Source organism: Patiria miniata, unplaced genomic scaffold (assembly GCF_015706575.1).
Source record: "Patiria miniata isolate m_02_andy unplaced genomic scaffold, ASM1570657v1 HiC_scaffold_3, whole genome shotgun sequence".
Taxonomy (NCBI): Eukaryota; Metazoa; Echinodermata; class Asteroidea; order Valvatida; family Asterinidae; genus Patiria; species Patiria miniata.
The window spans coordinates 8,952,365-9,009,503 of NW_024037069.1; the positions used below are offsets into that span (position 1 = coordinate 8,952,365).

At 40.9% G+C, this 57,139-nt stretch overlaps 2 protein-coding genes across 3 annotated transcripts; one reads left to right on the plus strand and one right to left on the minus strand.

Moving 5' to 3' along the window:
- The first annotated feature begins 16,577 nt into the window (after window positions 1-16,577).
- On the plus strand, window positions 16,578-34,722 carry LOC119738474 (GLIPR1-like protein 1). Its single transcript, XM_038213379.1, has 5 exons — window positions 16,578-16,878; window positions 26,489-26,746; window positions 27,197-27,294; window positions 33,197-33,285; window positions 33,872-34,722. Exons 1-5 carry the CDS (start codon window positions 16,726-16,728, stop codon window positions 33,934-33,936), a joined length of 663 nt encoding a protein of 220 aa, XP_038069307.1. The 5' UTR covers window positions 16,578-16,725; the 3' UTR covers window positions 33,937-34,722.
- A 2,679-nt stretch (window positions 34,723-37,401) lies between these two features.
- LOC119736946 (serine protease inhibitor dipetalogastin-like) lies at window positions 37,402-49,264 on the minus strand. 2 transcript variants are annotated; one of them, XM_038210987.1, is made up of 9 exons: window positions 49,150-49,264; window positions 43,693-43,823; window positions 43,282-43,488; window positions 42,241-42,552; window positions 41,110-41,634; window positions 40,587-40,739; window positions 39,724-39,891; window positions 38,260-38,421; window positions 37,402-37,846 (listed from the first exon to the last, which is right to left on the minus strand). In XM_038210987.1, exons 1-9 carry the CDS (start codon window positions 49,152-49,154, stop codon window positions 37,824-37,826), a joined length of 1,686 nt encoding a protein of 561 aa, XP_038066915.1. In that variant the 5' UTR covers window positions 49,155-49,264; the 3' UTR covers window positions 37,402-37,823. The 2 variants fall into 2 exon arrangements, with proteins under 2 accessions (XP_038066915.1, XP_038066914.1); XM_038210986.1 differs by lacking the exon at window positions 49,150-49,264 and having other exon boundaries at window positions 43,693-43,937.
- Window positions 49,265-57,139: the final 7,875 nt, after the last annotated feature.

A 57,139-nucleotide genomic window follows, 5' to 3' on the forward strand; every position in this document is an offset into this window, starting at 1 on the left:
TAATGAAGGTAATATAGTACAGTCTCCCACATTGATACCAGATATAGTCAGTTTAGATAATTGCTGTTGACTACCAATAATGATAAATTCAGTTTTGGCATCGTTTATCATAAGTTTATCTTGTTGCATCCATATTCGTTTTTCCTTACACAGTTTTCCATGGCAGTCGCCGCTTGCTCTTGGTTGTCTGAACTACAAGGTTTAAATGACAAGTGTAATTGGGTGTCGTCGGCATAGCAGTGAGTGTTAGAAAGATGTCGTTCTACTATGTCGAATAGTTTAGATGAATAAATACTAAAAAGAACAACGATTAGACTGGCCTGCCTATCCCCGCTGTTCGAGGGTTTGTTTCAAGTTTATTGAAGCTCGTTTAAAACAAGTCTGCTATATTTTTCTGCTAAGATCACCGATTTTACAGAATTCTGCTAGAAATCTGCTTAAATTTGGATTCTGCTAAATTTTCTGCTAGATTCGGTTTTTTTCCCCCCAAAAAAATCTGTCAGATCTAGCCGAAAATCGGCTAAAACGGTCACCCTGAACGTAAGATACGCCATTGGATACGCCACTGCCGGGTCAGCCCTCATTGTATGGCAATGCCCTCTGCATTGCGAAGGAGCTTAACAATTTAAAGCCCTTGTTCTATTTTTGACGTCTGACCAATATGCCCTATAACTGTGCTGCTCAAAAGTCAAGTGATGCCTAGAATTAGGCATTTTAAAATTACGATTACAAAAAAATCCAAAGAGAAGCACACCAACATGAATTACGAATTAGTAAAAGGCACTTTTGAGTGAATGAGGATGAATTCATGTGTGTGTGTGTGGGGGGGGGGGGGGGGGGGGGGCGTCAGAATGCGGAGGGAATAACGCCCATGATGCTATGTCTAATGTTTCCCGGGTATCGCAGTACTTGAGGATGCACAGATGAACGGACACACGGCCGGTTTAGCCAGGTGTAAGAATAATCCCATTGATGGTGCTGAGGGTTACTTTACGATTGTGAAGAAATATTACAGGAATAATTACCAGTTTTATTTCCCTCGTAATTTCAAATCTTGACATAATGTTCTCGTTGAACACAAAGAAGCCTTACCTGCGTCAGGACGTCCAGGACCTGTCATCATTTCTGTCGATCCGTTCTCTGGTGATTGGTCTGGATGCAAGTGTAAGATAGAGAATAGATTGTATTTAATAACCGTATACCGATGTATGAATCATCGTCCCAAAATAAGCCAGGTCAATTTGAGATTTGATAACAAACATTTATTCCGATATCAATTATCTGAATTGATTCAGTGAAGAATAGTTAGGCATTAGGTGAATATATTCTTGTGGTTATGATTGTTATCGCTACCGAATACGATTTAGGTCTTGTTATATATTATTATTAAGCTCTATTGCTTTATCATATCTGTCCAGTCATTCGCTAGAGCCATGTCTTTGCAAAATAGATTTTGTTTTGGCCAAAATGCAATTTTTGTTCGGCTAATACAAGCTAATAAAATGTGGCGGAGATCCGAAATCGTTTTATTCTTAATATCAAACGCATTTTTTATATATATATAAGAAAATCCCAAACAAGCAAGAATCGAGCTTCATAAATTTCGACATTGTGGAGTTCTACCCCTCGATAACGGAAAAGCTTCTCCTGAAGGCCCTAGGGTTCGCGGAAAACTACGAGAACATTAGCAGCAAGGAGAAAGATATCATCATCCACGCAAAACAGACAGTGGTATTCAACGACCAGGTACCGTGGAAAAAGCGTAATGCAGACAGCAAATTCGATGTCACGATGGGCAGTTTCGACGGCGCGGAGTCATGCGAGCTGGTCGTAGCATATCTGCTGTCGATCTTGAAACCAAAGTACGGAAATAGAGTGGGACTATACAGGGACGACGGCCTGGCAGTATTCAAGGAGACCCCCAAGAAAATAGAAAACATCAAGAAGGAAATATGCCAAGTATTCCGGGAAAATGACTTAAAGGTAACGATCGAAGCCAACAGGGCAACAGTAAACTTCCTTGACATCACATTAGACCTGCGAACGGGAGGGTACAAGCCATACATGAAACCAGGTAATGTACCTCTCTATGTACATGTCCAGTCAAACCATCCACCCGCCGTCATCAAACAGATACCAGAGGGAATCAACAAGCGACTCTCCAACATCTCGTCGAGCAAGGAGGCATTCGAGAAAGCTGCCCCGGCCTACCAGGAGGCTCTGCAAAAAAGCGGGCACAAGTATCGACTGACGTACACACCGGGCAATAACACCAGGAAAAGGACTAGAAAAAGGGAGGTGACATGGTACAACCCGCCATACAACAAGAACGTACGTACCAACATTGGAAAGAAATTCCTTCAGATAATAGACAAATGCTTCCCCAAGGAACATAAGCTTCACAAAGTGCTCAACCGGAACACAGTAAAGTTATCGTACAGCTGCATGCCGAACATGAAGGCAACGATCCAGTCAATCAACAAACGGAAGGTAAAACAGGAGGACGACGTCGGTGGTAGAACATGCAGTTGTCCCCGCAATGCCGAATGCCCGCTGAACGGGGAGTGCCTCAGCAAGAACATAGTGTACCAGGCCACCGTCACGAGCGAAGGCAGGAAGGAGGCATACGTCGGGCTGACGTCCACAACCTTCAAGGCGAGACTGGCGAACCACAAGCAGTCATTCAGATCCGAGAGCAAGAGGGCGCAAACAGAGCTAAGTAAACATATATGGGACTTAAAGGACGAAGGGAAAGACTATGAAATCAAATGGGACATAGTTCTGAAAGCACTGCCATACTCTAACGTAAACAAGAGATGCAATTTGTGTATAGCAGAGAAGTACATAATCATATGTAGGCCAGATCTAGGTACACTGAATAAGAGAAGCGAAATCGTCTCCAAGTGCAGGCATCGAGACAGATGTGTTCTTACTTCAGTGACGTAAACGCGTACTAACTTCAATGACGTAACGCGCGTAACGCGTGCGCGCGCTTGATTCGAAATAAGGTAAGATGCTACTTGTATTCTATTTTTCGTCATTCTGCTGATGAGTGCCTTATGGTACGAAACAGTCTGTTCAGAAAGAGAATATTCTGAATTTATTGCATGTTTATAGCTCTACAGAGATGTATCGAGCACTGTGAATTGTGATAGAAGACGATTTCATTGGATATATATATATATATATATATATATATATATATATATATATATATATATATATATATATATATATATATATATATATATATATATATATATATATATATATATATATATATATATATATATATATATATATGAAGGATTTCATATTTCATGAAAACAATTTCGTTAAGGGCACAATTTTCGTCGGTGAATTTCTACACTCTCTGTAATAGTCAAAGTGACATTGTGCCCGGTGTAAATGTTTAAAATGTCATAAATATTAATAAGGAAAATAAAATGTTCCATATTGTTGTATGGCTGTATAGCACAAAGCCCCGGTTTGTACTGCGTGCGTGTAAAAAGCAACATTTGTGTATTGGTGCTCTGTGCATTATGGGACAAACACAACGTGTAAAGTTAATTACGGCCTGAAAATACGTATGCTCATGCCACAAAATTTTTTTCCGCCGCGTCTGATGTAAACAACCGGGGTTTCTCGTCTTTTCTCGGGAAACGGTAAGACATTACTATTTAGTTTCCTTTCAACCAGACCTTTGAAATGGGATAAGTAAACAATCCAAACATGACATTTTCCGGGATTTCAGATCGTAATGTCTCTTTAACCGTATAAAAGAATACCCACTTACATATTGCAAAAGCTAATGACAACAGAGCCAGCACGAAGCCGCCCAATCCTGCAACTATTCCAGAGATAGTTTGAACATCATCCAAGTCATATCCACCACTTCCAGTTGTAGACGGTGTACCTGTAGTCGTGTTCATGCTGCCAAACTCTGTCATTTCTGTTCTCACCTACTTCCTTTAAAAACAAAATTACATGGAGCGAATTATAAACTAGCTACTTGGGGGAATGTGGGGCTACTGGGCCACTTAAGCACATTTTCAATTCTAACACTATAAAAATGATGTAGGAAAGGGATAGTACGATGTTTATTAGAAGACCAAAACACTTGCTTCTTCATTGCAAACAATAATATTGAAGTCAATCACATTCATTAAACATTAATATTAATTAATTAAAAATTCAGCCAAAAGTGGGCCACTTGCCCAACTCCTGGGGAAAGTGGTCCGCATCATAAAAATCTATATTAAGGTTTTAATATAGGTTTTCCCGGCCAATTTCGCAAAAATAGCATTCGAATTCATCTTGATAGTGGCAAATTTGTAGACAGTAGATAGGTTTATGGCAAGCTTGTCTGAAAGTTCAAGAAAGTATTGGGCATTGCCATCGAAAGTTTTGATCAAACGACCAGGGTCTACATTTGAATTCTCATGTAACGCCCATTAGCCGGCATGTTGATAGGTTTTCCTATCCAATTTCGCAAAAAATAGCATTCGAATTCATCTTCATAGTGGCCAATTTGAAGCTGAGTAGCGCCCTGCTGGCATTCCCGTGGTTCCTATTAGAATTCAGGCGTTCAAATGCGTTTAAAGACCTGACATTTTCATGTTTAACTCATCCTAAATTGAAGTTATGTCATTCGGTTTAAGTGATCATTCAATTTAGCAGTCAGTTTGGTCAGTGGCGTATCCAGTGGGGGGCACTTTGCCCCCCCCCCCCCCCTGGCGAATTTGTTTCACTTTTTTTTTTGCAGCAATGATCGAAAGTGTTTATAGAATTCTTCTGACATCAATCCCACCAAAGAAATCCCGCTCAACAACCATTACAATGCGCCGTGAAAATGTCCATATAATAATATAGCATACATAGTAATGGTCAGTTTTGAAGAGCGCCCCCACTTGAAAGATGGCTACAACCCCCCCCCCCCCCCCCCCCCCCCCCCCCCCCCCCCCCCCCCCCCCCGCTATTTGATTTTACGGAGGGCAAGTGTCCGGAGAAAAAACATGTCTACATTTCGGCGCGGATGTCCAGTTGCCTCCCCCCCCCCCCCCCCCCGGACATCAAAAGCTGGATACGCTGCTGAGTTTGGTCAAGGGTTATTTGCATGAGATTCTTGATTTCTTTTTCATTATATTTCTGTGCATTCTGTTTTCCACCTTTTTATCATTTCTGCTTTTCCGTTTCATTTTTTTCAAAGTGTCTACTATCTGTCTCCTTATTCTAAAGAAGTAAAAATGTAAACAAATTAAACAAAAAGGGGGCATAACTAAACATGTATTAATATATGAAACAACAAACCTATAGGCAACAGTAAACTTAGGTGATGTTTACCCTTCTTTTTATCGTGTTCACATAAATGTTACTTCTTTATCTTTGGGTTTTTGGTCTTCTGTTTTCAATTGTGATCTTGGTTATATATATTTGTTTATATCTTTTTAACTGTTTAGATGTTTAATTATCTTAGAGTCCCTTTTTGTCTCTCTTTATTTTGGAATGATGAGGATACTGTCTCCTGCAGGCAAGGGCGGATCCAGAACACAATTTTTTTGGGGGGCCACAAAAAAATTGGCCCCCCCAAAAAAAAAAAAAAAATGGGTCCAAACAATTACGGCGTGGGAATTTTTTTTTGATTCTAGATGCTCTGTGGTGCGATCTGAGGCAATTTCTGACCACTTTAACCAATGTTTTTTTGGAGGAAAAGATGGTGGTGTACTCATTGCCTGCCTTTATTGCGATGTCACATAAAAAAAAATTGGTTTCGTTTGGGGGGGGGGCCATGCCTGGATCCGCCCTTGCCTGCATGTCTGTTAGCCATCGATCTCTTGCTGCGCCAAGCATCTACATTTGAAATTCTCATGTAACGCCCATGAGCTGCCATGTTGATATTTCTAGTGCTTCAAGCTAACAGTGTGCATGGTGATCAGAATATTGGCAGAATCTTTTTGGAGTCAGGTTTTTATAGCCATACTTGGAACAAAGGCATTCCATCTAATTCTAACAAACAACGGAATGACATAAACCCATTCCGAATTCATTTGCTTACTTTTCACAAATGCCTGCTTAATGTTGAATTTGAAATTGAATGCCAAGTTGTTAAAACTTGCATGATTAAAATGTGAAATCGCATGCTTCAAATGTTAAATTGATTGGTGTTTTTTTGCTAATTGAATGTTGATCTCCACGTGCATTCAAATTCGTGCGAAAATGAGTGATTGGTCACCAATTTGGCCGCCAAATCTGCTAACTTGACCGGGAAAACCTATATTTCTAGTGCTTCAATCTAACAGTTTGCATGGTGATCGGAGTAGTCGCAGAGTCTTGTTGGAGGTTTTTATATTTTCCAAACATGGGCGTCCCAAGGATTTTTTTCTAGAGGGGGCAAACATATTTCCCCCAAAAATGCCTGTATTAATTCCCAGCACATTCTCGATTTATTAGTTTCAGAGGGGGCATGGACATTTCCCCAACCCATTAAAATTACAGCAATATGACATCGCGCCTCTTTTTCTTGTCCTTTATTTTCTTTTCCCCCCCCCTTTTTTTGGGGGGGGGGTGGGGGGGGGGGAGAAAGCACCCCTGCCCCCCCCCCCCCCCTCGCGACGCCCATCTTATTCTAACAAACAACGGAACGACATGAACCTATTTCTAATTACTTCGCTTACTTTACACATAATGCTTGCTTAATGGCGAATTCGAATGAACAAACTTACACAGCTGGAAGCTCCGGCGAATTTGGATGCTCGTTTGTGCAACTTTAATTTGAATGCCCTATTGTTGAAATTGCATGATTTAAATGTGAAATCACATGCTTTTAATATGAAATTGATTGGTGTTTTAAGGTAATTGAATGTTGATCTCAACGTGCATTCAGATTCGTGCAAAAATGGGTGCTTGGTCACCAATTTAGCCGCCAAATCTGCAAACTTGGCCGGGAAAACCTGTAGTTGTCATCAAAAGTGTAAAAAATGAATACAGTAAACAGTATGGATGATTAAACACTCAAATAGGTAACTGTGAATATCTTAGAAACACCAAAGTGTTCACTAAGTTGTTTAAATACTTTTTAAAGAGTTTCTACTTTTTTTCTCTGAATGTCAGTGAGTTAAAATATGCCCCTATGGAGTTGTTTGTCATACGCATTCTGTATTCCCTAAACCATGATTTGAAATATTTTTCAAGAGTATCTATCTCACATGGGTCACACTTTATGCATGGCTTTGCTTTTGAGAAAATTCTTAAGCAGCTTGAGTAACCGCAAATATGTTTTCTGCTTAGGCCTATAAACGCTAACAATAATTTTCGAAACTTTTTGGACCTTAAATCTGAACTGACCTGCCACTCGGAAATACACCCCTAAAATCACTGGCTACGCGGTTGCATGGGATTGCTGAAGTTTTTTTGTACCCTGTTGCCAGATACACGATTACGAATTGGAAGTCCCCTGCCATGCAAAATGAATGGGGATTGCTAAATAAATTCCAAGTCCGTACTAACTACCCTGTTGCCGGCTACGCGGATACGGAGATGGAGTCCTCCTGAGAACGAGTTAGGAAACCATACGCTGTGAAATTGTGGTGAAGTTGTTTCACAGTGAAATTCTTTTCACGGCGATTCCACACCACGAAGTAACCCTCCGACGCAGAAACTTGCCATTTTGGGGACCCAATTTTGTTAATTACCTTAATAAAAAAAAAATTCAAACCAATTCTGGTGATCTTCCATCTAATCCTAGCCAGAGACACACACTACGGATATATGCAGTCACCTTTAGTGTGTGACCCCGGGTCAGGCATATCTGAGCCTGACAACCTGGGCTGCCCATATACACGTGCACAAAACAAGATCACTTGCAGGTAGCCAGTGCACGACTTGACCACAGACTATGTATTGTGTATACAACATCTGTTTCCTGTGAATGACCTCCTTATTTATAGTCTACAGACATGTCGAGATTGTGTACATATAGATACAGCGTTGTGTAGCCTCAAACCAAGGCGCTAAATATCTGGGTTCCCTGATGGACCCGTTACTGTAAGCGTGTTAGTAAATGGGCTTTCTGCGTCGGAGGGCCCTAAAGGGGCCGGGGGGGGGCGGAATCCGCCCCCCCCCCCCCTCGACTTTTTCCGCGATAGCCTTTAAAAAAAATTTCGCGACCCAAGCTGTTATGACTTTTTAGCCTCAAGCCTTGCGCATCTTTTGACACCAAAAACATAAAAATAGGAAGAAAAAAAATTTCCGGCGCTACGCGCCTTAAAAACTGAATTGTCCCATAAAAAAAATTATACGTCGTCTACACAGACCAAAATTACCATGCATACATATGAATGATTAATTAGCCATAATTCCAAAACCCTTTGACCTATAGTCATGAAATTTCTTGGGCATCTTCATGAAGAGTTGCTCTATGCATGTACCGAGTTTCAAAATTTTGCGTCACTCGATGGACGAGATCTTACAGGGGGCGGAATCCGCCCCCCCCCCCGGCTGAGAGATGGTCAAAATAACCCGGCCCCTTTAGGGTTAAAGGTCAAATCACCGTGAAAACAATCCCCGGTGTGACCCAATGAGGACACCTTTTCGGGCCTTTGCAAGAGGATCGAAGGAGCGGCTAAATTTGCATGCTTAAATAACACTACTATTTTCACTACACAAAAAAAATAGTTTATGAACAATCATCAAAACGGATGATTCTTGCTTGGCATGTTGAGGGCATTTCGCAAAACTTCCCAAAGCCTGGGTATCAATGACGGTACGATACAATTTGAGGAAGATACGAGAGGAAAATTCCATGCAGAACGAGGAGAGGGTTGACCCGGGAAGACTAGTGCCAGGACAGATATACATCAAAAACATGTAAGGAATTTGTCACGCGAATTTGTCACGCGACAAAGGTCGGTGACAGATGAAATGTCCCATTCCACTCGGCTTTGCCTCGTGAAATGGAACATTTCATCTGTCACCTCATGAAATTATTCTTTCCATTGCACTCACAAACATTCATTATTTGTATAATATTGAATTGTTGCTTTTGTCAAATTTCACGAAACCTGACGCTAGATTTCGCAACCACACCCCAAACCACATATGAGAATAAAAAGACAAAAATGACAGTTTGGGGCACTTTGCCCCATTCCAAAAGCATAATATTGAACTTTTGCTTTTTTGCCCTAATAAATAAGAACCGATGTGTCAAATTTTAACAAAACTTGACGCTAGATGTCGCAGCAACACCCCCAAAGACATAGAAGAAGAAAAAGGACCTTGAATGAAAAGGTCCAGTTTTATGGGCCAAAATGACAATTTAGGGCATCTTGATCTACTCCAAAGGCATACTTTTGGATTTCTGCTTTTTAGCCCTTAAATGAGCCTAGAACCGATGCGTCAAATTTTACGAAACTTGACGCTGGCACTTGGTCCCATAATATGAAATGAAATATTCATTTTTGCCCAATTAAATGAGAACCATTTAAATCAAAATGATTATCAGATCAAAGTGTGGATAAAACACTGGATGTCATATCACAATTAAGTTGCCAACAAATTTGACTGTAAAATGTTGGTACTTCAAAAAGAATTGCAGATTGGCCAACTAATTGATACCTGTTCCGTCACAAGCCTATTGTTCAGCAACTCCTGATCAGTTTTAGGAAACGTCTACATCACCCTCCGGTTCAGAAAGATCCGTTGTCCCTAGTTCAACTCAACCAAATTGTGGATAAATTTGCCGGAGATGATTGCTCACTCATGCAACTCAGAACAGCCTGCTATGTGTCATTGAAGTTTGCCCTTTTGTTTAGGCACAATGAGATTGCTGAAATCAAAGCCAATCACATTACTCCTCTACCGGACGCACAAGGTATTAAAATTTTTATTCCAAAGTCTAAAACCGACATTTTTAGAGAGGGCAATGTAGCATTTCTTCCCACCTCACAGAGTTTCTATTCCCCATATGTTATTCTGACAAGATTTATGAAACAACAAGGGATCAGTATAGGTGACGATCAGTTAATTTTTACTCCTCTTACATTCTGTTCTGCCTCCAATTCTTACAAGCGTACCCAGAACAAACCCCTTAGTTACACAAGATCAAGAGAGTTGTTTTTGATGCACTTAAAGCAATCGGAGTTGAAGATGTGAAACGTTTTGGCCTTCATAGTTTGCGGTCAGGAGGGGCCACTCACTTAGCTAACAACAAAATTCCAGAGGAGGTTATAATGCAACATGGCCGGTGGAAGACCACTACGGCAAAGAATCGATATATTAAGAGAGACTTAACTACACGTCTTCAAGTGTCAAAAGCTGTCTATAACTGAGTAAAAAAAAAAAAAAATGTTATGCCAAGTGGCACGTAGGAATGTATAAGAAGTCTTAATATGTATAATGGACTTGGGCAAGAGTGAGAATAATTATGGCAGTGGTCATGTAATATGTATGAAAAAAAAAAGTTGGTGTTTCCGTTTCTTTTAATATCAGTATGATGTTCCCAGGCAGAAAACCTGAAGGGCCGAGATGGCCAAGGTCGGGCAGTTGCCCCGTGCAGCCAATGTGGCTATGGATTGATATGTAAAAAGTGGTATGAAGCAACTTCTTGGTTACTGTTTTACTTAAATCTATTTTTGTTAACAAGTACTTGTTATGCATCATTGTGCATGTAAACCTGACATCCCATGCTGTCTGAATAAAATAGTATTATCAAGAATTATCAAACAATTTCGTACTTTGCCTTGAATTGCTGTGTTGGCGTATTAAACTAAACTGTTTTTCATGCGTATGAGCGTAGCGAAGTAGCATGAAAATGATATTTTGTACAGTACGCGCAGATTCTGCCCCACTGCGCGTGCGCCTTGAAATTCGCCCCTTCGTAAAAACGTTTTATTGCGCGCGCCTGAAATTCGCTCCTTCGATGATAACGCGTCATTGTATAGGCTTTCCCAGTTATTTTAACACTTGCATCACACGAATTCCCTATATCAATACTTTGATTCCGTCCTCGAATATCGCCAAGCTCAATTCTACGTGTAAATATGGTCAGATCGAGCACATATAAAGTCGAATATAGTACAGTTGTGGGTGCTGCTATACCCTCCAAAATCGTAATTTCGTAATCAGCATGACATTTTGAGTCTCTTTCAAACTGTCGTCAGTAGTTAACATGGCCACACTTCTGTGGTGCATCCATTGTTGCATGGCAAGCAATTTAAATGTATTGGTGCTTATAAATTACAGGGGGTTTTGTATACAAGCAGGGAATGTTTTGTTTTGTGTTAATTTTAAAAAATATCAACTTCCTCACCGAACCACAAGTGCTTACAGATTTTAACCCTTTCTGGCCTGTATTTCGGTTTTTTTCTGAAAGGGAGGGGTACAGCACACTGTGATCCCCATGTTGATTTGCATATACTTTGACCAATTTTCCTACAACTGATTTGGCAGGAAAATTGTGCTGACCATTACTCTATAATATGACATTCTTGGTTCTATTGCTGTTACCACTAGAGGTGTTTTTTATATATTTTTCCAACTTTAGTTTTCCAAACTAAAGTAAATATACACAATTGTGGTGATGTTATTTAATGCTCTGCAATTGATTCATGTAATAACTATCAGAAACGTACATCATAACAAAGAAAATGGTACAGATTGAAAGGTAAAAATTACATGCGCTTCTCGCACCAATGGCGGCCACGTTACATACTGAGCATGTATTGTTGTTAATAATATAGCCATGAATTTCAGTCTTAAGATAGTACTTTCGTGATAGGTTTTGAAAATGGAAGTATTTTTGACTTTAGTTTATGAGCACCGATGTTTTTACAACAGTTGCCATGGTGATAATGAACACACTACAGAAGTGAGTTTGGTGCCACGGTGACCACTGTTAAGTCACAAAATTTCATGTTGATCAGGCAACTACAAATTTGGAGGACACTTCCACTAAAAAAATACTTCAGACCCTAACTACATGTATATAGCCAAGTCAAGTCCAAAATTCATGCAGTCAAATTGATGCTGTGTTCTCTCGGAGCTGTCACTGGAGTGATCGTTGTTTTAAAGTTCATGTATTTCAATATAAACAAATAAGAGTTAGTTGCTCTCTAAATCGCCAGATCTTTTCCGTTTTGAAAATAATAAAATAAACGTCATTTTGTTTACATCTTTTACTGTAATTGCAAAGTAACTTGCAATATAAACAAATGTGTACAGCGTACATGCGTGTGTCCAGATCACCCTTCCCACCCCCCCCCCACCCACCCACCCCGCGACATGCACACCCCTTCTCCTCCTCGCTTTTCGGATATTCCAAGCTGCCCCGTGTTGTAAAAAAAAACACCTTACATATTCAGACTTTCCCCAAGGCCATACGCATGTATGTAATCTGAACAAAATTGTACTTGTTGACTTGTTGGGGGAGGGCGTGGTTCTCTTTTGAGCTTTGGGAGAGGGGGTAGCAGAGGAAGGGGCTAGCTGTGAGACGGCTGTTGGTGTAGATTGTAAAAGGTTCACTTGCAAATTAATATCTAGTATTTACAATTTAATTTAGGCAAATACATGCAGAAATCAAAATCTGAATTTGGTGGCAAGGGAAGGGGCGAGGCCTAGCTGGGAGGGGAGGACTGGACATCATTTGAATAATGGTGCACTTCAATCAGAGGACAATGGATACGATTATTATTCATTGCGGCTTGCAAACACATGAGATTTGCCCATGTGACAATGATTGTACCGACAATGCCAAGTTATCGATTTTTTGAGCGTGGACACTTAAATGAAGTATTTACACGAAATGCTCTTAAAATATGTTTGACAAAATGTGAAATATGTTTGCCCATTAATGAAAACGAATGCCCGATCAACCCTTTACTGCTGGGTTAGACGAAATTGAATGAACAACGCGGTACTTTTAATGTGAATACATCTTTGATAGGGACGAGTGAAGCTAAAAGGCGATAGAATGCTCGGATAGTGAAATTGAATGATTCTTTTTGATTGACGAATGCCGATATGCGTGATCGTTCAATTTCAATTTGAATCTAATGAGCCAGGCGTTAAATTGAATGAAAACTTGTTAAAAGTGGCCGTGAAAACCTATAATACCATAGAGTGCGGAAATTCGCCCCTTCGTGAAAACGCAAAACGGCACTTGTGACAAATTCGCCTATTCGTTGATTAGGTTAATTAAGGTTTTAATTAATAATTCGAAAGTATGGCCTCACCAGGTTGTAGATATTCATAGATTATTCATTTTCACCACAAAACAAAAAACAAATTCGAAAAACAAACGATTTTCATGAAATTCGCCCCTTCGTGAAAACGGTGACGATATGGGTATCGATACCGACCGAAGCCTCGCATTGTACTATGGACCGAAAGCACAATGGCCGTGAACATACGTGTTGGACACACACACACATCAAATTAAACCTAATGTCATCATATTTGATTTTCTGTTCGTTTTCGGGGGGTTAACCAATGAGTTTTGGGAGAAAAAAATTCCATCTAAAGAGAATAACCCCTATAAGTAGTCCTGAAGCCCATTGCCATTTTGAAGGAAGAAAACGGATACCTACGCTCCATTGCAAAATAAAAAAAATTGAGGTCCTAACTTTATTAGAGCTCGCAGTCCTCTTTACGGCTTCCACCCTTCGTTTGGTACATACCGTCAAATCCATGGCCAACAAAACAAAATGCTCTTATACCGGATAATTTGAGGGCATGGAAATCGTGATTTGGCCGGCGTATAGGCAATTTATAATTGAGAGCAATCACCCGCAACCCCGTAGTAGTCACGTACGAGGTGGATAGATCGAGGGGCGGGGTATTAATTAAGTTACCGTGTTGATGATGATGGGCATCTAACGATATCTTAAGTGCTGTCTGGTTAAAACCAAAATGGATTTGTAATTTTACGAAAATTCAACCAAATCTGATTTACGGCGCACTATGGACCAGGTGTGGTTATATATCAATTATGGGACACTGATGGAACTTCGAACCGAATGCCGAACTAAACTATAAAAGCATTCATCATCAGAGGCTTGAAAATTCATGAAACCGTCAAAGACAACTTCTACTTGAAAATGTGTCCTTACCTGGTATACTGCGGACCCACAGATATAGATTTAGAACCAGTGGTGTCAGGTTAATATGCTGCCAGTCTGCGATGGAAACTGATCAAGTCCTGATTTTCTGACCAAGGAGACTCTATATATATAGGCCTAGTACGTTCTGACATACAACTTGCGGTGAGAGAAAAACAATGCAATGTGTCCTAGCTCAGCAGGCCCGGCCTGACCGAGTATGGTGACCGCAGTCTCTCGTCTAGTAATGGGTGTCACATGCGTTGGGTTTAAATACACTACTAGCGGCGGATATATACACAGAAAATCCGTTTGGCGAGGCCATTAACCTGTACTGATAAGGGCGATAAACAAGTATATTTCATTACATTTGGAAGGAAATATGCGGGGGAAAACAAAGATTTTTAGACATGCAATCCTCATTTCCTTTGAATTGACACTGTGCTGGCCCGTATCAGGAAGTGTGGTAAACATAACACTTTTGTTTTCAACTGAAGCAGGATATACTGTTACAGGCTAAATAAATGGAAGCCAAACAGAGATCATTTTCTGACCCTTCACATGTAGAAAACGATGAGTCAGTCTTGAAGGGGCGTTTTCCCCGAATATTTAATTAATCTAAATGGAAAAATGTAAATGGACGCCTAAGAGAGATTATTTTCTGACTTTCAACCATTTTGAAAACGATGTATCGGCCTTGAAGGGACATGTTCAGGCTTTATGTACAGGGGTAATGACAACTAAAATACATATTACTCGAGAGTCGAGACGCCCAAAACGAGTCCATTCTCCAGGCCCTGCCATTAACCTATTTCAGATATGGCAGACTATTGTGTCCGCCATATTTAAAATAAGCTAATACATACATGTGTACAACACTGACTAGACTCAAATTATCAAACGGATTCAAATTCAAACAGTCGGTAAGACGCTTCTTCGTATGCAATCACATATGATTTAGCATCAAACTATATACTGGACTTGTGCATTTAATCGTCTAACTATTTGAAGAAAAAAAAAAGGTTTATTCGATCTAATTGGAAATGAAAGGATTGATCATTTTTGTCCTTTGGGGAGGGTGCAGAGCCAGAGAAGTTAAATCCCCAAATAAAGAAAGTATTCATCTGGAATAGGGTAATTGTCATTGTTGTGAAATGTGCACCAGCTTTTTTGTCTTCTTTAATTTCTGAGCGGTTATGGGCTCCGTGCGCCACCGAAAGAGGGCGCCCTGTTACCTAGCAACGACGTCCCATGGGCGGGACATTTCGCTGGTTGACGTGTACCGTTCCTTGTGTGAGACGCACGTGCACCAGGGGATTTGTACTATGTACACGCAAATGAAGGCTCAGTTTTGAAGAGCGCCCCCCCCCCCCCCCCCCCCCCCCCCATTTGGAAGATAAATACCAGCGCCCCCGCCCCCGCCACCCCCGGCTCCCACCTTTTTTGATTTTACGGAGTTCAAGTGTCCGGAGAAAAAAAAATGTCTACATTTCTGCGCGGATGTGCGGTTGCCCCCCCCCCCCCACATCAAATGCTGGATAAGCTGCTGGGTTATAGGGAGGACAAAAGGGGGTGACCCTAGTTCTCCTTCCCCGGAACACATCGTGAGAGGAGTTGGTCAAGCCCATCTATCGAGATATTTAAAGGCTGCATGAAATGAATTTTCTCTGAGGAACACATTTTATGCAACTTCCTACTCCTCTTATGTATGAAAACTAATCGACATCCTTTTTTGGTTAGATTTACTGAAAAGAGCACTTCATTCAATTATTAAGAAAATTCCCATGTTTTTCCGGACAACTGAGGGCGCTGTTGCTGTGATGTCATTTCAGGAAGACACTGTTCAATTTATGGATTTTCTGTTCAAATTGTGAACCCAAAAATTTGCTCATTGGAAACATTTGTCAGAAAAGTTTGCTCAATGGCTGACTGCCATGTCCTGACACAACAACGAATCACCAGAGAAAAAAAAATTCACGACAGCAAAATATCCAAAATGCTGGCAACTGAAATAGCTGAAATAGCTGTAACATTGAGGTTACTGCCTGACATGACAAACCAAAAAAGGCTCCAAAATACCATTGAAAATGGCAAAACGAAAATTGAAAAATCAGGTTATATGGAACACAAAGGTGCATTTTCCAATGATTACATTGAAAAATGCATTGGATGGCCCCTTTAAACCTACACCATTTTACTCATGAACACTCTATTTCCGAATACATCTTCGCATTATAAGCTACATTTGGCTTAGTATACAGTCCACAAAACCCTGTGGTCAAGTGAAGCTTACTGTAGTTTTGCATTTGAATAAGTCCAATTCAGTAGTACAAGGGAAAAAATCCATTAAAATGCAAGGAGAAACGGGATGACCGCGTTGAAAAGAACGGCAAATATCCAGTAACTTTTGGTATTCTCCAGAGTCAGTGAGCGTGTCGGGGTTTTATTCCAACACGGTTCATTGCGCTGCCAGTGGCCTCGATAACTGCCCTGTTATACAAGGGTCGTACTGCAGTTGGCTTTACGGGAGCCATGTCAGTCTGACCTCACGGAGGCGCCAGTGGTACATGTATTTATGCAGAACTAAAATTGTTTCTTTTTCCCCCATCAAGTTTAACCTCATCGCGCCTTCACAATGGCATGCTTGGGTTTAACCATCTTTTGTTTAGTCATCTCAGTTATTAACGCGGAACACTTTACCGAAGATGAGAAAAAAGTGATGGTTTCGACTCATAATTTGATACGATCCTTTGCAGAAAATCCCCCAGCTGCCAACATGTTGGAAGTGGTGAGTATATAGGTGTACCATCGCTCTAGCAGCCGTGTAGTTGCGAAGGGCGATTTCTAAAGGTTAAATAACACTTTATTTTGAATGAAACTACATGCACACATAGGCCTACATGGGCGAAATCTTTGAAAAGGAATTTCTCCTGTTTGGAAGACCGTATCTTCATGCAACTTTCAGGGTTTATTTCCCTCATAATGATCCAAGTATGTGCTGAAAATCGTTGTGATATGTTCATTACTTTTCGTTGAAACTGGGGAAAAAATAGGCCTGGCTACGTGCATTTTTGAAAGTTGTAACACTGGCGTTTGCAATATCTGTCAATCTTTTCAAGCCTCACAAATATTAAAAAGGTACCTATCCATTATGGTGTGCAGTACCAAGGGAGCTGGGGGGTTTTACCCCCACCCCCTGGATCCGTACCAGTACAAAGAAAGGCGGGACTTCTTTTCTATCGAGGGCTTCTTTGGACTTCTTTCCAAACCAATGCCACACTGCAGACTATACAGCCGCGCACGTCATACACGTGTGAACGCGACATTAATCACGGTTAATTCAACCTCGTCCCCAGTGCTTACTTTATTTCCAACCTCGTTTTGAATAGTAAGCCCTGGATAGGAAACTGTCTATCTGTATCCTGATTCGATACCGCAATTGGCTAGTAATGGATTCATATTGTGTACTTTGCGTTGTTATTTACAACGTGCAGTACGTGTTTTCACGATCATTGTATTTTATATATTACCGTTCCACGCCTTCTCAAAAATACTTGTTTCCTTTCCAATTTGCTCATATTAATATGAAATGTGATACTGCATATTGGCGGAATACGATTGTAACATTTCAACTTCGAAAACAATCGTGTTTTCGTAACTCACGGCGCGGGAATTGATTGTTTTTACCCCAGACACCGCATACAAAAACAAACGTTAATGAAACGCACAGGCAGGCACCAGACTATTCCTCATTTGCATACGTGTTCAAAAATCTTGCACCTTTTTTATATCAAATCCTTTGCGGTCAAAAGGACCCCATGTAAACCGGCCAAAGCGCACAGCCAGATGACCTTGGACACAGAGAGATAATTCGCTCGTACCCCCCGCCCTGCAAACAGGATGCTGGGATACTCTGATGAATTCACGCTCTGATTGGTTGGATTATGCGTGACCAGTGACCTGCGCGTCATCAAGGTCATGACTCTGCAAGGTTTGAAACGGCCGTTAAGACTGATTCATTACTCTTTTTCCAGTTTAGAGATGTTTTTCTCGTTGAAAAGCGTAATAATGTAAGAAATTCTGTAAAACGTATCTGTGTTGTAAATTTACAATTCCCGTCACTCGCTCAGGCTCCGTTTCGAATCACGAACGGTCGGATTGCATTATGCGACGCTCAAAATGTTGTCCACATGGTCCGCAATGAAACAGAATCACATCCGGTATGGAATGTGCGCAATTATATGGGAAGTTTTCGGATAGCATTTGCACACATTGTCTAACTGCGGTCTTGAACAGCTGCAGCCAGATGCTTTATACATAGGTCATAGGCCACTTCCTTCACAAGATTCTGTGAAGCTCATCAGAGTATCCCAGCGTCCTGTTTGCAGGGCGGGGGGTACGAGCGAAAGAGAGATCCCGGGCTGTGTGTGTGGTGTATATACACTAGCGCTGCCTAGCACGTGTACTATAAACTACGGTGGCCCTGGAACGACATTTTAATATTGACCTTTTTAATATGAACCTTGTAACTTCTTAATATTGACGTTGTAAGTTCGCAATATGCACGTTGCACGTAGCTTAATATCGCATTGTGGAAGTTGTTCCTTCTTAATGTGAATGTTCCAACTTGTTAATGATCACGTTCGATCTTGTCAATGTACACCATTGATCATGCTTGATGTCAACGTTGCACCTTGCTTCTTCGCAATATGAACCATGTACCTTCGCATTGTGAACGTTTGACCTTGCATCTTGTTAATATCATTGTTGAATCGTAGGGGCGCTGTAAGTTGCCGTGCATCTTGGAGTTGCAGCACTGCTGACTTGAACTGACACAATGGAAACCGCATGCAAGCGTGAAGTGTACACGCTTGCAGACATTCAGATGTCCACATGAGCCAAGTTATCGCAACTGTAAAGTTCGCTCAGAATCGTATACAAAATAGTGGTTAACTATATAATTATTTCAACCACACAGAGAAAAAAAACAGTGTTCATCAAGAACCATTGAGTTTTTAATTTTACATGTAAACTTAACTGATCGAGACCTATATCGTAGTCTTTGCCCGAGGCTGGATGCTGTATTTTATTCCCCAATACAAGGTAATGCATGCACGCGGAGTATATGCCTGAAATCTCCTGGGTAGCGCTGCCAAAGTTCTTAAGACAACACAACTGTTGACAGCGTCCTCTGCCGCACGCCATGGCAGCTTCACCGGGCTTGTCAGTGACTGGCTGGGTTCCGTAATAAACTCCAAATCTAGAGGCCAAGACTACACCTACCGAAGACTATCTCAACTGGAGCTGTCCGTTGCAGACTCGTCTTTGTCGTCAGTGCGTGATCAAGTGAATTATCACAGATATATATACTCGGCCAGCAACACTCGCTGGTAAATAAGCTAGACCAAACGACTTGTAACGTGACGACACTAAAGGGAATATATAGATGTATGCGAACGGTGTCAATTATAAGCCTGCATTGATCGTAGGTATTCACTCGGAAATATTCCCGGAAATGGTTTGTCGTTTCGCTTTCGATGTTTAGACGGGAGCCGGGGGGGGGGGGTCAGCCTAGCTGGAAAGTTAACCAATTTTCATGTATGCAGCAATGATCAATCCCGGGACATACCGTTATTTCGTTTTACCGTTTTGGAATTTCCTCAAAAACAAAAACAGTAAACGCACCGTTGACCCTTTTTTCGTTTTACAGTTTTGTAAAACGGTCAAACGGTATTAGGTCACAAAAACAATGACCTTTTTGTTGTTTTTCTTAATTGTTGAAAGCGATAAACGGTTAGTTGCTTCGTTTCAGAGTGTTGTTTTAAAAGAACATGACAGAGAAAAACGGTCAATAGTCCTGTCGACCATTTTTTGATTTAGGTTCGGCAATTAAGCAACGCACCTAGGAATGTTAATGCGTCCTCATGGGATCGAGTCATTGCCTGGGACCCAAATTACCCTCCTCACATTTCGTTCTCACGACATAGTTTTCGAACTGGCTATTGAAGAGCCGCGCCGAACTCCAATTTCCTTCAAATATCTGCAACTTCTTCAAACGTATTACCATCCTGTATCCATTGTAAAAAGTAATGTCCTCCCTTGAAGTTTTCCAGCGCCATTTTTGCTTGCAACTCTTAAGCCCCACCAACTGAATCGCGTGAGAAGGGGGTCAGGGTCACGCCAGGAATCATCACACCACGCATTATGCCGAGGTAACACTTTTTCATGTAAAGCATGGTCCCCCGCCATCCCCCTTGCCCAGCACCAAAAAATGCACCACGGACTGTTCACTATGACACTGAAATAAAAAAAACAGTCTGTATTCAATACTGACCGTTTTGCTGTTTTTCAAAAGTATTTGTGTAAAACTGTAAAACAAAAATCATTGATCGTTATGCTGTAATGAATTTTATTAAACTTATAAAACAGAGAAACTGTATTTATCTTGATACCGTTTGACCGTTTTACAAAACTGTACAACGACAAAACGGTCAATGGTTTGTTTACTGTTTTTGTTTTGAGGAAATGCAAAACGGTAAAACGAAATAACGGTATGTCCCGGGATTATGATCCACATGCATACCAATGTAAGGAAATGGACGTCTGCCGGGCACACTGTGGTGGGTATGGTCAGGAGGGCCATGAGAAAGGGGCCACAAAATTGAGCTAGATCAGCTGGTGAGTTAACCCTATGAAACCTACTGGAAAATGTTGGGCCTAGTCTCAGGTATCATGAATGGCCACTGCCAGACATTTTCAGTGGTGGAAGGTTCCCGCCAGACATGAAAAACCTGAATAGGAGGGGGCGTGGCCATAACCCCCTCCCATTCCTTTTCGCTGATACAGTTGCAACGCCACGATATGGAAAATTGTAAAACCCGTTTTTATAAGTGCTTTAATGCTTGAAGAAAATAAAAAGCTAACTTACGAGTAATTTAAGATCAGACTAATTAACTTAAGAGCGATGCCAATAGCATGGAGGGGCGGGGCCACCCCCCTTTCCAAGCATATTTTCGTTTATATCATCGCAACGCATTCTATTAATCCTGTCCAGTTTTCCTGGCATGTTTGCCGATGCATTTTGGCTATTTTGTACCCATTTCTAAAAAAAAAAAAACACAATGTTCTCATCAAATGTCTATTTCCCAAAACAAATAGGCTATTGACCAGGTTAGCAGTACATGTACATTAGATTACACGTGCTGGAGTCGGAGCTTATAGAAAAGGGTACGGATAGTAAACACTTTAAAACTTACAAGAACAGGTTTTTTTTGCACATTTTCCCCTGTTCAGTTATGCTTTAAAATACATTTGGGCACAAGGTAAAACATTCTTACGTTATAACACTTGTTATTTTACCCTTTTGTGGGCGTGGCCTAAATATGTAAATCAGGGTGTGATTAAGAGCACTCTGACTCAAACGAGGTCAATTTGTAATTTTGCTGACAAATGACAGTGGTACTTGTACCGGTATGTACATGTATATAAAGAAACACGTGCCATGGGGGACACACGGGCATGTAGGGATGGATGGAGAAACATATGAGAGAGATAAAGAGTAAGGAGGGGGAGATACATAGGGTATTATGCTTGGGTGAGAATGGAGGGGAGGGGGTTGGGAAGGAGGGGGCACAGGAGGAAAAAAATACCCAATTTTTAAGTCTCCTATGATCCCACTTCTTGCCACTCTCTTTGTCCCCCAGCCTGATATCTCTCTCAACCCCCACACCATTCCGTTTATCCTCGCCCAAACAAATCTCTTTTGTTCGTTGCCGGTCATTTCTTCTCCGTATTATGTTCACCTGTGGATCTCTCCTCAACTCCAATAATCCCTCTTTTGTGTGCTGTCCCCATACATTATTCTTGTAAATGCCATTTTGAGTTTTAATAATATTGTATTTTTAAACGCTGTGTACTCCACGAATGTAATACACCTGCCACTTTAATACGTCCCTTCTTCCTTTCTGTTCGCTTCGGTTCCGAAATATTTAACTAAATACATGTAGCGTTTTCCTCGTCAGGTCGAATTTCTACTGACTTGTTGGGTACTATTGCCCCTACTTTCTCCCTTTGCTCCCGGGTGCGTTCAAATGCACCTTTCTTGTTCTGTAGTGATGGGGACAAACACTTGTTGCTAGGATGTATTTGTAGGGACAGAAAACTGGAAGGACAGCAGGAAGTCGACATATCTCATTCCTAAAATGTGCATAAAAATTTTAAAAGAAACTTCCCCATAACGTGGTGACGTCCCGCCCAAAGTGTGTATTTACGTGCAATCGTCGAAATTGTCCCTCTTCTGTTATTACTTTTACTTTTAGGAAGACATCCCATTTGTTTTGTATTTGTTGAACCCAATAATGTTCAACGTTCCCTATTGAATGCAGAAACAAACAAGTTTGTCTAGTTGGAATCTGATGTACGGTACCAGCAGGCAGGGACGGCGGAATGCTTTTCAAAGGGGGGGGGGGGGCAACACCAAAAAGGGGCAACTGCTCAGAAAATGGGGCACCTTCAGTCGGTGTGAAAGTGAAAGCTCTTCGGCCTCCGCAATGGCCGATCTGAAACTCTTTTTTTTTTGCAGAAAAATGTGGTCCCCCAATAAGTGGGTCCACAAAATTTCGGCACGTTGGGTTCAGGGCCCGCTTAGGGCCCCGGAATAAAATGGATTCTAGATGCTCTGTGGTGAGATCTGAGGCAATTTCTGAACACTGTAACCAATTTGTTTTTAGGAAAAGATGGTGTACGTAGTGGCTGCCTTTTTGTGACATCACTAAAAATACAATTGGGTTCGTTACTGTATTCTATTATCACTTCAAATACAATTGGGTTCGTTATTGTGGGGGAGGCATGGGCCCATTGCCCCTCATCCTCTTGGATCCGCCCTTGGTCCTTCGGCACACGGCACATTATACGTCCTCCGCCCCTGCCAGTAACCTCTGTGGGTCCCCCCATGAATTTGACTAAAGGTATGTAGAGAGACCAATTTTTTTGTATCGTGAGATGGGCATTGTTGCTTTTGATGGCCAGCTCAGTGACTGCTTTATTTGCTACAGTGCGATTATGCTTATACGTGTGCGTTGGAGGGGCAGTTTTGTTGTTCATATCGATGGGGTACATTTATAACCACGAGAGGGGCACTTTTGATGACCTGGAAAAATCCGAGTGTCTCCCCCCCCCCCCCCCCCCCGGTTCCGTGGCCCCTACTGGCACTGCACCAAAACTATTGAAACGATGGAATTTGCATCGGAGTGATGTAAATCAAATTTGGGGTTTTGCCCTTCATCAACGTTTTCATATACATTATAAACGCTGTACATGTAGGCATACACAGGCCCCAGAGTATAGTATCACAGTTATTTACCACAGAAAATACGTGCCTATTTCAAAACATAAGACCAGTTTATTTTGTTGACTTATATAAAATGATTAAAAATGAAAGTAACAATGCACAATAATCATTATTTAACAATGCTGACTCTGTGTTTTGCCTGCAAAATCATACATTTTCCTCGTTTCATCCAGAATGCAATTATTCACACCCTGATTTAAATATTTAGGCCACGCCCACAGAAGAGTGACAATATCATGTACTTCCATGTATGAATATATTAACCAGTGTCAAAGTGTCTGTCAAAGCATACAAAAACAAGGGAAATGGACAGGGAAAAAACCCGTTTTGTAAGTTTTCATTATCTGTACCCTATGTACTGTACATATTGAACATAACCTACTTCATTTGGCAATGACATTTGATGGAACAGTGTGCTTTATTTTGTTAGAAATGGATACAAAATAGCCACAAGGCATCGGCAAACATGCCAGGAAAATTTGACAGAATTAACAGAATGCGTTGCGATGATATAAGCGAAAATATGCTTGGAGGGTTGGTAGCCCCGCCCCTCCAAGCTATTCGCACCGCTCTTAAGTTAATTAGTCAGATCTTAAATTACTCGTAAGTTACCTTTTTGTATTCTACAAGAGTCAGGGGACTTATAGAAACTGGTTTTACATTTTTCTATATCGATGCGTTGCTACTCTATCGGCGAAAAGGAATGGGAGGGGGTTATGGCCACGCCCCCTCCTATTCAGGTTTTTCATGTCTGGCGGGCACCTTTCACCAATGAAAATGTCTTGCAGTGGCCATTCATGATACCTGAGACTAGGCCCAACATTTTCCAGTAGGTTTCATAGGGTTAACTCACCAGCTGATCTAGCTCAATTTTGTGGCCCCTTTCTCATGGCCCTCCTGACCATACCCACCACAGTGTGCCCGGCAGACGTCCATTTCCTTACATTGGTATGCATGCGGAACATTGCTGCATACATGAAAATTGATCAACTTTCCAGCTAGGTTGACCCACCTGGCTCCCGCCCTCTTCCTCGAAACCTGACTAACTACAGATAAGGATGTGTAGCATAATATGATGTGGTTGAATAACAGGATGGGGTTAGACTAGAATTGGAACATTTTCTGGAAAGAAAGGTAATCTATACGGTGTAGATTACATTTCTTTCCAGAAAATGTTGCATGGATGGCTATACATAGAAAAAGAAAACCGGTCAAGATGTAAACCAAAACATACATTTTGAAATTAAAGATATATTCGTCTCCCCATGGCAAAATATCGGTGTCTATGATTGCTTACTATACACAGGTGACCCAAACAAATGCAACCCTGAAACATTTGTCCCTTTTTTTTTCTCGTGATCTATGAATTTTTAAGTTTTGGATATGAGATAAAAGCTGAGAGTTTTTTCTCTTGTATACTGAAAAAGTCATAAAAACAGTACATTGCGTGGCTGAGAAAATGCGAATTAACCGGGCTTCTTCACCGGGCTTGTCAGTGACTGGCTGGGTTCCGTAATAAACTCCAAATCTAGAGGCCAAGACTACACCTACCGAAGACTATCTCAACTGGAGCTGTCCGTTGCAGACTCGTCTTAGTCGTCAGTGCGTGATCAAGTGAATTATCACAGATATGTATACTCGGCCAGCAACACTCGCTGGTGAATAAGCTAGACCAAACGACTTGTAACGTGACGACACTAAAGGGAATATATAGATGTATGTGAACCGTGTCAATTATAAGCCTGCATTGATCCTAGGTATTCACTCGTAAATATTTTCGGAAATGGTTTGTCGTTTCGCTTTCGATGTTGGCCTCTTCCTCGAAACCTGACTAACTACAGATGAGGATGTGTAACCTAATATGATGTGGTTGAATAACAGGATGGGGTTAGACTAGAATTGGAACATTTTCTGGAAAAAAAGGTAATCTATACGGTGTAGATTACATTTCTTTCCAGAAAATGTTGCATGGATGGCTATACATAGAAAAAGAAAACTGGTCAAGATGTAAACCAAAACATACATTTTTGAAATTAAAGATATATTCGTCTCCCCATGGCAAAATATCGGTGTCTATGATTGCTTACTATATACAGGTGACCCAAACAAATGCAACCCTGAAACATTTGTCCTTTTTTTTTCAAAAACGTGATCTATGAATTTTTAAGTTTTGGATATGAGATAAAAGCTGAGAGTTTTTTCTCTTGTATACTGAAAAAGTCATAAAAACAGTACATTGCGTGGCTGAGAAAATGCAAATTATGTAGTGTGGTTCCCTGACTCCACTAAAGATAAAATGGATCAATTATAGCCATGAGCAACGGCAAATGTTATTGGAGTTTAGATGAACAATTCTTTTGTAAATGAACACACGCGAGCCTAAACCTCAACCAATCACAATGAGGGTTATACTGTTGGAAAGCTGACGAGACGAAGAAAAATTACTCAAGAGATCTAAGCTCCGAAGGTGGCGCTGTTTAACATTGTGATGATGTTAATGGACCAGTTCTTGGCTAAACGCGTGGTTTACACACAAAACAGGGAGATTTTGACTAAAAATGCAGTGTTTAACATCAATTCGCGAGGGAAACTCAGAGTTTTATCCAGTTTTTCTTTCATTTTCTGAAAGAGTAGCTTGTTAGGGTCATACTGTAGTAAGATGTAAGGTATACTCTGTCGAATAATGAAGTGGTGGCGACAGATGTGAGAAAAGGGTCCGTTTTTAATGATTTTTCGCCGTGTTTTCTCGTAGAGGTTGCACGTAAAAACCGGCCTGGTGGGTTAGTTCCCCAAAGGAATTCATATGACGTGAATGCAAATGATCCAATGCCAGGGTGAGAGAGCAGGTAGTGGTGGGCGTACTGCTCGACACCCTGGGGACGAGGTTGCGGTTAGTTGTTATTGGTCAAAATTTCTTGGGGTGGGGCCAAATTGATCGGTTGATTGATAACAGACTTGCATTTAATGCATCTGTCATGCGGCCAAAACAGTGAGAGGACAAACAATTGCAAGTAATAAGATTTACCTATCTTGAACTTTATCTTCACAGCGATGGGACGATGGTTTGGCAGAAAGAGCAAACGACTGGGTGGAAAAGTGCCAGATTAAGAACGACCGCTTCATCAACGACGACCCCGGCCGATGGGGACGGCTTGGCCAAAACAATTGGGCTGGTAGTATCGAACGATTCGAAGCATCCCACGGAGTCCCTGCTTGGGTCTGGGTTCAACATGGGCAAGAGTACTCCTTCAAAACTAAAACATGCAGCGACGGGGTATCCTTCAAAGAGTGTTCAGACTTTACCCAGGTGAGACATATCCATGCACTTTTTCCATTAGATTCGGCAGTCATAATTATCACAAACGCTCGATTTTCTATGTTTGCCTCGGCGTAATCCACGGGCAAGTTCGCCAAGAACTATTGTTGACCATTGGTTAACCATAGTTCGACTAAAGTTTGCCCGAACTCTGTCTAGTCGACGGTGGTTGACTACGCTAGTCGACTATTTGGAACCAACCTACTGGGGCTGGTTGCATCGCTGATAACCAATAGCCGCGCGGATTCATAACGCTAGCAGGGAGCCAGGATCCAGAAGTTTTGCGAGACATTTTGACCAGCGTTTGACTAGAGACGTTCGCACGTTGCTATTAGTGCGCAGGCGTAAGGCACGTCACAAATCAAACACTAGTCGACTAATGGTCCTTGCCCGAACTTGGCCCAAATGGTAAACCATGGAAACTGGTTTCATGTTCTACAGGTTATAATGGCAACTACTGAAGCAATTGGATGCGCTAAGAAGAAATGTTCAGACGATGAATCCAAGGAATTGTACGTGACATGCTTCTACGGGCCAGGGTGAGTACACTGGGTGGTCTTGAGGGTGTCAGTCAATTTAGTTAGGTATTCAAGATTCGATAATGTCTGCAATTAGATGCTTAAGAAAATACAAATTGGGGTTGCAATGGTACTTCCCGCGAATCGCACCCTACGGACATATATCAGCATTTGTTAGTCCCTGATTAGGTGGATTGTTTCCTGGATGTTTCGAGGATGTTAATGGGTGTATATTTCCTGTCAGTACACAGTGTGTATGGGGTCATTCCGTGTCAGTTCAACGGGCCATGGCACCATATGTCACAGATTTTGTTCAAACTTGGTGGAAAGGTTCTGTTAGTTGTTCTATAGATGATATCGAAAGCAAAAATTCATATTGCTTTCCATTGAGGTGTTACGGTAGCACAAAGTTCAATGAACTTTGCCAAAAAAGGGGAAACTGACTGACCCATAGAATAAATCGCTGACTTTAAGGACCGATATCTTGAGATTGAAATAGATTTGGAAGCTGAATTTGGATGCATGGGTACAACTACTGTAGTAGAGCAGGAATATAGGAAAATAATACCCATCATGCCTCACACCTTAATTTTACGGGGGTCAAAAATGATCCGTCATGATGCGTCACATGCATTTTTTTTCAAATTTTGAAGGCCCCTAATCTTGGAACTTTGCATTAACTTTTTTATTTCCATTTTAGTGTAATCTCTGACTACTAATATTGACATTTATGTGAAAGAAAGAGCAATTGTAGATGTCTTCCCTGATCTGGGTGACCCCCAATATGGCCCCAGCCAGAAATCCGCCTTAAAATGTGCCCAAAACAAGGGGAGAAATCACCATGTGGCTCAGGTGATATAATTTTCTAGGCTTTTTATTAAGAAAGAGTTTATCTTCAAGATGTATATTATCGAAAAAAATTCATGTGTATCTGACATTTTCATGAAAAATCAAAGCTGCAAAAACGCCCCCAAATTGGGCGACAATGTGTGTTAGACACACATTGTGCATGTGCAGACAATTTTGACTGACCCCAATTCATCTCAGAAGCATAAATGGAACTCTTTTTTGGGGGGCTTATGTGTATCTCAGTATGTCTCTCTACCTAATGTTGGTCCAAAAACTACATAAACATCCACACATTATGTGCAAATTGTAGTGGGAGGGAGGGAGCCTTTTTACACTCCCTTGTGTTACAAATACGTTATTTGTCAGCTGTTGAAGCCTTCAAGTTTTGCCCTTAAAATCCCAAGTATTTTAATTTGAAAAGTGGATCAATTAATCCCCAGACAGTACAACTACTGGTTTAAAAAAAATGCGGTTTGGCAATTATTCAGTTTAGACAACCTACGTGCTTGCGTTCTGTACAACCAGATTGTTACATTAAATTAAAAGATAACGCCACATACAAAATAGGTGTCAAAAAATCTTCCCTTGATGAATAAATGGCTCTTTGCTATAACAAACTCTGTAGAAAATACCTGAGACAGTTTACCCATTCCTATTGGTCAAGAGCCCGTCACGCGGCCGGTCTTAAACGGTTGATAAAGACCAGCTGGCTGGTCTTAAAAACTTTTGGAGTGTCACATGAATTTGGACTTCTGTGAAATCCGGTGCCTTTAACCGTTTTATTGGTTGAACGGTCACAATCCTCACATAGGAATATGCAATACTACCAGTGAGTCAGTATGTCATAGTCCGAAATTCACACTACATCGGCACACCTGCGCTCTGCACCACATCGTGCAGTGAGCAGCACGACGCGCATGTCAATCTTCGTAGATAGATAGATAGATAAACTTTATTAAAATCCAAAACAGGAAATTACATGTTGTCGTCTCTCATTAAAAATATAAAAAATTCAACATACGCTACAATATTCAGGAAATAAATACACAATCACATCAAAACATTACAATTGCACACAGTATAAAGCACTAAAAACTTTAGAGCGTAAAAAAGCACATGTGAAATTAATGCAAAACCCATTCCCAAAATAGAACCAGAATAAAGGACTAAGTATAAAAATTATGTCAAAAACTGTGAAAACCCGTTGCTTCTCAGATACCAGAATAAATTAATCCTTTGGATAAAAATCATCTTGTAAAATCATCATTATGACATTTAATGGCCCTGCCTGTGAAAAATGAAGAATATCGGTTTGTGTGTGCAACCACTGGTCTCAGTCTTCCGCTGCGTGGAATGATGTTATCCTTAAATCGGTTGTGGAGCGGATGACCAGCATCTCCCCACACCAGTTGTAGCTTGTCACGCAGCTGTTGGTCGTAGACCGTGTCCACTGATGGCAAACACTCACCGAGTATCCTACTAGCTCGTTTGATGGTATCGTCAATTAATTTGTTCACTTTCTTATCGGTATTTCCAGCCCAACATAACAAACAATAGGTCCATACACTACAAATAACCGAGTTATAGAATATTGTCTTGATTTCCTTCCTGACATCAAATGTGTTCAGTTTCCTCAAACAGTACATTCTTGAGTTCAATCTTTTACCTACATGACTCACATGGTTGCTCCAGTCTAACCTATCATCAAAAACAACTCCAAGATATTTATACTCGGCAACACGTTCTATTTCATGTCCATCAATTATAACTGGATCCGGCACCAGCTTATAAGCTTTGCGGAAGTCAACCAACATTTCTTTCGTCTTTATGAGATTCAGTGCGAGGAAGTTACGTTTACAGTATTCGACAAACCGACTAATTTGCTCCATGTAAATGGACTCTTTGTTCTTTTGAATCAGACCAATAAGGGCAGTGTCATCTGCATATTTTACCAGTGGACAACTCACATCAGTAGAGCGGATATCGGCTGTGTACACAGTAAACAGAAACGGTGCTAAAACAGTGCCTTGCGGAGCTCCAGTACTAGAAACTATAACATCAGAATGGGTGGAATTATTAAGACGCACAAATTGTGAACGGCAAGTCAGATAATTTAAAATGAATCTCACAGCAGTATGGGGCACAACTGACATGTCAAGTAGTTTCTGTGCAAGAATGTGGGGCTGCATGGTATTGAAAGCCGAAGAAAAATCGAAAAACATAATACGAGCAGAGTTTCCAAACCTAGTGCGTTCTAAATGAGAATAAAGTTTATCTAAACAAAACAAAATTGAATCCTCAGTACAACGCCCCTTGGTATAAGCAAATTGCAATGGATCGACAAAATCAGCAATCAATGGTTTCAAATAATTCAAAACAAAACGCTCACATATCTTCATTGCCACGGAGGTTAACGCAATTGGTCTAAGGTCATTATTGCACGTGACCACTGACTTTTTAGGAACTGGAATAATACATGACCGTTTCCAAATGTTCGGAATTGATTGGGTGGTGAAACAAAGATTTAAAATGTAAGTAAAAATGTATGACAATTGATCAGCACACTTTTTGAGGAGGCGAGGAGAAAGTCTGTCTGGACCAGCAGACTTAGACTGTTTCAGCCCTAGAAATTGCCGATTGCCGAAAAGGAGCTGTTTACGACTCATGAGAGGGACATACGATAACATAGCTAGAGGGGTGTTTTGAAAAACATGGAAGTAAAATTGTTGAACAAAATTGTTAAATATTAACAATTTGTTTGACTTTGGACTGAAAATTGTTTAATATTGTCATCACTGTTATGTTTATCACACAAAAGCGATGTCAAATCACAGTTTCAAACTTTGATGAAAAAAAGGGAAAATTGTAAGAGACACCATATGAGATATGAGTACACAACACAAGAGGTGTATTAAAGCCCCCCCCCCCATTACAATTTGAACATAATGTGTGGATGTTCATGTAGTTTTTGGACCAACATTAGGTAGAGAGGCATACTGGCCAAAAAAAGTTCTATTTATGCTTCTGAGATGAATTGGGGTCAGTCAAAATTGCCTGCACATGCACAATGTGCGTTTAATACACTTTTTGCAGCTTTGATTTTTCATGAAAATGTCAGATACACATGATTTTTTTTTTGATAATATTAATCTTGAAGATAAACTCTTTCTTAATAAAAAGTCTAGAAAACTATATCACCTGAGCCACATGGTGATTTCTCCCCTTGTTTTGGGCACATTTTAAGGCGGATTTCTGGCTGGGGCCACATTGGGGGTCACCCAGATCAATGAAGACGTCTACAATTGCTCTTTCTTTCACATAATTGTCAATATTAGTAGTCAGAGATTACATTAAAATTGAAATAAAAAAAGTTAATGCAATGTTTCAAGATTAGGGGCCTTCAAATTTGAAAAAATGCATGTGACGCATCATGACGGATCATTTTTGACCCCCCGTAAAATTAAGGTGTGATGCATGATGGGTATTATTTCCCTATATTCCTGCTCTACTACAGTAGTTGTACCCATGCATCCAAATTCAGCTTCCAAATCAATTTCAATCTCAAGATATCGGTCCTTAAAATCAGCGATTTATTCTGTGGGCAAGTCAGTTTCCCCTTTTTTGGCAAAGTTCATTGAACTTTGTGCTACCGTAACACCTCAACGGAAAGCAATATGAATTGTTGCTTTCGATATCATCTATAGAACAACTAACAGAACCTTTCCACCAAGTTTGAACAAAATCTGTGACAAATGGTGCCATGGCCCGTTAAATTGACACGGAATGATTTTTTTTTTAAAAAGATACATTTTAGAGAAAACAAATAAAAATACTGGCTCCTATTTGGTTCAATAATAACTTATACACGCTTAAAGAATTAATTGTTCTCAACACAATGCTGTTTCCCTATCTCGTTCGAAAGGAGATTAATTTTAACATGCCAGCAATTTCTCTGTTGGCCAACTTACCTTTTGTTCTTTGCTAATCAATATTGCTTGGAACAACCTAAACTTGCGCTCCAATGATTAATATTGATTAGCAAAGAACAATAAGTTAGTTGGCCAACGGAGACATTGCTGGCATGTTAATCTCCTTTTGGGCCCACATTGACATATCATCCCTTTTAATTCGCTCTTTGCATGCTCCGCCATAAGCATGCAGAGCCTCGATCTGGCAACTTTACAGAATAAAAATAGCCGGTTCAGTGATTCCCGTGTATACACGGGAATCAATGAACCCCCGACACGGGAATCACTAAACCGGCTATATTTATTGTGTAAAGTTACCAGATCCAGGCTCTGCATGCGAATTAAATGTCTATATCTCTGGATGTAGGCGTCCAAAGATGTAGAGAAATCAGCATTGTGTTGTGACATAATCATTTCTTAAGCGTATATAAGTAATTATTAAACAAAATAGGAGCTAGTATTTTAAATATTTTTTTCTCTAAATGTATCGTGTGTTTTTTATACACACTGTATATGTCCTTTCAAAATTCTATGCACGTGAGAATGTGTTTGATTTGTTACTAGAAAGATTGCATAAACAATGAAAACAGCTCGGTATTTCGTAGTGCAGACATTTTCATGTGAATAATTTCAAACGCGCAAAATCACTGTAAGAATAATGGGAGGAAGAATCTGACCATGTGTTACGATCAGTCTATTAGAATGCACCCAAATGGGCTACACAAAACAAGATTTAAACGAAATGATGTTAATTGCATTTAAGAGTATGATATAAACATTCACACAACCATCCTTTAAAAACTGGGCGTTTTTGTGTGTTATTCCTGTGAGAACCATGCGAGAACGAATTTCGGGGGTCAAAGTGTTGACTCTCGAAAATCGAGCTGTTGAGTTCTAGTTGTGAATCCTGTCGTACAGTACATCGTATTCTGCGGATGTGCGAGAAACTACATTTGTGTATTGGTGCTGTGTGTATTATGCGACAGACATACACACAACGAGTACCGTACATTGCAAGGACACGGCTGGAAATACGTTTGCGTATGCCAAAAAAATGTCCTTTTATTGACCATGGAATGGTGTTTTTTTTCGTTTTGTGTTTTCAGTGGAAGCTTGCTTTTCAAGAATCCGTATGTGGAAGGCGAGCCGTGTAGCAAATGCCCCAAGGAGTACACTTGTAATGCCAATCTGTGTGGTAAGTATATCGTGGAAGCAAACGTCTGTAGATCCCACACCGTATTCAACGATTAGGAATGTAACTGGAGCAAAAATATTTATTTAAAAAAATAAATAAATTTGGCTGCGTGAAACCAAACAATCTCTTCCAATTTGGAGTTGAAAATGCGATTGTTTCCAATATCTTTCGGGTTTTCGAAATAATGCGAAAGATATAATTGACTTATAAACAATTTGTATAAATTTGCTTTCCTGCCCAACGACTATCAAATAGACGCTTACACACAAGTGTCTATGATATGCGTGCATATTATGCAAAACAGCACCGCATCTTGACCTCCAGATTCTGACCATTCAGCGGGCACCTTCTATCGTGTTGACCAATCAATATCTTCGGCCGAGTTTCCGTCTTAAATGACGTAAGAACTTCTATAAAGGCGGCTCCGATTGGCTGGCGTGCGGGGTCGTTTTAAATTACATGCACGCATACTAGAGTGTAGCTCTGTACACGCGAACGCCTGATCCTCAAACTACAACATTAGTTGTATCTACGTCTGCTAAACAAACTAACTGATTCTATTTTCATTTTGGTTTCAATGAAATAGTAGCACCACCGGCTCCCTCTGAGCGAGAATTGCTGGAGGACCTCCTGGGTTATCTAAGAGGATAGATCAGACGCAGTTGTGCTGCTGTTAGACCAAAAGCAAGATGACTAGACACGAACTACACGCTACAAACATCACACCTAGAAATGATCAGGCTGGAGCCGGGGATCTGTAGATTTTGTTTGTTTTGAGTGAAACAATAAAAATGGTACCCTTAAACGCAACTTTCAAGTTATCAATTACATGTACAATGTTTTACCCTGTTGTAAATCACAATTTGTATTTGCATCAAACATATCTACCGCTTTTTGTAACTAATCACACACACTTATTTCTTAAAGCATAGATTCCCTATACGCTTTCAAAACAGGCATACAATATTGCACAGGACAAAAAAAGTTATATTGTTTTTTTTTTTTTTATATTTTCCGATATCTTTATGGAAAACAACCTTAACGTATTTTCATTTCCACGTTAGCATAATTATGTTACGTAAAATTATTACATACTTTGTTGAATAGAATAGATAATTTGAAAAGTTTGTAAGAATCTTTTAATTGTATTTTTTTTTTCATTTAGACTCATTTTGTACGAATCCAGCTTCTTTTGCTAGCAAAATTGATAAAAAAAACATGTACATGAATTTAGTATGGAGCTACGTTTTCCGTTTTTGTAGGGAAGATGGCATCTTGATCTCCATGTCAAAAAAAAAACATTCCCATTCCAACACGTACAAAAAAAGTGAAGCTTAGCCCTGGTTCCCGTCCCTCTATTGGAATAACGGTGGGAAGGGAACCAGTTTCAACCACTCCCATTGTTCGAATTAATTAAAATAAGGACTTCTAAAAGTGTGTATAACTTGTTTTGGAACTTGAGTGATTTCCCTGGAAGTCAGTTTTTGGCCATATTTTGTAATGAAAAGGTAACGCTAAACCTAATCCCTGAAATTTCAAAAACTTCAAACCAAGCAATCGCTCGTGTAGAAAACATTGATTGTTGTTTTTACCAGGGTTAGTTAAGACAGACTTGGAATGTAGGCCACTTCTGACCAACTGAGAGCGCTGCCAAGACGTAAGTAAAGAAAACCTGCCATCTCATGACTTTTGGGAGAAATTCCATCCGAAGATGATCACCCCTATTTTGAAAAAACAGTGCCTACACTCCATTGCAAAATAGACCGCTTTTAGGGCCCCAATTTCATCCAAATTTCACAGAAATACCTGCTCACATGTGCGCGGCTTCCACCCTGATTTTTTACAAACCCTCAAGATCATGGCCCACAATATAATATGCTCAACTCTGAAGAATTTGAGGGCATGCAAATCGTGATTTGGCCGGGACGGGAAATTTTGGACCGATTTACTGGCCTGCCTGCACCCAAGCCACCCCAGCTGACACGAAAAAGTATACAACGCCTGAATAAATCCCCGTCATCCGATTGGTGGGTCGTCGATCTCATGTCATTTAAACGACATAAGCATATGGGCTGTAGGCTATCAGGTTTTGGACTTTACTTCCCTAAAACATGAGGAAAAAATGATAAAAGAAAAAAAGACATGAATTTGAACCTAATGAAATTTGGACTTTAGTTCCCTTTAAAAAAAAATCCTCAAAAAGCTGCAAATTGTGAAAAAAAAAAATGATAAATACGGTTTCGAACGTATAAGAAAAGTATCGTAGAGGGCGCTCGTATAAGAAAAGTCTCGTAGAGGGCGCTCAACAACCATCCATGCAATGAAGTTTGGGGGGAAAATCATTCGCAGCTGGGCACCGCACCGGAAAACAAAAATGAGAAGTTGTGGCTCTGACCACTTAGATGACAAGGATTTATTCGGGTGTTGTACGAAACAAATGATGAATGTTTTACATTCGTGCAATGGAAAGAATAATTTCATTCGGTGACAGAAGGAATGTTCCATTCCACTCAGCTTCGCCTTGTGAAATGAGTTCCATTTGTCTCATAAAATGTTTCTTACCATTGCACTCATAAACATTCATTACCAAATTTCTCAAATTTGTATCCTCGTGGAGAGATTTCTTTGTTCTCGTGTAGTCAAGTTTTCGAGTTTGAAAGTGAAGTTTCAAAATGCTCTTATTTAACCAGATTTAACTTCCTTGGCTGAAATTCGGACTTAATATCCCTTTTCTAAAACTCTTCCATTTGCGACCCACCTTGGAAATTCCTAGTTTTTGAGTAAAACCCATATATCTATTTCGTGAAAACCTTGTGGAGACCTATTCATCGAAATTGCCCTGTGGAGACCTATTCATCTATAGAAATTGCCCTGTGGAGACCTATACAATCTTTTGTTCCCTATTGTGGAAATGTCTCCACAAGGATACAAATTTGAGCTCGGCATTTGTGTACTGCCTATCCATAGCTGTTTCTCACGTTATATGCAGTATATACAAGTTCTATAAAGGCAATATGACCTATACACAACATTAAATTTCAGTTAGACACACTACGTCTGACATGAGCAGGAAATAACTTCAGTGTTTATTGGTTTTTCTTTTTCCTGATGTGGAAAACCTGGACCACATGTGCATTGGGTTTTCAGCTCCTATACTTGATTCTATGGTGGCCCTGAAGGGACATCGCATATCGCAAACGTGTGCGCATACGTATGCGATGTCGCAAAATTTATCGCGAACGTGTGCGCATACGTATGCGATGTCGCGAAATTTATCGCGAACGTGTGCGCACACGTATGCAATGTCGTGAAACAATTCGCGAATATGTGCGCACACGTATGCGAATTTGTTTGCAATGTCGTGAATTTCATTGCATACCTTGTCGCATACCTTTCAGTAAAATTCCTAATGAACTGGGGAGTTGTAGCAGCTAGTCTGGAATTTAGACGTACTGTTAGATATAAATAGGGTCTGACTAATAAACCTTCGCACGCACGCTGTTCCTCGCGCAATCGTTACTACTAGTACTGTCGAGCGCAAACTTGGTACTTGCGCAAGTTTGAAACTTGCGCGCGCAAATTTGAAAGTTGCGTAAGTAGCAAGTTCGCGCTCGACAGTACTAGTAGTAACGATTGCACGAGGAACAGCGTGCGCGCGAAGGTTTATTAGTCAGACCCTATTTATATCTAACAGTACATCTAGATTCCAGACTAGCTGCTACAACTCCCCAGTTCATTAGGAATTTTACTGAAAGGTATGCGACAAGGTATGCAATAAAATTCACGACATTGCAAAACAAATTCGCATACGTGTGCGCACATATTCGCGAATTGTTTCACGACATTGCATACGTATGCGCAAACGTTCGCGATAAATTTCGCGACATCGCATACGTATGCGCACACATTTGCGATAAATTTCGCGACATTGCATACGTATACGCACACGTTCACGATAAATTTCGCGACATCGCATACGTATGCGCACACGTTCGCGATAAATTTCGCGACATCGCATACGTATGCGCACACGTTCGCGATAAATTTCGCGACATCGCATACGTATGCGCACACGTTTGCGATATGCGATGTCCCTTCAGGGCCACCATATGATTCCGTGGGTTTTCCCAAGAATATGCTTCTGGTCTTTAGCTCCCGCCTCTAAAACTTATCATTGTCTCCTCCCTACATGTTTCTCTAGGCTTGGGAGCTACAGTGCTTAGGGCACTTTTGAGGAACCCTTGGTTTGATTATCAGAAAGAAATAAAACAATTTTTTTTTTAAATCATAAAAAAGACTGTGATTTTGAAACTGTCTCATTATATAATTTTTAGTGAAAGTCTGCGTCCAGTATTTCATTTTCTGAATTACAAAAAATATATATAAAGTAGATGAGGCCTAGGTAATACCTCGATCTGGTATTCACATGCACGTGCGGAATACGGTAATATTAAAATAAATATGAATGTCCTGCTTGTGATGACTGGAGGTATGCCGTACGGTTTCCACAAACTGATGTGACTCTTGCAATGGACTCATCATGGTACCAAGGCCGAGATATCTGGGGAAGAGCCCAAAAAAATGTCAAAAAAGAGGAAAATCGGCACTGTGATCAGGTAGGATAAAATAGTCCTTTTGTTACCCCCAAAACAATTCTCCCAAGCATACAAAGTGCACTTGTTATTGAGTAAAGAAAACACGATGATTTGACTTTTATATTTTATATCATAAAATGATGTCACGAAAGCTCTTGATATAATTATTACAAGCCCAAATAAACTGAAAAAAATGTTACAAATCTCGTCACAGATGTGCCGAAAGTGTGTTGTGTGGGGCATCTTTCCGCTAGTTCATTTGTATTTCAATGAACGGGTCCTCCCCACCCCCTCCCCCCACCCCACCCTTTGCTCCAAAATCTTGAAACTAAGTTGAGGTTCCATGAATTTAGAACAAAATAGTGGCGGTCTACCGTACCTTGCGGCAGGTGATTCACCCGATTGCACCGTCCATCGTAAGCGTGGAACAGCCCCGGTTCCCTGCACACCGCCCGCTGCAGGAAGCAGTAGTTATGGTAGGTTAGCCCGTCCGTACCGCACACAGCTGACTCGATGTCCGGGCAACGCTCCTGACAAACATCTGAATAGATTGGGAAAATTAAATTGATGAGAGCAACAAGGAGGAGACGTGAACTGTTACTGGTTGGGAACTAAAATGTCCTGAACTCATGGCATTGAATTCGGAAGAACCATGTTTAACGCTATACAGAGTTAATAATCACAAAATGAAGGAAATTTAGTAGGCCTATTTCATTCTCAGTTATCACGCCTTACAAAAGTAGCCTTTTCCACTTTATTAATTTAAATAAAAGAACTAACAGAAATCCTCACCCAACCGGCAAATAAAACCTGCACCCTGTCGATAGTATTACTTTGTCGCCAACGCCATGGATAGTGTTAGGATATAGGGAAAGAGTTAGGGTTAGGGATAGGTTATAGGGCTATAGGATTAGGGTTAGGGTTAGGATTAGGCTTAGTGATGATGTTTGCGTCATTAAAGGGAAGATACAACATTTGCAAACATCACAAAACGAAATGATCAAATTATTGCGAAGTACCTTACTGGATTGTTAGGGAATGACTGTCTAAAGCATCCTGTAAAATCGTGGCTCCTGGTGTGCTGACATTTTCAAGAAAAATGGAATTTTTCCAATGCTGGTCGGCCGACCAGCGTTGGAGAAAACTGGATTATTTTCAAAAATTGCTCCGAATTTGTCATAATTAGTTATTCCGCATTTTCTTTGCGATTGATTACACACCTGTGAAGAGGTACAAGTCTGCTAGACTAATATTACCTGACCTTACAATTCCCCAAAGTCTATTAATTGCTCCGTTTCATCTTAAGTGGGGTTCAGGGAACCAGACTGCAAGAACATGATTGGTTTTCTTGGTTTTTCCAGCATTTACAAGCCCAAACGTGAAAAAAAGTCATTTTAACAATAGCTGCTATAACATACTAATCCTCCAAATCCATTTATTTCTGAAAATTCCAGCAAAAGCAAATGTTGTACATTCCCTTTAAATAACTATCCATCGTAATCGTGATACATAAGCAATGTATTTGTGGTGTGTTGCTTAAAGGCCCTACAGCATTAACGTTAAATTTGAAGGGAGTACTTGAGGTTCTCTTTCCGGAGGAGGGCCCGAACGATAGATTTTGTCACAGACTTTATCCATACGAAGCTTTTTAAATTCTTCATTGAATTATGAGGAGCACGAGCGTTGATTATTGGGGTATAGGCGTGTCCCCTTTGTTCCGTCAATGAGAACAGACAATACTTTTTTCGCAATGGAGTTCAGTTTTTGCACAAAGTATATTTAGCACTATCAACATGCCACCAATTCATAACTTCATTTTATTCGGTTTTTTTTTATATTTTACTTGTTAATCTGCCTGCCATGCACTCTCCGTGGTAGGCCTCCACTAGGCTGAAGTCTCGCCGCTTGCAGGCCGTGCGCCTCAGGTAGCACAGCGACGGGTAGGTGGTCCCGTCCGTCCCGCATACTGGCGGACCGCTGAAGGGGTTGCACGGTCGCGAAGCCGAACAGACTGCAAGATAATGGAATCGGTATTGTTTATTTATTTATTTATTTCTTATTTCAACTGGGTGGCCCATTCAGTGGAATCCACTGGTCTCCCATGGGCCCCAGCATACTTAAAAGACAATAAACATAACAAACAATCAACATTAAAAATACACATTCACCAAAAATGTCATCACCTGTTGATCAGTTATCGATGATAGAATCGATTGATGAGTCATGATGATTTTTAAAAAGAAAATAAGTGATTTATATATAGATGATGTGTCCGTGCTATATTCGAGTTTCACCCCGAAAAAAGATTTTGTTCAATTGCCATTTTTCTAGAAATTACAAAAGGTATATTCACTTTAGATGGAAAACTCGGATCGAATTGATCGAATAATATTTTTGAAATCTCGAAGTATTTGGAACTCGACATTTTATTTCCCGCAGGGTAAACCTGTTCCTGTCTCACTATCAGGGTTAAAAACATTTTACTTGCAGGAAGGTCTATGTACGCAAAAACAATCCCAAATTAAAGTTGTTTTTTTTAAGCGTTGCATTCCCCAAAAATAGAAAACAAATAGCAATGAAAGTTCATAATTTTTTGGAGAAAAAAAAAATCGGAATTTGATGATGAATACGGGACAGTACATCTCCCCAGAAATTTAAAAGCATGTATCTATTCCGTTAAATTGATGTCATTTTGAAATACTTTACCTCTGACCGGTATCTCGCAGAGTCCAGTAAACGACACTCTAAGTTCGGTGGTTCTCTGCCTGCAGGCTTCCTGCCTCAGATGACAGACGTTTAGATAACTCTGCTTGTCCGTACCGCAAACTGGGTCGTAAAAGTCATCGCACGAGAAACACTCTGTTTTGGGAGGAAAAGATAGACTTTAAAGAGGATACATCATAATTATTATGTAGGTTTTCCCCACCTGAATTGGAAAAATTAGCGGCGTCAATCAATTTTACGAATTTCATAAAATGCGAGTTTTGGCGAAAACTATTTTGGGATGAATCAAATGATTGATGTAGATCACTGGACGGTGTGACACAAATTCTCAATTATGCTGTTACCACAAAAATTCCCATGTCCAGATGACAGACAAGAGTATCTTCGTGCGAAGATCAATTTGAATGCTTGTTAGATGAAGTTGCCCTAACATCAAATTGCAATTACGATTTGTTTTTTAAACCAAAAAAAACCCATATTTTTGGCCAAATATAAATAATTATACCTTCAGTTTCAGGTTTTCCAGTGCAGTTGCCACTTCGGACCGGCGTAAGGGTTGTATCTCCGGTCTTACAAACAAAGTCTCTGAGCAGGCACAGATTTGAATACGTCTTCCCGTCCGAGCCGCAGATTGGACGGGACGGTATCGAGAGACACTGACCATCAGCAGGGCAGGACCAATCAAATCCGTCGATCTTTGTTGTGGTCGGTGTAAGCTTCGCGGTGGAGGTTCCAGACGCAGGTGTTGATTGGTCAGACATTGCAGCAGGACTAGTTTCAACCGGTTCGGATGTTGCTTGAACGCCGTTGTCTGTTGTGGTTGGCGACGCCTCGGTACTGGGATGACTTTCGTCCGCGTCTGTTGATTGGTCAGGAGTTTGTTCAATGGATGTCACATCCGTAGAGGGCGCTGTTATAAAGGCCGCCGTCATGCTGCTCGGGGAAGTTCCTGCACCTTCGCTTTTAGTCGTTGCAAAGGTCACGGGTTGTGTTGTTGGTGCTGTTGGAGTTGGTGTCCATATTGCTACCTCTAAATAGATACCATTAAAACAAGACAAGGCAAGCATAATAAAGAGCACACCAAATTATATTCATTCGAATCAGAAGGGCTACACACTGGAAGTCTTTTCATGCACGGGGAATGAGGCCCAGTGGTTTAAGGGTTTGTGACTCATGATCAGCTGGTCGCTATTTGTTGTGTCCTTGGGCAAGTCACTTCATCCACACTTGCCTCTCTCCACCCAGAAGTCAATATATGGGTACCGGCATTAGCTGGGGAGTAACCTGCGATGGGCTAGCATATCCCATCCAGAGGGAATAGAAATAAACTCAGTCGTTTCATGCCACTGAAACGCTGGCCTGATGGGCCATTATTGGCTCGTGAGTGACAGACTTTACTTACTTTCATGCATGTGGTCTACACAATGGGTTGCGTTTAGCGTATTCGTTTTCTTTTGGACCAAGGTAAGACTTTGAGTAAGTTGAATTCACAAGTGACTTTCAGTGACTGAGTGAGTGAATGAGTCAGGTACAAAGAGGACTTTATGTTGACCCGGCTGCGACAAGCACAAATCACTAACTTTCATGGTTTGAGTCTTCAGAAATATAAAAGAAAGGACAATTTTCGCGAGCTAACCATCTGATTGCCAGTCACTCCTTTCACTGCTGGAGTCTGCCTCCGTCTCTTGACTTCCAGCCGACGTCGTCTCCTCGCTGGATCCCTCATCATCCCGGCAGGGCCCCGAGTGAGCCACGGTCAGTATCCTGCCCCTGCCCCGGAGTAACGCCTGCAGGAGCCCGGTGAGCAGGTCCAGCGAGTCACGGCACGCGGTCCTTTGTAGGTGACACGCCGATGCGTAGGTCCGACCGTCCGTTCCGCAGACTGCCCGGCCACGGAGTGGCCTGCAGCTGGTAAGGCATGTCAGCGGTGGATCATCCGAATCATAAGCTTTTAAGAAGGAGATGGAGTACTATAATTAAAACTTGATAATCATGGTCAGCGTTTTTAGTGGAAGTTGAGATGATTCGCAGAAACTTCAGGAAATAAAGCATTTGTTTGTAGGTTATACAATTCCCATTTGATATTAATGGGATACCGTCTAGAAACTCATCATTTGTTATGATCGATAGTGGTAAGGGAAGAATAATGAATTGTAAAGTCCCCTTCTTAGAACCAATAGCGTTGCTGCTTCGGACTGATTACAAAAATCTGGTTTGGCTCTTTGCATGAGTCCCTCCCCTCACATGGCTGTCTGCACATGAGTATTATTTTATGGGGCTCCTTAAATAGTACACTACACCGGGCAATGTTACAAGGTGACAAGTGCGACCGAATCAGTGACTTTATAGCTCTCATTGATAGTCCGGTTCCCTCCCTTCAGAGATGAGAACCAGCTCGATCTGCATTTGTTGTTTTTCGGCTGGTTCCTGCCCTATATTCGAATCAAGGCTAAATGAACCCTCTCGACTTTCTACATAGTCTTGGCCCAAGACGCTAGTAATCGATAGTGTACGGTGCATAGGGCGCCCTCTAATGGCACAATAATTAGACCAGCGGGCTCACTCGCACTAACGTCTTGGCCATTTCGTTTCAGCGGCTTATCCCACTCGACCTCGTTGTCGGGCTACCAATACAATCGCACGCTTCAGTCGACAAGTACAAGCAGGTCAACCTCACCTGGTTTCCCGCCAGTGATGCGGCTGATCGTCTGCTCCTCTCCCGTGCACTCGCCATAATGTGCTCTGTGTGGCACCCTGCCTGCCGGGCCGGGCGAGCAACTAGCCAGCACCAAATCGCACTCATCGCCGTAGGTTTGACCGTCCGAGCCGCACACGGGACGCGCTGTCGCTGCTGGGGCGTCGGGGCATATCCCGGACTGACACACTACACAAGAACGGATTTTAAAGATACGTTGAAAAAAATTACAAAATAAAATGTGGTGCCGATGGCAACGGAAACTTCGTGCTAGATTGGTGATGTTTCGATGTTTTCCACGTGTATACAACTTAGCAGCCTCAAAATTAAAACATTTAAAACGCAGAAAAGCCGTGCTTCAATAGCAAAAGATAGAAGATTGTCAACGTTTACCTTTCTCTCTGAAACGATTTTCTCTGTATTCCTGGGTGGCCAGGTACACCGACACAGTGAATGCCGAGCATAGAAGGAGGAGCAATGGTAGAAGCTTCAGCGCTAGACCGGCTGAACACTCTGTTGGGAATCTGAAGGAAAATAACACAAGGTAGGAATAAAAAGCTAGTCTCGGAGCCCACATAATCCTATTCAATTGATTTAAAATGGGTACTCACTGAAAATCTGTCCATGCACCTGCGAACATAATTGGCAGGAATGGACCATTCATTGACGGGGCAATCATATACGATAGCACTGCCCGGCTCGCAAGTGACAATTAGTCAGAGAGTCAGTCGGCGAGGGACAAACAACTCCGATTGCACAATAAGCTCTGGCCGCCATGCATGCCAAAATCTTGCGTGAAATCTATCAAAATGATCCCCGTCAAAGCTTGAAAATGCGACGCCCAAAATGCAACGCCGATGGCACATTTATACGACACCATAGTTTAGATGTTAACTAGATTGATAGCGATTTGTGATAAATACCACGTGACTCTAACATTAAAGCACACTTTTTTTGCCTCCATTCACAAACCTTTCATAAAAAAAATTTGTTAAAGTATAGGTTTTCCCGCACATTTTAAAACTGTTTTCATTCAAATTCATAAACGGTTTACTTCCATTTCGGCTTGAAAACTCATGATCTTGCATACCCCATATTCAATTTCATCGCTCATTTTCCCACTTTGTTCTCACAATTTCATACCTTATCTATATTTTTTCCTGAAGTCAATTCAATTTCGTCGTCTGCAATTGCCGAACGTACGATAGATGAAACAATTATTTCGTAATTTTGCAATCAATGTTATATAAATTTCATTCAAATTCGTCTCGTGATTGCTATCTTCGGTATTTTTACGCTTTCATCTGTTCATTTCTACTTTAAACAAAATAACTTTATTTTGTTGTGTCTTCATTTTTTTTGTATTGCAATACACCATATCAAGTACGTTTGTGCATGGTATACCAGCGTGCGCATTATTTTGTCTGATGAATTTGATCGAAAATCTCTTGAAATCGATTGAACAAAGACATATTCACACCATTATATAGATGGTCATCAGGTGAGACGAGTTCCATTGAAATTTTACGACATCGAATGGACAAATGTTGAAAATAATTGACCAGGAATCAGTTGGAATGACCAACGACGAAATTAATTGTAGCAGTTGCGCGTTCCAGTCTTCTCGAGACGAACTTGAAGTTAACCGTTTATGAATTTGAATGAAAAACAAAAGTTTTAAAATGTGCAGGAAAACCCTATTTGTTTTTATTTTTATTTTGGAAAATTAAAATTTGGTAGTTCTATTTCGTGGGAAACTTGGGGGGGGGCTAATTTCATAAATTTGTTCGTCAATTTTTGGGGACAGACGGACAGACTTATCCCCAAGTGACACGTCAAAGCTCGTGCAGGAGTCTAAAAAAATGACTACTGTAGTCTAATTCTCCCGGACCAGGTTATTCTTAATAACCTGGTTTTAGGAGACTTAAAATGTCGCAGCGCACGAACTGCCAGAAAACGCTGATCGAAATGTCAAGCAACAGTACAACAACCAGATATTTCTTTGAATAAGTTCATCTGGATTGTTTGTCAGAATATTTTTGAAAAGTAGGAAATTTGTGAAGATGTTACGCACAAATTAGTGACGTTTCTTATTGGATTTGTCAAAAAGGAACCTTTAGAAATAAGCTAAACATTTCAGCTGCAGAATCAGTCTCAAGAACATTATTATCCAGGGTTCTGTGGCTTGAACACACATCTACAGTTCTTTAATTCCATACATTCAGTTGTAAACTGTTGAATGGAATGGTGCCAGACTATTGTTATGAATTGAGTGCAGCCGATTAAACCTCACTTTCAATTTTGTTTCTAAATGTGGCTTAAAACATTAGGGTATGTTTAAAAAGGGGCAGATCCAGGAATTTTTGCAGGGGGGGGGGGGGTTTCATCAGCCAAAAAGTCTGAAAAAGTCGACAGGTTATTTTTCTCCTGACACTTTGCCTCCGAAATCAATAAGTGTGTGTGGGGAGGGGGGGTTTACCATACTTTCAACGGGGGCGCTGTTCAAATCCGACGATTATTAAAGGGAATGTACAACATTTGCTTTTGCTGCAATTTTCAGAAATAAATGGATTTGGAGGATAAGTATGTTATAGAAAATATTGTTAAAATGACTTGTTTCACGTTTTGGGATTGTAGATGCTGGAAAAACCAAGAAAACCAACCATGTTCTTGTAGTCTGGTTCCCTGACCCCACTTAAGATGAAACAGAGCAATTAATACACATTGGGGAATTGCAAGGTCATAGAATCAGTCTAGCACTGGCTTGTACCCCTTCACAGCTGTGTTATCAATTGAAAAGAAAAGTCAGAATAACTAAATATAAAAAATTAGGAATAGTTTTTGAAAAAAGCAAGTTTTCTCCAACGCTGGTCGGCCGACCAGCGTTGGAAAAATACAGTTTTTCTTGAAATTGTCAGCACACCAGGAGCCACGATTTTAAAGGATGATTTAGACTGTCAGTCCCTAACAATCCAGTAAGGTATTTCGTGATAATTTGATCATTTCGTTGTTTGATGTTTGCAAATGTTGTATCTTCCCTTTAACACAATATTACAGAATTGTGAATATTACAGAAAAGTATCCCCTCATCAAGCTACAATCCCGGCCAAAATGGTTGGGGCACTTCCTGAGCCTGCCACTGTCACCCACTCCCCGCTCCCCCGGTCAATGGTGTTCTCTTCAGCTGATGGAGCACACACCGCGCAATGAGAGACAACACTGAACGGGGGCCGGGGGCTTGGGGGCCCAGCGAGATTTGGCCAGGATTGTAGCTCTATTCGTTTTGTGTGCACAGTTGGACATTATTAACAGTCTATTGGGGGGGGCAGAGCAGGGGGGGGGGGGGTTCGCATTAGTTTTCATGAATTTTTATGAAAAAAAATTGTACAGAGCTGGGGGTCAACCCGCCCCCCCCCCCCCGGAAACGCGGCTGTTATATTCACAAATTTTTAAATTATTCATCATAGCAGACCGGTATTAATATGTAATGAACCTTTATTTCGTTGTTTTAATTTCTTGTTTTAAGTTCCAAAAATGAAGAGTTTACCTCGCTTTCAATTTAAAGGGAAGGTACAACATTTGCAAAAACATCAACAACGAAATGATCAAATTATCACGAAATACCTTACTTGATTGTTAGGGAATGACAGTCTAAAGCATCCTGTAAAATCGTGACATTTGTAAGAAAAATTGTATATTTCCAACGCTGGTCGGCCGACCAGCGTTGGAGAAAAAAAACCTCCTAATTCTTCATAATATGAAGATTTAGGACCTTAATTCTTCATAATATGAAGAATTAGGAGTTTTTAAATAAACTAAATATTATTTAGTTATTCCGCATTTTCTTTGCAATTGATTTCACACATGTGAAGGGGTACAAGCCTGCCAGACTGATTATCTGACCATACAATTCCCCAAAGTCTATAAATTGCTCGTTTCATTTTAAGTGGGGTCAGGGAACCAGACTACAAGAACATATTTGGTTTTCTTGGTTTCTCCAGCATCTACAAGCCCAAAACGTGAAAAAAAGGTCAGTTTAACAAAGTTTGCTATGACATACTAATCCACCAAATCCATTTATTTCTGAAAATTGCAGCAAAAGCAAATGTTGTACATTCCCTTTAATATGGCCGACTCATGAATAAGTCCATAATAGCATCCACAGCTCGATGTCCCGCTTGTTGCGAGCATGGGCCTAATATCCGTTTTGTATAGTTTCAATTTCCCCGTCTGTCTCATTAAACAAAACTGGTCATGAAGTTTTTCTGTTTCTTTGCCAATTTGTTCAGAACCGGTGGTGACTCAGTGTTGAGCCTCGGTTGTCTGTGTTTTTTGAGCGCGCTTGATCCACTTCCGCAAAGGGTGGAAATAGGGCTTCGAAAGGGGATCACTTCATTAGGATATGGGTCTCTGTGGATTATATGGATTGCCCTATTTGCCTGAAAATTGATGGCTGCTCGTCTCTTCAGTGGGCATTTCAGGGTGAAGACCAGTAAATCGTTCCGGAATTGCCCTCGCCGGCCAAATCACGATTTGCATGCCCTCAAATTCTTCAGTATTAGAGCATTTTGAAGGCCGTGAACTTGATGATTTGTAAAAAGAAGGCTGGAAGCCGTGCAGTGGACTGCGAGCTCGTAGTTCTGTGAAATGTGGATGATGATTAGGCCCTAAAACGGCTCTATTTTGCAATGGAGCGTATAGGCGTCCATTTTCATAATGGCGATGGGCTTCATCACTGCTTTTAGGGGTGATCATCTTTGGATAGGTATATATCCCACAAACTTTTTGACAAGGGGTGGGCTACTGAATCATTCCCCATCCCACTTGTTCGCGCTGAAAAAAATGCCTATTTCGAGGTATTTTTTTTTCAAACATCCCACCCACCAAAATGTATTCAATAACACTGTTAAACCGAGAAACAAAGCACAAAGGCCCCTGGGTTGATCCCAGAAAAGCAATGACCGATATAAACAAATACATGTATATTAAAAAAAAAAAGCAGCATGCTTGTAGACACATTCATGCGTAGTATTACAGATGCAAGGATTAAACTCGGGCAGACGCAGCAATTGCATATTTCATTCATGAATGAGTACGTTTTCCAGCAAGGCCAATGCAAAACAAACAATTTTTCGGTAGCCTATACGTAAAATATATTTCCCGCGAACGTTATGGGCCTTATTCACGAGTTGGCTATTTTTTGTTGAGTTCCCTGAACATATATATCGTGAATTCTTAACTGTTGAATGGGATGGCGCAAGACTATTTTTGCAGGCATAATGCAGCCTTTTTTTACTGTATTTTTTTTTTAATCTGGCTTTAAACATTAGGGAACGTTTATAATTACACATTTGAAGATGTTCATTTAAGCAGACTGGAATTAATTAGTTCTTGCTTTCATTTCTCTACATTTATTCCAAAAATGAATATTTTACCTCACTCTCAATCCAATATGGCCGATTCGTGAATATAAAAAGGCCCATGCGTCCCATTTTTACGAATTTGGTGCCGAAACAATGATTCAAAGGTGATCACATTCGGCACAGGACCGGAACAAAACCGCGCGTCGTGCATCATCATAATTTCAGCAAATTCAATCATCAATTGCCACGTTGGAACGAAAGTTAAGTCAGTAAATTTTAAGTCATAGAGCAATTTATTTAAGTGAAATCATTCAAATGAAATCCTGATCAACAGTTGACGATAGATTCCGCACACCTTAGTACGGCAAGCAGCGCACAGAAAAGACATCACGTCGGAACAGTACGCTATATGAGCTCCTTCGCTGTTGCACACAGGCCCAAAAAAATACCTCAATGATACTTTGAAAGGAATAATATCTGTCCTTACCTCATAAGGTTGTGGCTCGGCAAAGATTGTCCCTCCTTCGACCTCACAATTGGTGTTACTTGTATCTTGATTGATGTCACTTGTATGCAGTTGTATGGAACCACACTCGTCTACAGTTAGGTTTGCTGAGTTTGACGAAGCAGTTGAGGCGCCGCCTTTATATCAACTCAATGACGTCATGGTTATATTTTGCTCCGCTGTGACCCCCCTCCCCTTCTCATGACTTGCCAAACTCCTCATCCTTTTCTACCCTGAAAAACCTCATGGCTTCTTGGAAATAATCTTAGTCACACACAATGAAGAAATGTCGAGAAACAGCAGCTGATTTTCGACTGACCAATCAACATTGAGGAAACACCCACGAACTTTTTTTGTCTGCAAGAACTTGAGGATTAAATACAACCTTTGTTTTTGCTGTAATTTTCAGAAAAGGATGGATTTGGGGTAAGCATTTTATATATTGCAAATATTGTTACACTGGCCTGTTTAAAGTTTTGTGTTCATAGATGCTAGGAAAACCAAGAAAAAATGTTGTTCTTGTAGTCTGGTTCCCTGACCCTTCTTCAGACGAAACAGAGGAATTTATAGAATTGTCAGGTCAGGGAACAAGGAAACCTGCCTTACATCCGTTCACAGATAACCGATTGCAAACAAAACTAATTAAATTTGGTAAATTTGGGGGGCTGTGTTTGAAAAGTCCGTCCTGCTGTAAGTTCTAAAAGAACTTGTCTTTGGTCTCAACGTTTCGACTAGCCTGCTCTAGTCATCGTCAGGAGACTGTTTGAGACTATTATTCACTTACAGTCAAGTAAAGTATTTCATAATAATTTGGTATATATGGAGGTTTTTGTTGGGGGGGGGGTGATGTTGGCAAATATTGTATATTATTTGTAAAGTGAATCAAAGGTGATTTTTATGTAAGGAAAGATGGAGTTCACTACAATAATAAACAGGGTAGAAGCATTTCTACAATTTGAACACAGTTTTGAATTAATATTTACATCGGTGGGGTCACTTACTTTAGTAAACAAGATAATAAGCAAGCCAATGGTAAATCTGGTCACCGACCAATTATGTATGTTAAGGATATCTACAGGAATACATCTCCTTCAAATTTGTGGGCCATTGTGGGGCTTAGGCAAGTCTGATTCAGAAGGGACTGTCGGGGAGTCGGGGAGTCAGTCAGTCAGTTAAGCAGTCAGAGAGACAGGTGAGAAGAGGACACTAATCTTGCCCTCTGGGAACAGCGAAGAGGATGATGTGAAGAAGTTCTAACTATACCAATCAGTGGCATAAATCTGTGCCAGCGAGTGGGGGATGGGGCTGACCAAAATCCAAAAATTGCCCGGCCATGGAAATTCGAAAAGCGGGGGGGGGGGGGTGAGGGGGGAGGGGGGAGGAGGAGGAGGCTGGGCACCACATTACACGGGGGCGCTCTTCGGGAGAAAGATGTATATCTACATGTATACTCGCGCTTACATCAAAACAGCGCATTTTAAAAGCTTTTTTACTTTGTTTCTCCACATTTCAGTGCTATTTAATGCATTTGGGTTGTTGGGAATGGATTTTCGAAAAATACCTCAAAATGCGCATTTTGTTTTCCTCATCACGAAAAAGTGGGGGGATGATTCAATAGCCCATCCCCCACCTGGTCTAAAAGTGGGGGATATATACCCCCCCCCCCCCTTCCCCCCCCCCTTCCCGGATTTACGCCCCTGATACCAATGCTGAAGAAAAAACAATAGCGAAGAGGAAAATAGACATTTTGTTCGTTGCTGTTAAAAAAAATACCATCCCATTTTCCAACTTATGAAAAGTATTCCATTCCTTCGAAATAATAAACACCTGTTTCTGACATATTCTGTAGACAACGGAAACGTGTCTCGCCAGTTAGTTTGGATTCCAGTCGCATCCTGTGCAGTGTATACTCAGAAAAAAAGTCATCCTGCATGAGATGTATAGAAAATAGTGTCATCGCGGCTTTGCGACTAGTTACGCGGTCAGTAATTTTCCATGCGCCTCTGGCGATGTCGGTAGAGAGCGGCATGATTGGACGAGACAGTTTCACCTTAACTGGGTTCCTCCCGGCCTTGGGTGGAAACCACACTCTCCGTACGGATCATAGATACACATTGGCTTTACCATGTGTGACCTGCTATACCATAATGAGGATAAACCCCCACCTTTGACTTTCGAGTTACGTACATCATGTTAAGGCGCAAATCACTGGCTTTCTAATGATACCAAATTTATTAGCTTAATTTATTACAAAGATATCCCTCAGGAATTTCAACGGTGTCCCGCCGAATTTCGCCAACCCCATTTCGAGAAAAACGGCTTTGAACAAAAAGAAATACGCATTGCGCCGCCAACAGCAGTGGAAATCGTTCTTCAGTTTCCAACTTTTGGGGATATTTTTTCTCAAAAAAATACATAGTGTGAATCTTGGATACCTTGGCTACTCAAAAATAAGAAAAGAAACAATACTGATTTTGACATAATTTTTTTAGTGTACCCAACTTCAGGCGTTGATTACTCAAAACATGGTTTGGGGGGGACATTCCTCATTTTACCACAGTAAGTCACATATTGCCAATTTCTGATCCTGCTGTGTTACAGTATTTTGTCTAGCAGAAGATAATCTTTGTCTAGCAAAAAGAGAAGATCACTGCCAGCAGTTTGCAGAAGGGCTCTCCAAGTCTACCCGCACTGTAAGGACCTTCTCCCCTCTATTAGATACGAGAGTCATTCTCGCAATCTGCGCAGAGCACATAATGTCTCCCAGCTCCGTACCAGGACCTTTCGTTTCAAAAACAGTCCTATTCCTTATTTTGTGAATTTATCAAACAGGTAGTTGCAGTTCGTTTGTGTGTATATATTGATGGTTAATTTATGTCCCAATGAGTCTTTTAATTCAATTTTCATTGTCGATAAGATGTTTATTTTTTATGTAGATTAATTTTGTAATTTGAATGTGGTGGTTTTTTTCCTGACAATTGTAATATTTACTGTAATTTGGCCATTGGTCACGAGTGTAAAAGCAATAAACCAAACCATCTATCTATCCGATTAGAGATCAATGTTTGTTTTTACTGGAATTAAAGGAACAAACAACACCCAGTGCAACTACGAGACAAAATGGTTTGGGGCAGTGGCGTAGCTGGGGGGGGGGGGGCATGTTCCCCCCCCCCCTCCCACAAATTCCCAGTGCCCCCAGGTGCTCCCACCCAAACTCCGAAATTTGCTGCTTGCCAAGGAAGTATTTTTGAGATGATTATTTTTGACTTTCCTCAACATTACGACTTGACTTATGAAATGTGAATGAATTGATAAGCAAAAAGAGCACCCTCTAGATCAAAATAGGCGGGGAAAAGCCTGGCGGAACACCTTTAAAAATACACTTACATGTATATCTCTCTTTGTGAATAAGAAAAACGAGCCCAAAAAAACGTTTATTAAAAAGAAACCACTTTCTAATGCACCGGAACATTTACAAGATTTCAGTACAATTAGTACAAGGGCGGATCCAGGGGAGGGGGCCAAAGGGGGCCATGCCATGCCATCGCAATAAAGGTAGGCAATGAGTACACCACCATCTTTTCCTCAAAAAAACTTTGGTTAAAGTGGTTAGAAATTGCCTCAGATCGCACCACAGAGCATCTAGAATCCAAAAAAAATCGGGGCCCGCTTAAGGGCCCCGAACCCCACGCCGTAATTTTTTTGACCCACTTTTTTGGGGGACCAAAAATTGTTGCCCCCCCCCCCCCAACAACAAATTGTGTTCTGGATCCGCCCTTGAATTAGTAGAACACTGAATAAACTGTATATCAACAATACTTGTATACCTCGTGTTGTCTTTTGATATAAGATCTAAAGTAATTACTATTTTCCAAAAAAAAAACGAACATACACGTTTTGAATACAACAAAAAGATCCACATGAAATGTTGAATCGGTATAGATCCTTACATATATTTATGTACTGTATCTAGATGGATCAGTGAAACAGACGAATTCTGAACTCTAGTCATCTATAATCTAGTAATTTCGTATATTTACTTTTGATATAAAAGAAAAGTCTGGCGAAGTTAAGAATATACGGCGTTGCGAAACTTTGAAAAATCGAATTCTATTCAGCCATATCTTTTTCCACAGTACTCACTATTGAACGTAAAGCTAAAATTAACTTGTGCAGCTAGAACCTTTTCATTCCACATATCTCACGGTTTGGAAAAGTGCTTTGAATTATAAGGCTGACAAAAACATATATTTTTGATTATTTTTGCTAACCAATGAGGGCGTACCATTGACGCCAATTAGGAGTAGAAACAAAACTAATTTACATAATACAGTAATCCTAGTTAAATTTTAGTAAAGGCGAAACAGGAAGGTACAAAAGGAGGTACAAAAGAAAGGTACAAAATGTACAAAATCTTTAAAAGAGGAAAGTTACAAAAAAAACAGGCAAATTAAGTATAGCTGAAGTCTTAAAGTCAACTTATTTCGCGGAAGGGTTTGAAAATATTAAACATTCAGGCCACTTGGGTCTCATGTCTTTGCAGATTTAGTGTTCAAGCAATGTAGGGGCCTCGCGTTCCCACTCAGTTTGCGGCAACTTGCGAGTCTTGGGTGTGTAAGGAGTAATGGATCTCACTCTGACTTTTCGAAAGGAAGAAATTGTGACTTCAGGTGCAATTGCCAAAACAAGTGATTACATATTGCTCAGTTGAAGTGGTCGACAGTCTTCACTGGAGGTCCCTATGTGTCTCAAACTTGAGCTCGTCACCGGTGTCTCCGGTCTCAGCAGGTTGGTACTCGATCTTATGCCCACGTGTCTCTTGACTCTTCTTTCTCCTCATGAAGAGGGCAGCGACGATAGCAACAATGAGCAGCACGACGATGACAGCCAGCACGATGAAGATGACGATGTTGGTGCCACTGATGGGTCCACCCGGCGCGTCATCGTCCGCTGGGACCACATACAGTGGCGGCAGGCTGCAGTGTCGCTCCGTCTCGTTGTACGCGTCGCTAGTCAGCGTGCAAATCAAGACAGTTCCGTTGTCTTCCTTGGTCGGGGTGACTGTCAGCTTCGATTCCCGGAGGCCGGCCTTGTCCGAGACTTCCATCTGATCCTTCGCCGTCGACTCATCAGCGCCGTTCCGGGTCCAGTCCAACTGAACAGGTGGGCTACCGATCTCCGAAGTACAGGTGAACTCTGCTGGCTGGCCCTCGGTGAACAGGAGGGAGCTGTCATTTGGTGCCGCTGTTGGGGCGCGGCCGGAGTGGGTACAGATCGGGTAGCGGTCGGCAGGTTGGTAGTAGACCGTCAAACTCACCTCGTCCGAGGTGGCATATTTGTGGTTCGCGTCACAGTGACGAGAGCTGTCCATGACCATGTGGCAGACCACGCATCGGAACCGACTGGAGTCATTCCTGGTGGGGGAATTGATATTCAAGGTGTACTCATAAGCCCCCGTATCCGAGTTGGTGCTTGTTGCGATCCCATAGTTTGCTGGATCCAGACCCAAATTCTCCAAGATAGCCTCACGAACGCCGAAGGAGCCGTCGCTGATGACATGGTGCTCTCTCTCGAACGACACGATCTGTGTGGCTTCCTCCAGTTCGGTGACCGTGCAGCTGATGGAGGCCAATGTAACCCCCTCCTTTAGCGTGACGTTGACTGGTTGCTTCGTGAAACGCACCACAGCAGACACAGCAGGCAAGAACAGTGCAAGAATGAAGTACAACACGCAACGCGAGTTCGCCATTTTGACTTCCGTTTGTAGCATCCAAAGTCCAAGGTTGCTCTGAAGGGACATCAAAGAAGTTAATTTATTTCACGCCATCGCCATGATGACTTTTCACGACTTCGTGAGAAAAAAAACTCAGCATTGTCAAGAAAAAGATCCCGATGCCATGAAAACATTTGCGATACCATAAACACAATCGTGATGTGTTCATGTGGAGGATTGTCGTGAAATAAATTTCACATAGTTTATGTCCCTTCGGGACCACCATACTACCCCCTACAAAATCATATCGCAATCTGTCATTGGTGTTGTTTACTTTCGGTTTGTGATAGAAGTCCGCACGCGCTCACATCAATGAATGAACACTTGAACTATGAACACAACTGATAGTGCTAGTGATACGTGTAGGCCTATTTATCTATCGTCCGTGTGTATACCCACGTACGTAGGCTATAGTACTGCAGTTCCACTCAAGCATGGTGTGATTGGTTTACCAGAGAATCGACGAGTAACCATGGCAACGCACGGGGAGGTCGGTGTCATAAGGTCATTTCGGGCTGTCACCGTTGACCCTATTTGGAAGTACGATTTCATGCCGTGTCTGATTGACTGTGGTAGCTTTCTGTGATAGTGGCGACCTTTGTACGGCTCACATACATACACTGTTATTGACTTTCCAATACACCGCTATTATTTGGGTTTATGGATATACGTGTATGTACATGTACATTGTACATAGCAGGCTTCACACATAAGCATAGGCCTATTATTAACTGCTGTGATAAAAGTATGGTCGCTTTTCAAAAGTTGGGGGGTTGAAATTACATATATTTCACTTCCACGCTATACGGTTTAAAATATGCGCGGCAGGGAATCGGCCCTTGCCCCCCTCTGATCTTTTTTAAGGAAAAAAAATACTTATTACATCGCTATTCCGTAATAAACAAACCCTGAAAATGCTATGTCCCAAAATTTGTTTCGTGAAAAAAATATATGTGGAGATCTTTCCCCTGTTAACAGGTTGCTAATGTATCACAAAATTCTAAATTTTGGAGCGTTTATTTTCAAAAGCATAATGGTTGTAGTTATAACAAACGAGATCCGAGAAAGGGCAGCTTTTTTGAAACTACTCTTTTATATTTTATCAGATTTATTTTTGCCCTTTGACCTTACAAAAAATGATATACGTGTTAAAAAATATCCAAAAAACTGGTTTATTGTGAATTTCTTTGATACTGAAAGGTTATATTTATAGGTTATTAATTTCAGTCTTAACAATTCACTCTGACTTAATAATGCAAGCTCTTAAAAAACCCACTGTTTGTATTGTTTCAGTACAATCAATGTCGTTAAGTAATGATTAGGCCTACTCTGCGAAGAGGTTCAAAACGTGGACATATATGGCTCAAAATGACAACTTCGTGAACGAACGATGGAGTAGACCACATGATGGGGGAGTAATATAGTCTCTTCATACCCAACGCAAACACAAGAACGAGGGGACACTCAATGAAACTAGAAAAGAAGAGATGTTTAAATCTACGCCATCACTCTTTCAGTGAGAGAGTTGTGAATTAACTCGTGGAACAGCCTTCCTGAAGAATATGTGTGACAGCAACAACAGTTCTCCACTTCAAAATTCAACTGGACAAGGTCCTAGGGGAAATGGGGTATAACACGAGCTACGGCTCTTAACCTCATGGCCAACTTGCATGCAACAGCTAGTCGGTTGGCCGTCTACGGGTGAGATACAGATGTTGAAAACATAAAAGTTTTTTGATAATTTTTCTGTAGCCCTTCATTTAAAAAAAAACAACAACATGGCTTCCATTTTGTTACATTTGAATTTAATCAATTTATCATTTTAATAAAAAAAAATGTGTAATACATGATTATCAACCAGCACAATTCAGTGGACGTACATGTTTGAATTATTTTACCGACTAGTTGACGTCATACTATGACGCGTATAATACCGGTACTCTGTGCCGGCCAACGAAACCTTTTATTAATCATTAACCATGAGTTATTAAACCGGGGTTTAATAAAATATGGATCCTGAAATAAAAATTTGCTTTCTTTTCAGTTCAGCGTAAGTTAATGCCTAACATCAAGAGAGGAACAATGAAGGCGTGGTACCTCTTGATATGAGTAGTAGCCCTAGTTTCATGCTTAATTAATGGCTGTATTAAATATGTTTTCACTGCGCCGTAGCGAAGTTGCATTTTGGCCATTCGGCGA

Excerpts from the sequence above, each read along its gene's own strand:
- LOC119736946 (XM_038210986.1), bottom strand. The coding sequence starts at position 43,876 with ATGTGGGCTCCGAGACTAGCTTTTTATTCCTACCTTGTGTTATTTTCC. Across the intron at positions 42,553-43,281 it reads CATCACTGGCGGGAAACCAG|CTTATGATTCGGATGATCCA; the intron begins GTGAGGTTGACC and ends CCTTCTTAAAAG. Across the intron at positions 41,635-42,240 it reads GAGTGACTGGCAATCAGATG|AGGTAGCAATATGGACACCA; the intron begins GTTAGCTCGCGA and ends GTATCTATTTAG.
- LOC119738474 (XM_038213379.1), top strand. The coding sequence starts at position 16,726 with ATGGCATGCTTGGGTTTAACCATCTTTTGTTTAGTCATCTCAGTTATT. Across the intron at positions 26,747-27,196 it reads AGTGTTCAGACTTTACCCAG|GTTATAATGGCAACTACTGA; the intron begins GTGAGACATATC and ends CATGTTCTACAG. Across the intron at positions 33,286-33,871 it reads TTGTAATGCCAATCTGTGTG|TAGCACCACCGGCTCCCTCT; the intron begins GTAAGTATATCG and ends TCAATGAAATAG.